Consider the following 72,089-nt stretch of genomic DNA (forward strand, 5'->3'; position numbering starts at 1 on the left):
TTTACAATTAAAAATAATATTTTTGTCATAAAAATAATATTTGTGATGAGTGATCTAATCAGAATATTTATTTCATAAAATTGAGTCGTGACATCGTCCTAAAAAAACCAATGGATTGAACCATTTTATTGAATTTGTTTATTATTTATATATCAGAAGATTTCAATTGATTTTATTATACAGATCATTAAAAATGTAATCGGTTTTTTATTTTTATTACTTCTACCTTCGTTTGAATTTTTATTATTTTGTTATGCTTTAATTTCTAACATATATAAATTGTGTTGGTCGCGTATCGCATTATTTATATAATTCGAATCGAAATCAGTTGGTCCAAACACAAACATCTAATGGAAACCGCTCCTTATCCGATTCTAAACACGCCGAGCTTTTGCGGCGGCGGAGGCAGCAGGGGTACAATCAAGTTGAGCTATCAAATGTTTGGCAACAAAATTTGCAGTAATTCTACTCGCTTTTCTTCAAAATTTTGTCATTGTTACAGTGTTGGCCGAAAAATCAACACGTTGGATTTTGACCGGTTAATTATAAATGGCTCCCTAAGAAACGGTGCTGAAAATAACACATCCCGGAAACTCGCCATTCTTCTTGAAGTTGAAGGGTCAGTCGGGTTCTTTTTTCTTTTTTAATTTTGCGGCTATCTTTAGCTTTCCTCTTTTATGTGTTTGTTGTTGTTGTTATTGTTATTCTTGTATTACCATCTATGATTCTTGTTTAGTGACGATATTTTATGTTTTGGGATTTTCTTTCTCTTTCATTATCCTATCTGTGTCCTTTTTCTTTCCAGGTGGGGACAATTAAAAAAGCAGGAGTGAGAAAGAAGTTATTTAAAAAACGAGGACTCTGATTTTTTTTTTTTAAAGAAACAAGGAGTTGACTCCTGATTATTATATTAGACGTAATTAAACTTTTAACTTAATCAATTAATTGTCTTTTTCTCTTTCTTCTCGGTCGACACACATATTTCCCGATTAAAATTTACTAGCCATCTATCCTTCCACCCAGAAAAATTGGTCGACCAAAATTAAATTGGTCGACCAAGAAGACTTTTCTTAGTCGACCAAGAAGAAAGGTAGACCAAAAGACCAACACCTTGGTCGACCAAGAAGAAATTGGTGTTGGTCGACCAAGAAGAAAATTTCTTCTTGGTAGACCAAAAGACCAACACATTGGTCGACCAAGAAGAAATTGGTGTTGGTCGACCAAGAAGAAAATTTCTTCTTGGTAGACCAAAAGACCAACACCTTGGTCGACCAAGGAAGAAATTGGTGTTGGTCGACCAAGAAGAAAATTTCTTCTTGGTAGACCAAATGGTGGTCTTCTTCTTGGTAGACCAAAGTACCACCATTTGGTCTGCCAAGAAGAAATTTCTTCTTAGTCGACCAACAAAATTTTTGGTCGACCAATAAAATTTTGGGTCGACCCAAAAGATTGGAATTTTGGGTATACTCAGAAGGCTGGAACTTTGGGTCGACCCAAGTTGGTACATAAGTGCTACTTTGGCGACCCAAGTTAAATATGTGTTTCATATGTTAAATCATGTAATATTATGTAATGAAATTGTGATTCATATGTTAAAATATGCAATATAGTTGTGAAATTATGATCCATATGTTAAAACATGTAATTGTGATTTTTATGTTAAAACATGTAATTCAATTGAAATTGTGATAACATATAATTGTGATTTTTATGTTAAAACATGTAATTCAATTGAAATTGTGATTCGTATGTTAAAATAGTAACATAGTTGTGAAATTGAGATTTATATGTCAAAACATGTAACATAATAAGTTAAAACATATTACATTATAGAACATACTATACTTGTGATTATGTAATTGTGATTTATATATTCAAACATGTAACATACTTGTGAAATTGTGATTCATATGTTAAAATATGCAACAAAGTTATGAAATTGTGATTCATATGTTAAAACATATAACATAATTGTGAAATTTGTGAATTTGTAATTCATATGTTAAAACATGGAACATAGTTGTGAAATTGTGATTCATATGTTAAAACATGGAACATAGTTGTGAAATTGTGATTCATATTTTAAAACATGGAACATAGTTGTGAAATTGTGATTCATATGTTAAAACATATAACATAATTGTGAAATTTGTGAAAGTATGATTCATATGTTATAACATGCAACATAGTTGTGAAATTCTGATTCATATGTTAAAACACTGATTCATATGTTAAAACATGCAACATAGTCGTGAAATTGTGATTCATATGGTAAAACATATAACATAATTGTGAAATTGTGGCTCATATGTCAAAACATATGTAACATACTTGTGAAATTATGACTCATATGTCATAATATGTAACATTATAGAACATGATTGTGAAATTATGTGATTCATATGTTAAAAACATGCAACATTGGTCAAAATTGTGTAATTATCCGTCAAAATTAAGTAATTATCGGTCATATTTTTTTTAATTATGTATTCATGTGTTAGAAAAAAGGTCAACCCAAAAGCAACCTTGATCAACCCAAAATCAACATGGGTCGACCATGTTAAAAACATGCAACATTGGTCAAAATTGTGTAATTATCCGTCAAAATTAAGTAATTATCGGTCATATTTTTTTAATTATGTATTCATGTGTTAGAAAAAAGGTCAACCCAAAAGCAACCTTGATCAACCCAAAATCAACATGGGTCGACCCAATATCAACATGGATCAACAAGGTCGACCCAGAAATCACCAGGGTCGACCCAAAAACTGACCAACAACAAAATTCCACCATAAATACTTAAATCGAAATAAAAAAGATCAATACAATGTCCAATAATTAAAAGATCAATACAATGTTGAATGATTATCAAACATAATACAATGTCCAATAATTATAAAAATCAATACAATGTCCAACAATCAACAACGATCGACCAAATTGATCGACCAACTTTGGTCTTTGACCAAGCTTTTGATCGACCAATTCTTCAAAGAATTGGTCGACCAAAGCATTGGTCTTTGACCAAGCTTTGGTCAAAGACCAAAGCTTTTGGTCGACCAATTCTTTTGAATTGGTCGACCAAAGCAATGGTCGACCATTGCTTTGGTCGATCAAAAGCTTTGGTCAAAGTCGACCAATTCTTTGAATTGGTCGACCAAAGCAATGGTCGACCATTGTTTGGTCGACCAAAGTTTTGGTGGACTATTGTTTGGTCGACCGCATGGTAGACTACTGTTTTTTGGTCGTTTCGATCAAGAAGAAATTGGTGTTGGTCGACCAAGAAGAAAATTTCTTCTTCGACCAACAAAATTTTGGGTCGATCAATAAAATTTTGGGTCGACCCAAAAGATTGGAATTTTGGGTATACTCAAAAAGCTGGAACTTTGAATTGGTCGACCAAAGCAATGGTCGACCATTGTTTGGTCGACCAAAGTTTTGGTGGACCATTGTTTGGTCGACCGCATGGTAGACTACTGTTTTTTGGTCGTTTCGACCAAAACGTGGTCGAAATTTTCTTCCTCAACCAGTCGATCGACGAACGAAAATAAACAATAAATCGAAATAAACGTTAATATTATCAGATTATATGTAATCAAATTTAATGATGTATTTACACTTAAAACACAGAGACATTTAAGTAAATTGACTTGTGGATCCTTTTTTTTAAATATTTCGTATCCCACTCCCTTTTACCTAAATTTCCCTTCCAGGTGGGAGGCAGACATATATAATTGCTTCACACATATACATTAAAAAGCTACGGGTCGCTACTCTTTTCATAAATAAGAAAACAAAATAGATTATGTTTTATTGTGCTTATAGATGGGTAGTTGTATCATGTGTGCTGTAATGTATGCTGTAAACCGACGCTAATGCTGCACTACCCTGTTATTTGTATTATGCGCTAATAAGTTATTTCTTTAGGGTTTTAATCGATGTGAACCGATCAGGCAATCGCCAAGCTTTTAATGCAGGTACTACTATGCATTAAGCATATATTTCTGCTAACCTTGATTTTTGTTTTTCTTCTTCACCTTGATTGACTCTATTATATGATGATTCTCTTGTGGCATCGAATGATATTTTCAGCATTTAAAAAGCTTGGATTAGACTGTGCAAATTGGACCAAACCAGTTTATTCCGACCTTGCAAGGTGTGATGCATTGATATGTTTTTTTACGTCTGCTATGTGAATCAAATGAGGGAAAATTAATTAACTACGAGCCACTTATTTGATACATCATCATGCTTGTGTGAATCAAAATTTTCTTCTTCTTTTGTTGGTTTGAGGCTTTGGTGTGTTTCAAATTGATATAATGTATGATAAATTTCTTCATGATTAGTGAGAACAGTGTTAATTCTGTTTAAAAAATCAGAGCTTGCTTTCACCTGAATACCTTGAATCACCTAACTCAATAAAACTTTGGGTGCTGAGAGTTTCCTAATATTTTGATCGGGCAGACAAAATACTGTTGTGGAATTCCACTAGCCTTGTAGCAGAGAAAACGAGGTGATTGGTTAAATCATTTTTTTTGGTCTGTGTTAACTTGTGTTTCATGTTTGTTTGTTAGTTTGTCCATTCTATGTTCTTTGGGAAGATCACAAATTGATGAGACAACTGACAAACTGGAAAGGAAATGTTGATAATAATATTTCCATATGAATCCATCTTTTTTCAGCTAACATTTTCTGCACGTGAAAGGTAGAAGAATCCTTAGAAAAATGAGAAGTTTGCCATTTTCCTTAAATCTGTAATTTTCTTTTTTTCAGCAACACAAAGTAATTATGCGTTATTGAAAGATGATAGCATCTAGATGCTCGAATACAAGCACGCTTGTCCATTTCATAAAATATTTGATTTTTTAACATACTTCATAACTTCTTGAATATTTTCTGCACTATTGATCTAATCAGACTTATTCGTAGATGCTCAGGAAAAGTGCTGGTGATGAGGAAAGGATGTTAGTATTGTATTTTAACAGGGTGAGCTCCTGCAAGTTTCCCGTTAGCAAGCTTACATGTGATTGATGTTCCTCTATGTCTGTGAAAAGCTCTAATCAAGTAATTGTGATTTTGCTGTTTGTGCAGATTGGTTGGCCAACCTCAGTTGCTACCAATGAGAAGGAAACTTTTATGAAAAATGTTATTCGAGAAAAGGTATCGATGAGAAATATTATTGCCATTGTTTGAGTACTGTATACCTCACTTTTGGGGCTTTTGATGCAATGAGTATCTTTATCCGTTTTGCTTACATATTACCTCTATGAAACCATTTATTAATTAAATGTCAATTTTGTATGTGAAGTTACTACTTCCCTGTTTGTTAGGTTAAGTTTGTTTTGTGAAATATTTGATTAAATGTATAATAAACTTTATTTCATGTATTTTTCTTGTGATATAAATCTTGGGTTAGATAGTTTTTGTTGAGCTGTTAATTTGAGTCCGATGGAGATAGGAATATTAAGCTGTTTGATACATCCATTTGGAAATTATACTTGTTTTTGTTTGCAGATGAAGACAGTTCATTGTCATTAATCATTATTCCATTTCACTTTTGATTATCGATCTTTTACTGGAGTGTTATCTTTTTATTTGCATTTTTAGATCTCAATAATGTCACGTTACTTAATTTTTCTCAGCCACCTTGAGTTAATGAAAGGTTAATTCTTCAGTAGCTGAATCGTTGATTAACTGTCTGCAGAAGAATGCATTGGATGGTCTAATCACGTCAAAAGCTTTTTCTTTGAGACCTGGTGCCAAAGAGTAAGAAATCGGATTCTGCTTAATGTGATTTAACCTGACACGGATTTTAATTCCTGTCAGGTCCATTGCTTGAGCAGAGATTGTAGCATCATTTTTATATAGTATTGTGTCTTCTCCTGATCATGCCTGATATTACCTCGGATGCACAATGCAGTTCTACCTTGTTTAGAGCTTCCATTTGAAGCTAACAACACATCTTCTCCCATATATCCATGATCCTTTTAGTTATAAGCATAATTTATAACTTGTTTTGCTGTACTGCTAGGTTTTTTTCCTCTTTCCTTGGTGTTTATTCTTTTTTGGTTGTCTTTATGACAGATTCGTTGATGATGCATTCAACGAAGGTGTGCATGTGGCAGTCATGACATCATATAGTATACACGGGGAAAATGTTGCAAGGTTAGCTCTACTTATCATGTCTGCAATGGAGCATTCAAAACTTGTCCATTTTTAAATGATATGGCTTGAGGTCGGGGGTAACGATGTCATCATCTAATGTTTGTATCAACACTTGATGTGACATCGCGTTTTTTCGTGGATATCTATGGTCTATTGATAGGATATATCATTGATTACAGATCAGTTGTTGAAAAACTTGGAGCTGATCGAATATTAAAGATACAGACCATTGGAGTTGAAGAGGTCAAACAAAGTTTCTACGGACAACTTGTGTTTGGCAAAGGAGTATCCTCCAGTTTGGATGAACAATTAGCTAAGGAAGTGTACAAAGCAGGTGACATAAATCCTGGTAACATAACTCATCATATTCTTAAGGGTAAAAATTGAGATGGTTTATCGTTTTTGGAATAGCTTCTTCCGAAAGACAAAGAATTGCGGAAGAGTTTGCTTCTATGCTGAAGCTGAAAGTTGAACTTAATACTAGTTCAAGTGAAAGGTTTTACTCGTTCTCTCAAACTCTCTTAATAATTTGGCTTGCAGATTTCTTAGTATGCTTCATATGTACGAGTTATTGCATCAGTATTCAGATAGACCATCTGACCAAGCATGTACTTTGAAACATGTACTCAGAGTTGTCATTTTGTGAGCTTTTCCTTTTTTTTTTGAACGGGTACAATCATCGTCGCTACAATCAATCAACAACAGACTATGACAATCATTACCAGTAAAACCACCCTCAAGCATTCAAATACAACTGGCCGTAAACTATTTATGCCCACCATCAAGTAATCAAATACTACAAATAACAATCAACAACAAATGAGTAAACACAACTCACACAAGTGGGACTCGAATACAGGACCTCTGGGTCTCGGGGCCTCACCCTGGCCACTGCAGCAAGGGATCCTTGGCATTATGTGAGCTTTTGTATCACTTCATAACTAATAAATTAGCCAGCCAAACTGGCTTTGTTTGTCTGATGCTTTATGGTGAACATTATTTATTTTGGGTTAGTTTCTCATATGTGAACATGGCATAAATTAGAACTATATATCTGTTAAAATTGAAGATATTGTGACTTTGTTGGAAGATTGTATAAATAATATCTTGTAGATGTTTAATTTATATTATGTATCATAGATTGATATAAGTATATATTTGGTTTCCTTAAGTCAGGGGGTTGCTAGGATTAAGATCTAAGATTTTCGTTCTAAATAGTTTATATGTTGTATAAATACCATTTGGCTATTGGAAAATAATACAATAAAATTATTCTCTGATCTTTGACATGGTATCAGAGACTTTTTTCCCCTCTAAATTCACGTTTTTTTCTTCCTACCAAATAACGCTTATCGTTCTCTTCAGCCTTTAGTCATGTCCGATTCTGAAGCTTCAAAAAAGCTTGTAGTTGTGAAGCAATCTGCAAAATCGGAGGATTTAAATCTCAATCCAACAACTGGCGACTTGCAAAACATTCGGACGAACTATTGTTTGGATGGAAATTACTACTTGAAATGGTCCAAATTTGTGCGGACTTATTTGAAGGGAAAAAGGAGAATTAATCACCTTCTTGGGACTGGACCGAAACTAGGGGAAGAAGGCTTCGACGCGTGGGATGAGGCTAATTCTATGGTCATGTCATGGCTGTGGGAGTCGATGGATCCAAGGATTAATGACACTGTCATGTTTTTGACGTCTACAAAGACCATTTTGGAGTCAATCAAATGAACCTATTCGAAGGCTCGTGTACTACCCATGTCTACGAAATCAAAATAGAGGTGGGATCAAGGAAATAAACCGATTATTACGCCAACGAACTTCAAAATCTTTGGCAAGAACATGATCACTATCGGGTCATTGTGATGATAGGTCCAGAAGATGCCTCGACTCTGAAACAATTCATTGATAAGGACAGAGTTTATGATTTCTTAGTTGGATGAAACCCAAAATTCGATCAAGGGTCCAAATTCTAGGAAAAGATGAGATACAATCTTTGGAAGAAACAATCTTGTTGATTCAGGCTGAAGAAAATCAGAGAAGGGTGATGCTTGAGCCTGAAAATTTAGAGGGGCCGGTGATGGTCGCGAAGATTCCAGAACAACATCAAGTTAAGGAGTATGGAAGGGCACCAATATCAAAAGTTGAAGGCCAAGAAAGTAAGATTTATGGTGCACTTATTGTTGAAAGACTGGACACACTAAGGACAAGTGCTGGAAATTACATGGCAGAAATAAGTACTGGAATCAATGATGGGGACAGACCAGAAGCATAAACCAAGACCACTTTACTGTTAAGCAGGCAAGCCAAGAAGGTGGCCCAGAGACTGAATGAACTTAGTAAGGAAGAGGTTGAGAGACTTCAAAAACTCCTTGGGAATGAAGAGAAGAACAGTGGTACTAGTTTTTTAGCCCATTCAGTTAAGTCTCTTATCGTTGTGCCTCAGATATTGTTGTTAAAAATTTGTGGATTGTCGATTCAGGATCCACAGACCATGTGACCCATAGATGAACTTGATTTGGATGATTGAAGAATTTTAATCATGTTATTAATTACTATGAACTTATTAATTTTTTTTTTTGTTTTGTGTGACACTGTGACTTAATTATTTCATATTTTAATATATTTATTCTAAGCTAAATTTATTTTTTAAAATTTAAAAATGTGCGCCTTGCTTCAGTAAGGCGCACGCCTCGCCTTGCGCCTCAGGCTCCATGTCCTCGATGCGCCTTGAGCCCCGTGAAACTATGCTCTGACCTGAAATGTAATGTGCTTTTTATCCATCTCATTGTGTATTCAGAACCAGGGGAGTGTTAAAACTGAAGATATTGTAATTATGTTGGAAGATTATATAATAATTATCTTGTAGATCTTTAATTTGATATTATGTATCTTAGATTGATATAGGTATATATTTTGTTTTCTTAAATCAGGGATTGCTAGGTTATGATCTAGGGTTTCCATTCTTAATAGTTTAGTATGATGTATAAATATCATGTAGCTATTGGAAAATTATACAATGAAATTTTTCTCCGATCTTTGACAATATTGTCTATTGGTTGGTCTAGAAGGTGATTTGATGCTTCTGGTTGACCGTTATGAACTTCATGGTGTTTATACAGCTTGCAAAATGTTGTTGCTGCACTAAGGGCGGGGGCTGAATATGCAGAAGTTCCAGTTGAAAAATGCCTTTTGGTTGCGGGAAGCCTATTTGGAGTTTCTGCAGCTGCGCAAATTGGCATGCCTTGTGTAGTTCTCCGTAGCAGGTATTATGAAACGAGTAAAAAATATTATGGTGTTTTTTATTTAAGTTGTTTGATTCTAAATTTGTATGGTGTTTTATGTAACTCTTTTTTTTATTTGTGTTTTATGTTACTCTGTCCTCTTGTTATGGTGGTTCCTGAAGTTCAACTGCAAGAGCTGAATTTCCTACAGCAATGGCTGTGATAGATGGATTTGGTGGTGCAGACTTAACCATATCAAGACTTTGCAAAAAATTGTCGTCTTAAGTTCAAAACATGATAACTTTAAATATTCTTTCTGCTGGTCTCTTGTATTATGAGTTTTAGCTCAAGTGTTGTACGCTGTTTTTGTGTATGTTAAACAGGTTCTACCGTCGATGAGGTGTGTAAAATGACCTGCATTTTTTTTCTTCGATCAAGATGATGGCTGGGGTTTCTGAACTTCCACCATAATTGTTTAGTTTGTGATTTCTTGTACCTTTTTTTTATCATATTGATCAGGGAAATCCTTGTTGCGGGCATATCGTACAATCTCACCGAAAGCGTCAGAAAATGGGATTTGTCTATGCTACGTCGTGCATTCTATATAAAATGTTCACACGAACATCTCAATTCAAAACAAAAAAATATTAGTTGACCCCACATGTTCTGTTTGAATTTGGATGTGCGAATATATTATATAAAAATACAAGAGTAATACCAACAATGTAGCATAGCATAATCCAGAAAATGGGCCATAACAAGAAACAAAATACCCATGCAGCTTACCCTTTGCTCATAACAAACTAAAAACTGTGATAATAGTACACATTGAACATGAGGCGAAAGAAGCCAATACTTACTACTAAATACACACTCATTTAAGGCAAAAAAAAAAAACTTCTACAAAGGAAAATTGGACGGTACCCAAGGATAGGAGAATTATAAGCGAGTAACAGTTGCAATTCTTAGCTCCACCAAATACCATGTTAGCAGTTGGATCATATCTCTTGTCTTTGCAAACCATAAAATATTTGCGGAAAAAATTTCCTCTATCTGCTGCTTATTGAGAACTTCAGCTGGAGCCAACTGTTATATGGGAAAAACAAATCATGTTTACGTACAATATGGGCCTCCACATAAGTCGAATGAACAACTGGAACTATTACACAATTTGCAGGGCAACACCCAAATCTAGAATTTTCCCAGATAGTTTGAGATAGAATCCTTCAAATCTGGAAGCCTTTCCATTTCTTTAGCACCAGCTACCACACAAGGGGTGTCATGATCTGTATCAGATGGTCAATCTTCAGCTTTCGTTGAATCGTTCGGGTCAGTTTGCACTTAGAAATGAAAATGGAATCAGAACAATTCAAACTGCAAAGCTTTAAGCCGCCCGCCGCTTAAGTACGGGACTGCATCCACTCTGGATAACAAGAAGAAGCTTTGCAGCAAGACCTGCATCCACAGATACCAAGGAACATTAACAAGATCGAAAGTGCATGTCACAGATACAACTGATGTGCATGAAGCGCGCTAAAGGGAATAAACAAATAATGTTTTTTTTTTCTCGGAGTATCTGGCTTTCATTGGCATGAGCAAGCAACAATGTTCACTTTCCGAGGGAAACCTTTATTTTTCCTCCCCTCACCCTTTTCTCTCTTTCTTTTCGCTTTATCGGGTTTTTCTTTTTGTGGCCAAAAGGCTCATCACTATCACCACACAACACATCATAAAACATTCATCATCAACACAGTTTCCCAAAAATCAATTATTTGTACCTCATCTTCTCCTTCAAGAACAAATATAAATCTGGACTTAACAGAGATCTTCTGGAAGAAAAAGGAAAGAGAAAAACCTGAGCAAAATGCAATACAATGAAGTCCCCGATAAAGAAAAAAAAACCTGTGGAAATGGGGATTCAAAGGCGATTCAGCAGAAAAAAGAAAGATATCAGGGAGGGGAGAGGCCAGACACAATTGTTGATCAGAGTGCCTGGACTCGATACAATATGAAATAAAACTAATTGTTTACAAGTGTGCCAGGCTGCCTAGTTTGACCGCCGTGGTTTGACTGTGCCGAATTTTTCATATCAAACAATATTATATATATCCATATTAATTGGGTATATATATATACATATTAATTGAATATAATATATACCCCTTTAAAAAAATGAGTTTTTATAATTTTTTTGGATATTGCATCATCAAAATTATTTTATGATTTTTCAATAAAATTATTATGGGCCGTGTGTTTTTTTTTTAAAAAAAAATTGATGTATTTTCATGTTACAAACGAGTGATTATATTCTCACTGTAGCATGCTTCACTCTTGGTTGATGACAAAACACAGTCACCGCACAAGAGGTAAGCCAAGGGAGGCCACGTGTGCATTCAAGAGAAAAACAAGAACACATACAAGTGTTTTCTTCTTTGGTTAGGAGATTAAGGAGTAGGTGAACCGATATCCTAATAATTTTTTGTTTATTACTTTATACGTTATATTGTAACTTGTCGGTTCGAGAATAAAAGATCTATTTTTATTGAGGATTTTTAGTCCAAGAAATGCTCGATCAAGTTTTCGGCGCCGTTGTTGGGAATTGAAATTGAGAAATTTTTATTTTAGTTACTTTCTTTAGTTAATTTTTTCTTTATTTATTGTACTTCATTCATGCGTGATTTACCGTTTTCTATTATATTTTTCAAGAATTTTTCTTGTTTAATATTTGAGACGTTCCATCAATAAGTATTTTCAAGTTTTGCCCAACAACAGGAAAAGCCATTCTACTTAGCATATGATATATTTAAAAATGTTGCAAACAACTCTAAGTGTCATGATTATCAAGACAGAGATGAAGATAGTTTGGAATTAATCATGGATCGACTCGAGGTTGTCGAGGACGAATATGTGGCATTGACCGATAAAGCTATAAAAAAATCAGGCTCAGTCGGAAAAAAGTCTTAAAAAAATATCATATGAAAATGAGCTACCAATGAAGTTTGGGGATGACAAAATTCTCGTGACTATCAATATGAGCTCATCGTTAGTATTGTGATACAGACATCCACGTGATCCTTCTCTTCCTCCAACACCGACTTCTAAACATTTTGTTCCTCGAGAGCCAACACCAATATTCTCTTCCTCTATTTATCATTATTTGTGGAGTGTCGTTGAGGTGACGAACTTAGAGTATGTGAGAACCGAATTTTTCAACCATATAATTAATATTTGTAAGGAAATTTTTTTAGCATAAGATTTTTATTATTTTATTAAATAGGATATGCTTATGGGAAAATATTTGTTGGAAACCTTTATAGAAAGTTAATAATATCTACAGTAAGGTAAGCATATTTCGAAATTTGGTGAGGATTTTGACAAGATTAGAAGATATCTCATACAAGATCTAAAGGATTAAGGCATGTACTTTGTAAGCAAATTTCGAAAATATACAATATATTTTGCCTAAATATGGGGGTGCCTAAATATTTGATATCATGCAAGCTTGAGCCAAAGAATGGAAGCAAATCCTTCCCTCCCTTTCACCATATTTCGAATCAATCTAAGGGGTGGGAATCAAGGATTAAATCCCACGAATTAGGAAGCTAAATCATCGGCCACGACAAGGATATTTGGAGTCAAAGGTTGTGAGATTTGAGGCAATTTTGGGCATGATTGGACTATCATACTTAGCTCCATGCTCCTCCCCTATAAATAGTACATCAATCCCTAGCATTCTCTACACCAAATTTTCGAATTCTCTTGCTGAAAATCTCGAAATGCCAGCAGCTATCCTAGCCAAAACTCTGCCCAAAAATCGTCCCAAAGTAAGGCCAAAATTCGAGCCGAAGTGCCGCCCAAGTGAAGAGCAAGAAGCAATCCAAGTCTAGTATCGTGCACCTACGTCTTAGCATCAAGATATACTGTAAGTGGGTTTGATTTAAATTTGAAAATTTCGAATTTATGCATATGTTGTTTTCGAAAATGCGTCGAGTACAATTCTTCTCCCACTCCTTTCTTGTGTTGTTTGTCATACGGTTTTAAGCACTGTGAGGAGTCGACTGTATATGGGTGAGAATCTCAACCATGATATAACCCTTACATGGTGGGGATATAACCGCTATATGACCTCGCCCCTTAGACTGATATCAGTAAACCATAGAAAGTAGATGAATCTCAGTGCCTGATAAATGTTATGCATGTGTTATGAATTATATATGAAAGTCATGTGTTTCGAAATTTATGCATGTTGTGACATTGTGCTCGATACGCCCCCACTTGCTGAGTATTTTTCAAAATACTCACCCCCCTTACAATCCTTTCCTAGATAAGCATGAGGAAGAACTTGAGGAGGAAGAGTCTGCACAATTCTGAGGATGGTGAATGTTCAAGAATTTAGATTAAGTTTAAAGTTTATTCTGATTATTCATTTTTACGTTCCCGCATTAAACTCTGTCTTTTTGGATTTCGGTATTGTAAATACAATTGTTATTTCATTTAAAATATGATATATCAACTGGTTTCAGTTTATACTGTGCTACAAGGCTTGTTGTTTTCGATTGTGTGATTGTTAAACAACGCCGGTGTCAACCCTGAGTTTCGGAGCGCGACAGTTTGTACATCAAGCCAGACTTGAGGACACATGGAATCAAGACCCATATGTGTGTCATATGACATCTACTTTGGGTGTCAACCACTAGTCTTTGATGGATGTTTTGAGTGTTAAGTCGAAGACTAAAAATTAGGGCCTACTTGGGAGGTAATCCAATCGTTTTATTTCAGTTTTATTTATTTAAATTAATTTTAGTTTTTGCATTGAGTTTTTGTTTTTGTTTTTTTTTTTTTTTTTTGAGTTGATTTGCTTAATCCGTTAAGTTTTCGTTCAAGATGTGCAAATTGGAGAAAGTTGAAGAGTGGTGGCTTTAGAATTCGCTGCAGGAGAAGAAAATTAATGTTCATCCTCAATCCTCACGCCCACTGCCTTGCAATCAACCAAGTGAGTTTTTTTCTACATTTATTATTCTTGCATTTAGTTTGTGTTTAATTGATTTTGTGTCTCGTGTGTCATTCAGTGAATTGGGGACAATGAACGAATTTAGTATGGGGAGGGGGTAATTCTTTTTTTTTTTTTACTTATTTTTTGTTATTTGAATAAAAAAAACTTATCATGCATTGTTTTGTGTCGAGCCATATTTCGCTTAGGTGGTGATGAGATTGGTAATTATTGTCAATGATGAATATGGATTGATGACATACATGTTCACTGATTTTGGTCACTCATTAATTTAAGATGTTTTTTTTTTGTTGTAGCATGAAATTTTTATTTAAATGTTGAATAACTTTGAACAAGAATGTTGGAAGTGGTTATTATGTGAATAATAGCGAAGTTCAAAATTTTTGTAAGGAATTTAAGAAACAAGGAATGTTTGTTGGACTTGAGTGCATATCCTTTGAAATGAAGTACTCACTAGTAGCATGAAAATGACTTGGACGATTTTCGTGATTATGGAATTGAATCGAGGCTGTCTTGAAACATACATCTATAAACTCATCCTTACATCAAGCCTCAATATTGTAACCTTAGAAATGAACTCAAAAGCCATACATCCATATCCTATAGGAGTATTTTCACTTGTGAAAGAAAAATGTTTCTTGCCAAAAAGAACTTTTCAAAAGAGAATATCTAAGGTGATGGGGAGCGAAATAAAAGGATAAAATCTTATTTCTAGGCTAAAAAGAAGGGAATGTATAGGGAAAAAAAAATGTCATATGAAAAATCTTACAGTGCATAAAATGAGCTATGTAATCCCACCCTTTTGTTCATTCCCTATTATCCTTGGTAGCATTCATCTGAAACATATTTTGCACCTATGAAGTCTTAATGATTTGTATTTGTTGGCGAGTAACTAATGGATAGGGGATGTATGAGAGAAATAATTCCGCTGACTTATTGACCGAGTGACTTGCAATTCTTGAGAATGAACATTGAACTAGTTTTTATTGTTGCTTTTATTTTGTCTTATAAACTATTTTGCTCGAAGGTGAGAAAAAGATTAGTACGAGGAGGTTGATAGATGTTATATTAATGTGTTTTATTGGTTTGTTTTTAGTTTATTTTGCATGAGTTTGTGTGTGTTGAGTCCATGTTTAATTCTTTTGACTGTCAGGTTATGACTATGGTCAGTATGAAGAGGTTGATAGGGGTTATATTTATGCATTTTATTGATTTTTTCTAAGTTTTTTTTTCACGAGTTTATGTGTGTTGAATCCGTGTTTCATTCATTTGAATGCCAGATTATGACTATGGTCACTCCTCATGGTTGTACGTGGTGAAGTTTTAGGAAAAAAACCAAAATAATGAAGTGAAAGGTGAAAGATTGAAGATCCGGATAGAAGGAATTGCACTAGGGTGGTTATTTTCGACTGCTCCAGCGTGAATATATGAAAGATCGAGGAGCAAAACAGAAGATGTTGCGCTAGGGCAGTTGGTTTTGATCGCCCCAACGCGCTTGAAGGAAAAATATAGTGCTAAGACAAAAGACCTCGTGCTAGGGAGGAAATTTATTACCGCCCAGCACGCCCGGGTGACAAAACAAGTACGTGGACATAACTTCTCACGCTAGGGCGGTTAGCGATAATTTCTTACCGCCCCAGCATGTCTCGACGAGGAAAATTTTTGTATGTACATATTTCTTAGGATTTAGGGGATCCAACCCCCATATAATTATGTTTTGAATTATTTTTGAAGATTAAATTTTATTATTTAGTATACTTGATTATGTTATTGGTTTTTATTGCATCTTTGGAGCGTAATCAACTTCGAAGTTATTTTATATGTTATAATTGAGACCGAGAGAAAATTTTATAACATGATAGAGTAACATAATCCATGGATCTATAACTTGCATAGACATTTGAGATTGTGAGGATGTTGATAATCATTGTCCAATAGATAGAAAGCTAGAGGATTCCACGGTTCGTTAAAGTGATTGCAATTGTTAAATAACACAAGGACACTTGGTTATTTTGGTTATTGTATTTTTTAATTAGATTAATATAGCTCGATAAAATGTATTGATAAATTAGAGAATCTCATTAAAAGTATATCTTATGAATTGGAATTCAATCGTTAAAGGAGATTAAAGGGTAGGTGAACCGAGATCCAAAAATTGTTTATTTATTCATTTGATTTAAATTAATTTTATTATGTTTGTGGTATTATTTTATTTTACTTTCAACTTAGTTTAATAAATTTCATCTTCTCGTTGTAATTAACAAAAAAATTGTATTTGAAGTAAATTTTTCTAATCAATTTTTGTGAGAACGATACACGTACTTTGTACATTGTACTATAACTTGACGCGTGCACTTTGCGATTTAATCGAGCATAAAAAATTTGTTTTTATTTGAAGATTTTCAGTATAAGAAAAGTTTGATCACGAGGCAGGTCTTGGGGTTGAGCAAACCCGCCCCATCCCTAGTTTGATATATGACCGACGATTTCGGTTGAGAATAATTTTAGCAAGCGGACTAGGTCAAGTAATAGTATTTGGAGATGAGTCCAGGTATCGTACCCACAGAGATCGATGTTTAATTACTAGAATATGAATTATTTTTCCTAATTTAGGCTAAATAAAGTTCAAATGATGGGAGAGATAGATTAATCAAAACTAAATTAAACAATTTAAATAAATTAACTAAAGCAAAAAAAATCCAAATTATTAAACTAGACGAAAATTCAAATTATTTAAAGATGACTAAGGCGCACAACGGTACCGAGACAACTTATAATCTACGTGTCAAATTCATATTCAATAAATTAATTATTTGATTCACGACGGAATTCCCAAAATTATTTATTAAACGATTCCTCGAATTAATAAACCTAATTAAATCTAACAGTCCAATTATTTCTAACTGAATTTAATTAGATTCAACCTCATTAGATTGCTGTGAAATTCCAGTTTTTCAACCTAAAGTCGCACACTGAAATCGAATACTATTTCTAGTCAATTTAACCATGTGTTGATTGATGTGTGAAGCAAATATTAATCTATCGCCTTCCGGTTTTAGATTAACCAACAAATATTCTATTTAATTGGCCAGATTAAAAGAACACGTGATAAACGACATCAATCAATGAATAAAATAAATAATCTAATTAAATTAAACTCAAAACATCAAAAAATAATATGTCTCGGCCCTATCATGGCCTTAGTCTATAAAAATCTACTCCATAAACTTAAAACAAAAGTGTAAGTCTCTGCTTAAAGTCAATGGAGAAAACATGATTAAGAAGGAATGGAAAGAGATTCTCTGTTATTTGTAGCGTGTGCGAGGAATTCCTCGCTGGTTTTGCCTTCCTTCTTCCTCCCCCTTTTTTCTTCTTCCGCGCTGTTCTCCTATTCCGTCTCCTTCAGTACTTCTGTTCTGGCTGCCTTTCTTCTCTTGTACGCTTCTGCCCTTTTATTATCCAAAATGAGCCTCTCCTTTTTTTCCTTTTTAAGCCCATGTCCAGTAAAGAAAGTGTAAATAAGATATTTATAAAAATTTACATAGATTTCTCCAAAAATTCAATATCATCAAGGAATAAGAATATTTTATTTCCTTTGAATCTAGCAAATTTATTTTATCTCCTAATTTAAACACTTTTCACTTTTTATTCAAATCTACAATTATTAATTAAATTAAGCACATAATTAGGATAAAAAGTCTAGACTAAGGGCAAATATTATCAAATCAAATCCCTAAAATCTTTGTAAGATTTGGCCTTATCAATCCCCCCACACCTTTGTTCGTCCTCGAGCAAATTAGAGAATAAAAATATAACCGAGGGATATTCAATGATTCACCACAACAAATGACACAATCAACACTTTTCAACCTACCAAATTCCGTCAAACTCAATCAAAAGATCACACTTTGAAAATCGTAAAATTCACTTTCGTTGCAACTTTAAAACTCAAGCATTCACTAGAAAAGATCAAGATAATGAGACGTGTGTAGTGTGGAAGTCAAAACTCATATTCCTCAAAGATGTTTTAGTTCAAGGAGTGCTCATATTTTCTGATTTTTTTTTTCATATAAAGAAACTCTCCATAAGCTTATCTTTCATATCTTTCTCCACTAAATGTTGGAGGAATATGACCCGGTCAATAGGTCTTTTAAGCTTATAATGTAAGGCCACGGCTACAATAAAGGTAGGGATATTCAAAATGAGAGAAAATAAACAATTATTCTTCAGCGCATTCCTTCATCTCTTATCTTCCTCCTCATTGAATTTCATCATTCCTCCAGCTAACTTTTTCATCTTCAACAAAATTCTCTTTTAGGTTTTTCAATCATCACATCAATATTCCTCCTTCCTTTCTTTCTCATTATGTATCTTTTCATCAATCTCTTTCTCATTCTTCATGATTTTTTTTCAAACTCCTCCAATTTTTCTTATCAATTATCAACACATGAGAGTTATTGAAAATTTTAAAGCGCCAAAGGGGTTTATTTCTCTCAAAATTAAGGTAGAGGAATATTGTATATGCTAAAATTGGGTAGTTGATGTGGGATTTTGAAGGAATACGAATGGTGGCTAATTGTATGTCTTTGACACACTCCATTCGATTTTTTATAGGCTCAAAATGGGGTACTAGGGATATAAATGATGCATTGGGTAGGCTCGAAAGGCTCAAACGGTCCAAAGATCGCCTAAATCATCCCTAAGTCATTCTCCTCCGTATTTTCGCCTCGAAAGATAATCAGACAAGTTCTAGATTGTTTCTTTTCTTTCTCTTTTTTTTTTTCAATTTTTTTTATGAGCTCACCTTTTACTAATTCACGATTAATTCATATAAGTATGACCTAAAGTGCATAGATTATGTCTCAAAATATGATACAAAACTAGTTTGTGCTCAAATCCTTCGGCTACAACTACAGCTCATCTCAATCAATTCTAGGTGTGATTCAATCTCTCGAGTGATAAAAAATCTAGGAAGTCAATTAGTGTGTCATGTAATCACAAGTGCAGTTTCTCAAAGAATAACCAAAAAAAAAATTTCATGCTCGAGGATTAAACATTGAAGCACATGCTAAGTGTGGTGACGTGAAACAAACACAAATCAAATCTCCCCCCCACACTTTAGATTTACACTGCCCTCAGTGTCATGCCATCAAAAAGAATATAAAATTTGGGTGCAGAATAGCAAGAGAACACTTCCCTGGCAGTGTTGCTTTAAATTCCATGGACTGTTACATGGGGATGGTAGAATTCCTCGGTGCTGGAAATTTTTTATTTCAACAGTTTAGCTTTTCCAGAATCTAAATCATATTCCTTCATTCCAATATTCCCTACACACACCAAAATCACAGAGAATTAACCTAATAAAGTAAAAAATGAAAAAATAAAATGAAACGAAATAAAATAAATCACTGGGTTGCCTCTCAGCAAGCGCTAAATTTCTTGTCTATAGCTAGACAACTCCTTTTATGGATTAGGTTGGATCGTGCAAAGGAGTACTCGGCTCCTCTTGCTCCACAATTTCTTCATGAAAAATTTTCAGTCGATGTCCATTCACCTTAAAGGGATTTCCAGAATCTCCACGGATTTCTACAACACCAAAGGGAAAAACTTCAGTAACAGTAAAAGGCCCGGACCATTTGGAACGAAGTTTACCTGGCATGAGTTTTAAACGAGAGTTATAAAGAAGAACTTTTTGTCCAGACTCAAATTCCCTGTGCACAATCCTTGCATCATGCCACTTCTTTGTCTTTTTCTTGTAGATTTTTGCATTCTCATATGCATCAAGACGAAATTCCTCCAGCTCATTGAGTTGTAGAAGACGCTGATAACCTGTAGCTTGCACATCAAAGTTCAAAAATTTAGTAGCCCATAATGCCCTATGCTCTAATTAAACAGGAAGGTGACAAGCTTTTCTATAGACCAAACGAAAAGGGGAAGTTCCTATAGGGGTTTTGAATGCTGTTCTATATGCCCACAACGCATCATCCAATTTACTAGCCCATTCCTTCCTCGAAGATCCAACGGTCTTCTCAAGAATTTTCTTAATCTCCCTATTTGACACTTCTACTTGACCACTAGTTTGAGGATGATAAGGTGTTGCCACCTTGTGTGTGACCCCATATTTAGCCAAAAGAGATTCAAAATTGCGATTACAAAAATGTGTTCCCCCATCGCTAATAATGGCTCTAGGTGTGCCAAATCTTGCAAAAATATTTTTCTTTAAAAATTGGATCACAACCTTAGAGTCATTGGTTCTACAAGCACTTGCTTCCACCCACTTGGATACGTAATCCACAGCCACCAAAATATATTTATTTCTTAAGGAATCTGGAAATGGCCCCATGAAATCAATTCCCCACACATCAAACAATTCACAGACTAAAATATTATTCAATGGCATTTCGTGTCTCCTTGAAATATTATCAACACGTTGGCATTCATTGCAATTCAAAACATAAGTGTGTGCATCCTTGAACAGTGTAGGCCAGTAGAATCCAGCTTGAAGGATTTTTGTGGCCGTTTTACTTGCCCCAAAATGTCCTCCAGTTGGACCACTATGAAAAATGAGAAAGTATAGAACTTACCTCTTCCGCTGGAATACACCTACGAATAATGCCATCTGCACAAATTCTAAACAAAAGAGGATCTTCCCAAATATAATATTTTAAATCTGAAAAGAACTTCTTTTTCTGCTGATATGTAAGATGAGAAGGAATAAATTTGCATGACAAATAATTGACAAAATCAGCATACCATGGTAAATTAGAGATGCCATAAAGTTTCTCGTCAGGGAATTCATCTCTAATTACATACTTACCTTCCTCGGGCTTCTCCAATCTCGATAGATGATCAGCAACTTGGTTTTCAGTCCCCTTGCGATCCACGATCTCTATGTCAAATTCTTGCAGTAGAAGGATCCATCTTATCAATCTTGGCTTGGCATCCTTCTTGTTTAAGAGATACTTCAAAGCTGAATGATCCGTGTGGACTATCACTTTACTCCCTACAAGGTATGGCCGAAACTTGTCCAAAGAAAAAACAACAGCCAGCAACTCTTTTTCTGTGATGGAGTAGTTCAATTGAGCTCCTGAAAGTGTCATGCTTGCATAGTAGATTATATGCAAGAATTTGTCTCTCTTTTGCCCCAAAACAGCCCCTAAAGCAATATCACTTGCGTCACACATGAGTTCAAAAGGTAGATTCCAATCTGGTGCGACAATGATTGGCGTGGTGGTCAACTTTTGCTTTAATACCTGAAAAGCTTGTAAACAATCCTCAGAAAAAACAAAAGGAACATCTTTCATTAGCAAATTAGTTAAAGGCTTAGTAATACTCGAGAAATCCTTGATAAATCGCCTATAAAAACCTGCATGCCCAATAAAGCTACGAATTCCTTTGACATTAGTGGGAGGAGGAAGCTTTTCTATGATCTCTACCTTAGCTCTATCCACTTCAATACCTTTTTCAGAAATTTTGTGACCAAGGACAATTCTTTCCTTTACCATGAAATGACATTTCTCCCAGTTAGTTAAGTACAAGATTCGTTTCTTCACATCTCTTTAGCACTTTTGACAAATTAATCAAACAAGAGTCGAATGAAGAACCAAAAACAGAAAAGTCATCCATGAAGACCTCAATATGCTTTTCAACCATATCATGAAAAATCGACATCATACAACGTTGAAAAGTAGCGGGAGCATTACACAAACCAAATGGCATTCTTTTATAAGCAAATGTACCATAGGGACAAGTAAAAGTGGTCTTATCTTGATCTTCGGGGTCTATGGGGATTTGCATATATCCAGAATAACCATCTAAAAAACAATAGAAAGCATGACCTGCCAAACGCTCTAACATTTGATCAACAAAAGGTAAGGGGAAGATCTTTTCTTGTGGCATCATTCAATTTGCGATAATCAATACAAACACGCCACCCAGTCACAGTTCTAGTGGGGATTAATTCGTTATTTTCATTTTCAACAACAGTGATTCCCCCTTTCTTAGGAACAACATGCACAGGACTTACCCACTTGCTATCGGATATAGGAAAGATAATACCTGCATCAAGGAGTTTGATTACCTCCTTTTTGATGACCTCTTGCATAGCTGGATTCAATCTCCTTTGAGGTTGAGTGGTGGGAGAGTGCTCCTTCTCCATTAAAATTTTGTGCATGCACATGGATGGATTTATTCCCTTGATGTCAGCTATGCTCCATCCAATGGCATATATGTGATCCTTCAGCACTCTCAAGAGCTTATCTTCCTCATCACCTGTCAAGGAAGAAGAAACAATTACTGGCAGTTTATGTTCTTCCTTCAAAAATAAATATTTTAAATGAGGAGGAAGTGGTTTGAGTTCGAGGAATGGGGGTTCTTCTATGGAAGGTTTAAGTGATTTTGGAATATGTCCAAGCTCCCCAATCTTCGAATTCACCGATCTTGGCAAAGGCTTTGATCCCTCCAAGTAGTTCATACATTCCTCCACTTCTTCTCTGCTGGATTCCGTGGACTTTGGGCTAACCAAAAGCTTTTCCAGTGGGTCTTCAATCAAAGTATCCTGCACACTACACTCAACAATATCATCAATAGCATCTATTCTATAACAATCAGAAGATCCAGGATATTTCATACTACGAAAGACATTAAAAGTTACCTTCTCATCATTCAACCTCAAAACTAACTCACCTTTTTGCACATCTATGAGAGCTCTTCCAGTAGCTAAGAAAGGACGACCTAAAATTAGGGGGATCTCACGATCCTCCTCCATGTCTAGCACAACAAAGTCAACTGGAAATATAAATTTATCAACCTTAACCAAAACATCCTCTATAACCCCTCTAGGATATTTAATAGACCTATCAGCAAGTTGAAGGGAAATAGTGGTTGGTTTAACTTCTCCAATCCCCAATTTCTCAAAACAAGAATACGGCATAAGATTTATGCTAGCACCAAGATCACACAATGCCTTGTTAAAATTAGAATTTCCTATAGTGCAAGGAATGGAGAAACTACCTGGATCCTTAAGCTTTGGAGGTAATTTATTTTGCAAAATAGCTGAACATTCCTCAGAAAGCTTAACAGTTTCAAAATCAACAAGTTTCCTCTTCTTAGTCAAAATATCTTTCAAAAATTTAGCATAAGAAGGTATTTGAGCCAAAGCCTCTACAAAAGGAATATTTATGTGCAATTTCTTAAAAACTTCAAGAAATTTTGAAAATTGTTGATCCAATTGTAGTTGCCTTGCTCTTTGAGGGAAAGGAAGTGTATTAATATCAATATTATCATTAGAATCAAACTCCTTACCTTTCTTACCTGTCTTCCGTGTAGTCTGAGTGTTCTGTTCCTTAGCATCTTCCATTTTTGGTTTCATTCCTCCATCATTCTTTGCCTCCATATCTGTAGAATTCTGCCTCTTTGTTTCCTCTTCCTCGGCCTTGATCACTGTACTCACTGCATTCACTCCTTTCGGATTTTTCTCAGTATCACTTGGTAGTGTTCCAAGGGGTCGATTTGCTAATTGATTGGCTATTTGACCCATTTGAGCATCCAACCTTCGTAAGATAGCATCATGATTCTGCAGTCTCGTCTCCATTCCCACAACATGTTTCATCATAAAATCCTCATAAATAGGTCTTTGATCTTCTTGCTTGAATCCTGGAGGTGCTGCAGGTACCAATAATCCTTGTTGTCTCACTTGTTGAGGAATGGGCAGTGGAGGAATATGTGTTGGATTAAGGGAATTCTCCGTATTCTTCCAAGACAAATTAGGGTGATGCTTCCATCCTGGATTGTATGTGGAACTGTATGGATTTGATTGTTGTCTCCATTGATTCCCCACAAAATTCACTGCTTCTTCATCAAAAATGGGTTGTTCCTCGATGACTATTCCTTGGACCTGATTTGCTTGATTTGATTTCAGCTGAGAGAATTGATGGGCCAACCCATCAATCTTAGCAGTAAGTGCATTCAACACATCCATTTCAAGAACTCCAGCCTTCTTTTCTCGTTTAATATATGTCCAACACGCACTATTTTCAGCCATATTTGAAATTATTTCAAGTGCAACTCGTGGAGTCTTCCTGTATAAGCTACCATTGGCTGCCGCATCTAGCATGGAACGCACAGAAGGATCTACTCCGTTATAGAAAATCTGAACTTGTTCAGATGAAGAGAAACCATGTTGAGGACACCTCCTCAACATCTTTCTAAATCTTCCCCAAGCTGTATGTAATGTCTCCCCATCCTTCTGGCGAAAAGATGATATATCCATACGCAGTTGTGCTAGCTTGGTGGGTGGAAAATATTGATTCATGAACATTTCCACCAAACCATTCCATGTAGTAATAGAACCAGCTGGTAGATCTCTAAGCCATTCTGCTGCTTCACCATGTAAAGAGAAAGGGAATAGTCTCAATCTTATGGCATCCGTGCTCACTCCATTGAACTTGATTGTGTCACAGATAGATAGAAATCCCTCCAGATGTGCATTAGGATCCTCGGTCTGCGATCCTCCAAATCTCACTTGATATTGTATCATTTGAATGATGGATGGCTTCAACTCAAAATTATTTGCTTCCACAGTAGGGCGAGTGATGCTAGAACCATAACCTCCAGTGGTTTGTCTAGTGAGATCATAGACAGTGCGATCATCTTCCTCGTTGTCCATTACTTCCATCCTTGCTGTTTCAACCTCGTCCTCTGGTTTTAACTGTTCTTCCACGTCAAAATCTGAGGATTTCTCCCTTTGTGCTCTACGTCTCCGTCGAAAAGTATTCTCAATCTCTGGATCAAATGGTTCCAATTCTGTCCTTCCTTTAGCACGGCTCATGCACAGTAAGATAATCCCTGAAAATAAATAACAAACTTCAAACGTACTAATATGCGTAGAATCGACAAAATAAAATAAAAACCTAATCTCAAGAAAATAATAAATCCTAATATTAAACAATTCAATCCCCGGCAACGGCGCCAAAAACTTGACCGACGATTTCGGTTGGGAATAATTCTAGCAAGCGGACTAGGTCAAGTAATAGTATTTGGAGATGAGTCCAGGTATCGTACCCACAGAGATCGATGTTTAATTACTAGAATATGAATTATTTTTCCTAATTTAGGCTAAATAAAGTTCAAATGATGGGAGAGATAGATTAATCAAAACTAAATTAAACAATTTAAATAAATTAACTAAAGCAAAAAAAATCCAAATTATTAAACTAGACGAAAATTCAAATTATTTAAAGATGACTAAGGCGCACAACGGTACCGAGACAACTTATAATCTACGTGTCAAATTCATATTCAATAAATTAATTATTTGATTCACGACGTAATTCCCAAAATTATTTATTAAACGATTCCTCGAATTAATAAACCTAATTAAATCTAACAGTCCAATTATTTCTAACTGAATTTAATTAGATTCAACCTCATTAGATTGCTGTGAAATTCCAGTTTTTCAACCTAAAGTCGCACACTGAAATCGAATACTATTTCTAGTCAATTTAACCATGTGTTGATTGATGTGTGAAGCAAATATTAATCTATCGCCTTCCGGTTTTAGATTAACCAACAAATATTCTATTTAATTGGCCAGATTAAAAGAACACGTGATAAACGACATCAATCAATGAATAAAATAAATAATCTAATTAAATTAAACTCAAAACATCAAAAAATAATATGTCTCGGCCCTATCATGGCCTTAGTCTATAAAAATCTACTCCATAAACTTAAAACAAAAGTGTAAGTCTCTGCTTAAAGTCAATGGAGAAAACATGATTAAGAAGGAATGGAAAGAGATTCTCTGTTATTTGTAGCGTGTGCGAGGAATTCCTCGCTGGTTTTGCCTTCCTTCTTCCTCCCCTTTTTTCTTCTTCCACGCTGTTCTCCTATTCCGTCTCCTTCAGTACTTCTGTTCTCGGCTGTCTTTCTTCTCTTGTACGCTTCTGCCCTTTTATTATCCAAAATGGGCCTCTCCTTTTTTTCCTTTTTAAGCCCATGTCCAGTAAAGAAAGTGTAAATAAGATATTTATAACGATTTACATAGATTTCTCCAAAAATTCATATCATGAAGGAATAAGAATATTTTATTTCCTTTGAAATCTAGCAAATTTATTTTATCTCCTAATTTAAACACTTTTCACTTTTTATTCAAATCTACAATTATTAATTAACTTAAGCACATAATTAGGATAAAAATTCTAGATAATGGCAAATATTATCAAATCAAATCTCTAAAATCTTTGTAAGATTTGGCCTTATCAATATTCATGCTCATTTTTCGTGTCCTGCAATATTTCTTCTTTAATTGCATAAATGTACACTACTGTTTTAAGAATATATCTCGAGATAAAAATTTACACTGAATCTCCTTGATTTTGTCTAGAATGAGTGTACACATATTTTTGATTGGTAGGATGAGTGGCACATGACTTGATCAATTGCAGGTGTTTATTACTGGAATTAATTGATTTGTATGTTTGGTTTTCAACCGCCGGTTATAATGTATACCTGAGAATTAATATTAATACATAAATATTATATATTGTATGTGTAATATATATGTCTTTCTTTTTATGATTTAGTCATGATATACTCAAAATCAATAATACATACTCAAAATCAATAATACATAAGATCAAGATGTCTAGACACATTAATCAAAAGTAAAAAAAAAAGTAAACAATATCGCAATGCCAATGAATTCTTGCGGAAATACAAATTTATTTGTTGATGTAGGAGTGATGAAAATAAATTAATTTCAAAAAAATTATTTTGCAACAATAAAAATCTAGGCATAATAAATATAATATTAGACGAGCTTATTCAAGCTTTTATCGAACCTAAACGAGCTCAATAAATATGAATTGCACATTTAAATATTCATTAAATTCATTAAAAAATAAATTATACATTTAGAAAAAATATAATATTCTTATTAAAATTTGTCAATTTATTATAATAAATAAATTTAATAGATTTTTCTATATACTTCATAATTAATGTGTTAAATCAATAAATTAAATATCAAAATTATTATTTTTAATCTAAGATATTACTTATGAATTTACTAACGAACATGTTCACGAGCTAATGAGCCGAATATTGTAGAGCTTGAACTTGGTTCGTTTATCTTAACGAGCCTCATTAAACGAGCTCAAACGAGCTTTTTTCGAATCGAGCTTCCAATAACTCACAAACGGTTTGGTTCATTTACATCCCTAATCATACTTGAGTTATGACATTCTTGTGATAGAAGGATTGATGCAAGAAATGAGGCAAACAAGGGTAAGCCCCATATATGAAACAAGTGTTGTTTTGAATAACATGAGTTGTGAACTCATGACTATCTGTATCCCTGAATTATTAAGGGTCACACAAGTATTAGATTTTGTGTTCCTGTTGAGATAGTCAAATTCAAATAATTGATCTTGACGACTTTAAATTTATGGAGATCAAACGCATTGCTTATAAAGAAGTTTATAAGTATATCCATTATTAGAAGTTGTATAAATTAACTTAACTGTTAATTAAGTTGGGAGAGTGCAACTACAAATCTAGTGAAGGAATTCACAAAATAGGCAGCTACCAAAAATAAATCAGAGAAAAATTTTGTTTTTCGAAATTTTTATTTTCATTATATAACTGAGATTTATACTCTTATATAAACGTTAACTGATTGTCGATTGTGGTTACAATGAGTTCACAATAATTTAATTAGTGAATTTAGAATATGCTAATTAAATAATAATTGAGTAATAGTGACTACCGTGTAAGATTATCATGGAATATTCAAAAGGAATTTAGAATTAATTATTTAATTAATAGTTATTTAATTATAGCATATAATGTATTATCAAGAGTTGATAATTATTTAATTATGTCTGTTTTTTTTTTAAGAATGAAAAAAAACATGAGAATTTTAAATAATGAAAATTATAGAATCCCAATTCAAGTCGAATCCTAGATTGAGAGACTCTGTTTATTAAATTCATATTGTCAAATTTTGATAACATAGAAGACACAATAAGACATATTAAAAGTTTGAAATCTCTCTTTTCATACACAAATCTATACGACCAGCCTTTGGAGGAGCTCACGACCAACCATCTGTTGTTAAAGGCACTGTTGTAGCTACAATTAGCGACGGTTTTGGAAAACCGTCGCAACTGATATTTGCGACGGAATGCATATACAAACAGTCGCTATTTAGCGACGGTTTGATACACCGTCGCTAAGCTTAGCGACAGTATATTATTAAACGTCGCTAAATGTAGAGCGACGGTTTATATGAATTCCGTCGCTAATATTTTACGTAAAATAAAAAAATTTAATAATTTAATAAATCTGTGTTGTGAATTGGTACAATCGTGTAAGATATAAAAATATTTAAGTTTCATGAAGTGATAAAATCGTGTAAAAGATAAAAATTTTAATTGTTTTGAAGTGGTAAAATCGTGTAAGAGATAAAAATTTTAAGTGTTGTGAAGTTGTAAAATCATGTAAGTGATAAAAATTTTAAGTCTGGTATTTATAGAGAGTGGTGGAAGAAAATGGAGGGAATTTTAGGCGGGATCGAATTTTTGAAATTAGCGACGGTTTTATTACAACTGTCGCTAATTTTAGCGACGGTTATAGTTAAAGCGTCGCTAATTTGGTGGAAGAAAATTGAGGGAATTTTAGGTGGTATCGAATTTTTGAAATTAGCGACGGTGTTCTTTGAACCGTCCCTAAAATTAGCGACAGTTATATTAAATAGTCGCTAATTTCAAATTAGCGACGGGTTTACTTGATTCTATTGCTAACATTAGCGACGGTTTAATCTAAACCGTCGCTAATTTGAAATTATCGACGATTTATCTATAACGGTCGCTAACATTAGCGACGGTTGTAAGAAAATCGTCGCTAATACCGTTGTGTTTTATTTTAACATCACGTTAATCGACAACGATTTTCTAAAACTGTTGTTGAATGTCCAAAAAAACAAGCTAATAGACAACGGTTCATGAAACCGTTGTCTTAAACGTTCAAAGACAACAGTTTTACATAACCGTTGTCATTGACCCTAAAAACCGTTGTCTTTGACCCTCAAAAGACAACGGTTTTATAAAACCGTTGTCTTTTGCTTAAAAAATGATCTATGACAACGTTAAAAGTTTTTTAACAACGGTTTTAGTTAAAACCGTTGTCGTATGTGTGTTGTTGATTCTGAAATTTCTTGTAGTGTACGATCTTGACGGGGGACACAATTTCTGATCATGGATCTAATTAGAATAATAAAAAAATGTGTTTATTATAGTTAATCATTCGTAGGGATATACAAGAACAAGTGTTACCACTTAAACACTAGGATAATTGGATTTAACATTTACAACACAAATGTAAATTAAACTAAATACCCAATGAATGAATTTGAACCATACTATGTCTAAGAAATTTTTAAATGTCAAAACTTAAATTTTAAATTTTCGTTGCTCATTGGGTGCGAGAAATTGGTACTCCAATATCATGTGCAGCTTGGAAATAGAAGAGGCGCCTAAGCACCTTTTTGTGCGCAGATAAGGCGCTGAAGCACCCATTTAGCACTGAGGCACCAGGATCGGCCTGGGGTACTACCCAGGCTAGAAGGCGCTCAGGCGCCCGATAAGTGTCTCATAGTCCCTACAGTACTGTCTAACATATATATGTTATTTTTCATGAACAAATGCATTAAAATGGTGTCCTTTGAAGTCTTTCAACTGAATTTTGAATAAATAGACACCTCAGTTGGTGAAACAACAAGTCCTTGTTGATTGATAACTTTAATAGAGCATCAAAGATAATTTGAATCCATCTTTGATCAGATTTCTTAGCACTCTTTTGCATTCATCTTGTCTGTATTCAGAAACAAATAAATATTATAACATTTCTTGGTTATTGTTCTTGTAATTTACTATGTTATTATCACAAGCAAATTTATTGTATTTTGGGAGAATCTTGCCAACCACTGAAACACTAGAGCGGTACAAATTCTTCTTAAGAACATAGTGTTCAGTACTAACCTCAACTTACTGTTGCTTTATTTCATCTTCGAGATTTACCACCAACAATATTAAGAAGAATTTTATTCTGGAATTTTGAAGATGACTTTCTCATCAACAACGACGAACACTCAATTGACACAGAGAGACCAAAAAATTTTAATGGTGTAGACTTCAAACATGGTAATAGAAAATTTTGTTTTACCTTACGACACTGAATTTGAAAAAGTTTCCGAAAGAGGATCTTACCTCCATTCCCAAAGATGATGTTGATCCTCGCAGGAGGGCTGCAATGAATGCATGGAATTAAAGCAATTTTCTATGCAAGGATATATTCCGAATGGATTTTACAATGCATTATGTAACGTGTATTGTCAAGTAAAACCATAAAAGCATTGTGATATATGCTCGAAAATATGTATAAGGCAGAAGTTGTCGGTTTTAAAAAGTTCATTAGTGGACACTTCTTGGATTTCAACATAGTAGACTCCAAAACTGTGGTGAGTCAAGTGCAAGAAATACAAGTATTATTGCACGAGATTCGTGCAGATGAGGTGATTCTGAGTGAGTCTTTTCAATTTTCAGCGTTGATTGAGAAACTCCATCATTTGTGGAAGAATTTTTTTTAAAAAAACTTGAAGCACAACCGAAAATAAACGTGACTCGAGGATTTGATTGTTCGAATGATTATTGGATAATACAATCATGATACAGAGGTCTATAAGATATCTTCAAAAGTAAACAAGATGGAATCTAGTAACAAAGGGAAGAAAAACAAGCTCATGGATGAACAACACCAACAATAAAAGAATAAGAAAAAGTTCAAAGAAAATTGTAAATGTGAGAATCCGAACAACATGGAAAAATATTGCATGAGTCCGGAGAAAGGAAAAGAGCAAGAAAACATGGTTCAAGAAAGGTCAATACCTTTTGATTTAACTGAGTGGTTTTTGAGACAAACCTGATGGACAACCCAAATGAATGTTGGGTTCATACTGGTGCTACCCGTGACATATGCTCCGATAAAGAGATGTTCTCCACATACACTCTAACTTCTAAGATAAAGCTCTTCAGGAGAAATTTTGTTATAACAGAGATAGTCGGGCTTGGAGAGGTGTTTTGAGATGACTACGGGGATGGAAGAGACCATTGTTGATATACTTCATGTTCCAGACATAAGGAAGAATCTCGTGTGGGGTTCATCGTTGGTCAAACATGGATTTATGTTTGTTTTCTAGTCTAATAAATTTGTACTAACCAAGAATGATCATTTTGTAGGAAATATGAATTTTGATGAGACTCTTCAAGATAAATGTAACCACAAGTTTGATGAAAATAAAGTTAAAATTTTTATTTACTTGTTTGGGTGTTCTGATTTATGACATGCTCGTTTAGAACATCTGGTTTTTAATATTCTACGACGTTTAATGAATTTAGATTTGGTACCTAATATAACATTGATCAACACATAAATACATGACTTGTGTTGAAACAAAAATGACCAAAACATCTTTCCATTACACTGAAGGATGTATAACTACTCTAAAAATAATTCATATAAACAATAATGACTTAAAATTTCCGACATTTTCAAGACTCACCACCAACGACAGTTGAATGCTTTTTCCCATCTTTTATTTTACGTTGTCTATGACTCATAGGAAGCATAAAATTATGATGTAAATACATTAGCATCCAGCATTTTCAGTCATTTATTTTACTGACTATTAAACGGCTGTGGCTGTCTTTTATTCAATTCCACACGATTAACCCTGACATGGTTTTGTGAACTAATTTTCTTTTTGTCATTTTCCAAATTATTCTTCTCACTTGCACCTCACCCTTCATCTCTTTTGTACTTTTCATCTTTACTTGTTCTTATAATTCTTTTTCAATTTTGGAGTATTCTGATTATTCATTTTTATATTTTGACAAAAAAATTTATTAATTACTCTTATCAAAACTTTCTCGCCCAATCTTATGTTTACAAAACAATTTTCGTGAAACATATGAGCTTGAATGTGTGAGAAAGCTCTCTATAATTTTAAATAAGTATTAAAAAAACATATTAGATATCGTTTTTTGTCAACTTTTTAAATCAGTTTTCAATTCAACCATATTTTTTTACTTAAAATTTTTCTTTAGATGAAATAATATTTTCATTTAATTATCATAATTATTATTTATTTGAATATTTTCAAAAATATATAATGATAAACTAGCAAAGTATGAATAAATAAAAATTTTAACCAAATAAAAATATCTAATTTATTTTTTATATCTATCGATTTAAAATTATTATTTATTCCTAATAAAAATATCTAATTTATTTTTTATATCTATCGATTTAAAATTATTTACATATTAATTAATATTATCTAAATATACATATTTTAAATAAACCACCCTAAATATAAGTGATAAGGGGTAAAATAGGTATCTTAATTCAATATAAAATTGTCTCTGATTCTATGCATATCAGTGAACTCATTAACAAAAAATCATATAGAGTGCACGTATCAATAAATTTTACTCGATTTAAATTTATAATATGTATTTATTTACACATTGATTCTATGTACAATAGCTTGTGGCTCCGGACAGACTAAAAAGTACGTTAAAAAAGAGTAGTGGTATGTGGCAGAGCAGCTTCAATCCTTAAATCAATGTCGCCGTTTGTCATGATTGAGATGCCTGTTTTTTCGTTTCCGGGAGTTGGGACTCTTTTGGACTCTTTTCCATAATTGACCATCCGGGTTTCTCCAGTTTTGAGATTGCTTTATTGATTAAAACAAAAACAAAACAAAATTGGATTCACGGGATCTGTTTCAGAAAAAAAGGTCAGATTTTTCCTTCAATTTTGGATAATTATAACAGCCGTGGGTACATCCACGCACCTCTCTTTTTTTTGGCAAATATGGCATGCATCAATCTTCTGGTTCTTATTGGGGTTCTTTGCGAACTAGTGGATTTGAAGATTTCATTTTTTCACTGAAAGAGAGAGGCTGGGTCTTATTGGGGTTGCATAAAGTATCAGTTTCTTTTATCCCTTTGGCTTCAAGGCTGGGTCTCATTCATGTCCGTGCTTTCTGGTTTTAAGAGATATAGGATCTAGATCTGAGCTAAATGTCGATTTTATCACGGTAAAGAATTATCGGGTTCTTTTCTCTACCGTTCTTATCCTGTTCTTTATTTATTTTTTAAAAAGTTTTCTTTGGTATCATCGATATCGATCCGTATGTGAAGTATTGCTGGTTGAATTGTTTGTAATTGGCCACTACTTCTGCCTGTCGGTATATGGAATAGTTGATTGATTTGATTTCTTAAACTTGAAGACTGAAACTCAAATGGACTTATCCCACCGCACACACTTGAGATCATTTGGACTGCATTGGAATTCCCTGGCCTGCAAATGCGTGTTCTTGGTTGTCATTGTTTTGGTTTTTAGAGCAGTTTTTCTTCATAGTTTCTCAGGCTTTGGCAGCAGTGAGGACAATTTCTTTGCTGTCAAAAGTAGGCCATTGACGTCGAATTCAGATTCTCTCACGGGAAAATCCAAGTATTTAGAGGTTCCTCAAATCATATGGGGCTTGAATAACCAAAAAATTGCATTAGCAAGAGCTTGTTTGACCGCAAGAATGCTGAATCGAACACTTCTAATGCCTAGCTTGAGTGCCTCACTTTTTTATAAAGAGGTGGATCTGCTGAAACCCGTTTCATTTGGTAAGATCTTCCAGTTTGAGAAGTTCAATTCTCTCTGCAAGGGGTTTGTTCAATTGAGTCGGTACTCACAAGTTATTAACAGAACTGACCTTCTTGAGCTCCGGAAGGGAAGTGGAAGGAGATGGACCGTCGACGACGATCTACATCAGCTGAGACGTTTCAGTCAGCATCCATTTGATGAATACGAAATAATTCGAATAGTAGGTAAGAACCCTTTTCTGTGGCATGATCATTGGCCAGTCAAAGACTATGCAAAGGTATTTGAGTGCTTAGTTCTGGGGGAAGATATATCAAGAGAAGCTGACAAGGTTGTTTCCAAGATTAGGGAGATCGGATTAAAATTAAACAAAGACGTTGGTTCACCACGAACTAATGAACTCGATTCAATGTTGCAGCCAGTTCCATATGCAGCAGTTCACATGAGAATTGAAAAGGACTGGATGATTCACTGCAAAAAGCTGGAGCAGAGATTAAATATCAGTGAAATTTGTAGCAGTAAGGATCAGATTATCCAAAGAGTTGGAAACATCGAGGGTCTGAAAACTCCAATAATTATTTACCTTGCAGTAGCGGATGATCTTCTTGAAGATGACTCGATAATGGCTGGTTGGAAGGCAGGATTACTTCCCTTCGAGAAGAAAAAGTTGGGTGTTCTCGATTTATACAAGAAGCACCCATATCTGATTCAATCAGCAATTGACTATGAAGTCTGCTTGAGATCTGATGTGTTCGTTGGAAACAGCTTTTCAACTTTCTCTAGCCTTGTAGTTCTTGATAGAACTCAAAAAATGATCAATATGGGTGTAAAACGACCATGTGGAATGATTGTCAGATGGCCATCTTATGCCTACAATTTAGAAGGTGAATCGAAAAGCCCTCGTCCATGGGCAACGAATATGTCCAAGTCAAGCCTTCAAGCAATTAGTTATGGTTCAAATCATATTTCTTGCTCATGATTTTTGAACATGGTCATACTCTCGAGGATTTCACACAGTTGACTGCGGCTAGCCCTTTTGGAGGACACATTGATATGGCTTCATTATCTTGTTTAGAAAACTTGAGGTATACATAATGAAACAACATGCAAGGCATACTTTTCTTTGAAAATCTTGGACTTTAGGAGTTGAGAGATGAACACAACTTTCCGTGAGACAAATATTTTCTTCTGTTCCCTTCCGTGGTTTACTCGCAAGTATCTAAGATCTTGTGTATATGTTATGTGGAAACAAATCGAACCTCTTGGTGCACAGTTGTGCTTGAAATGGCCCAATTATGCAAATTTCTGTTTGAATAGTTGGATGCATATTTCCACTTGAAAATACTGCTCAGTTATTTTTGTTGGTTCCTTGTTAAATTAAAACACCTCTAATTAATTATCCTGGATGGCGAACTTGTCCTTTGCGTATGCAGATAGTGTAAAGTAAACGATTGCGTTGTCCACTGGATGATTGAACAAAAGGCAAAACATATATAATATGTATCAGCTGGATGCATTGGCTTGGGATCAAATCAATATACATGCTAGCTAGTAATACACACATCACATGAATACACCATACTGTTGCCACAAATGTCATCGATATTTACCTTATAATGTCTAAAACAATTACTCATTTGATCATCAAGTCCAAATATATTTATATATTAAAAGTAGCTCATGTATCCCCTTATAGCATACCTTTACAATCTTTAATATTCACTCGCAAGTTTATTTTTGTGTAATTTCTAATAAATAACTAGCAATTGATATTTGTGATGCCAGTAGTCAGTTGTTGTACAGGAGTATTACAAGGAATGAATAGTTATATTTTCATGGAATTGATTTAAAAATGTTGTATATTTGAACATCTTGAATGAAAAATTAAATAAAGAAAACTCGAAACGACTTCACGTTAGGGAATCCACGTTACAAGAGCTAGTCAATGAAAAATTAATTAAAAAAATTCACCGGAGGGAGAACCCACACTACAAGAGTTGTCTAGAGGCAGCAAAGGCAACACATGTGGTTTTTTTTTCAGAGTGCGTCTGTGGCACTACTTGGGTTTTTCCAGGCAACACTAGGGCGATCGGAAATGGCTCCCCAACGCTCGACGCACGGATTCATGAATTAGCATGTTCATTTTTCGAGTTTTCAAACAGCTTTTTCATCCTAATGGTGTCGTCTGATGGTTCTTTCATGTCCTTTTATACAAGAGACACTTCACATGGTTAGTGACATGTCCCTACAAATTAATATCATTAAATAGAGCATCAAGGCTCATTTGAAACAACTTTTGCATAAGATATTTTCTGAAACATATTTGTATAATCATATGTTCTTCTCCTTCTTTCTTTCTTCTATACAAAAGAAAGTATATAACATTTATGAGTTATTGATATTGAAAATTAGTATTTTTGAAGAGGATTGCTATAAATTGAAGCACCAAAGTTTGATGAGAAAGTGTTCAACAATTGTATGAGACAATTGTTGTAGATTCATTGACATCTTCGAATTTCAAAGTATCACCTACAACAATATGAAGAAGAACTTTGTGTATTATAAAATCTCAAAGATAGCTTCAACATCAACGACAACAACTGTTCCAATCACACAAAGAGAAAAACTAGAGAAATTCAGTGGTGCAAATTTTAAAGATGGCAACAAACGCAGCAGAAGTTTTAAAAATTTTTATTTTATTTTGACAATCAAAATATATTTGTTTGAGCACTCGTATGGTTTTATGGTTAAACAATCATAGGGAGTTTAATAATATACCTTTAGTGAATTGATTCACATGGCTTCAACAGATCCGGTATGACGGATCTAGCTCTTGTTGAATCCCTACGAACTTTCTTCAAGAGACTCCTTTCTTTTTCTTCTAATCAGGTCCACGACTAGATGATCTCTTCCTCTTTCAATTTGCACTAGAAAATTGGGAGAAGTTTTTGTGTTGGAGATCAAGGTTTAAGAGACGGCTTAACATTTTCCTTCAAGAAGGGTGGCCGAAATATTTAGGTCTTTGAGAACGGAGAATTTCGAAAATTGTGGTGGTGGAGGCTAGGGTTATGCCATGCTAACTCCTATTTATAATCAAGCAATCACCTAATAATCATAACTAACATTAATGGGCTTGATTAATTAATTGGGCTAGTCCAACTAGTTTAATTAATTAATCAAAGTCCATTAAGAACTTTAATTATGTAGTATGTTGGACTTGTACTCCTACAAGCTCATTAAACATACTTCCCACCAATTTTAATTTAATATTTAATAAACTCAACTTTTGAGCTTAATAAATTAAATCGATTATAAATTCAACATTTGAATTTATTGTTTAAATTATAAATTCAACTCCTTGAATTTTATTATCTCCAAATTTTAATATTTAATAAACTCAACTTTTGAACTTAATAAATTAAATCCTCAAATTTTATAAATTCAACTCCTTAAATTTATTCTCTCCAAATTTCATAAATTCAACTTCTTGAATTTACTATCTTATAAATTCAACTCCTTGAATTTATTTTCTCAAAATTTAATTATCATAAATTCAACTCCTTGAATTTACTATATCATAATATAAATTCAACTGCCTTGAATTTATTCTCTCAACAGGAACAAACGATCCAGTGCTTGTGTGACCCTCAATAGTTCAGGGATATAGCTAGCCGTGGGTTCACAACTCTTTATGATTCAGAATAATATTTATTCTTATTCGGGCTTACCCTAGTTAGCCCCATTCTTTTCATCAACACCTTGATTAAGAATGTCAGAACTCATTTCTGATTGCACCCATCGGATCATGGTAAGAGCGTCTAGTAGCATCGTCCCATGATCCCCTAGGTATCACTGATAGTGCCTGCAAGAACCAGTCGATTATGATTAACGTACAGTACGGTCCCTTCATCTCATATATCTCGATCGAATCTGCAACCATTGGTTCATCGAGGGTTGCATAATAATTCGATAACTATGTGATAACTATAAATAGTGGCATCGCATGTACGGTTGGAGAACTCCTTCTCTAACGTACATCTCATACTCTGGCCAGAGATTCCACGCACTATAATTTCATCAGATCACATAGGATATCCACACCCGCAGGTGAGCGGTGAATCCCCGACTACAATGCACTGGCTCCTATATGTGTCGCAACTGTACCCAACCTCGCCACCTGATGACTCTCCTGGAGTCGGTAAACGAGTCAAAACACAACCCTAGCATATAGAGCCTCAGTGTTGTCCTTGGTCGTAAGGACTAATGGTGTACAATCATAACCACAGACTTATCCTCTCGATGAATGATAACCACTTGGAAAGTCCGAGGGAGGGTTGTTCGGTATAATCATCATATGACTACCCATCTGCATGTTTGGACATCTCTATGCCCTTACCAAGAAACGCAGTACACAACATCACAGATGCTAGTCCTCGAGCTCAAGCGGCCTTTATCCTTATTTTAGGCGGCTGAATCGACTAGGAACGAATTTAGAATATGCAGTGTTTACAAATGAGTTTCAACATCGAATTACGATTCATTTGTATTAAAGCATAATCAAGGACTTTATCTATGCTGATTGCATGGGTATACAGATAAAGTAAAACGAAACCATTAAAAAATAAATTATATTAAAATAAAGATTGTTTTTATCATATTTGAGTCAATAAATTCCCTAGCCAACAGTTGGCTTACGGGGCATCTACTCTAACAATCTCCCACTTGCCCTAGAGCCAACTACACATAAACTTTAATCTCATTGCTTAGCGATGCTTTTCAAACAATGGTCCTAGCAAAGGCTTTGTAAGTGGATCAGCAACATTATCTGTAGAGGAACTCTTTTGACCGATATGTCTCATCTTCCCACAATCTCCCGTATGATGTTGAACTTCCTCAGTACATGTTTGGATCGCTGATGAGACCTTGGTTCCTTTGCTTGCGCAACGGCACCAGTGTTGTCGCAGTACACCGGGACTGGGTCAACTCCATTAGGAATAACGCCCAACTCTTGGACAAAATTCCTCATCCAAACTACCTCTTTTGCTGCAGTAGATGCAACAATGTATTCAACTTCAGTGGTGGAATCCGCAACGGTGTCTTGCTTGGAACCTTTCCAAGAGACAGCCGCACCATTAAGCATGAATACAAATCCAGAGGTCGATTTCGAATCATCTACGTTACATTGGAAGCTAGAATCAGTGTAGCCTTCCAATTTCAATTCTCCACCCCCATAGACCATGAACAAGTTCTTAGTCCTTCTCAAGTACTTAAGAATATCTTTCACGGCCTTCCAATGTAGTGGACCAGGGTTCGCATAATATCTGCTTGTAACACTCAGAGCATAAACAACATCGGGACGTGTCGATATCATACCATACATGATACTACCAATGGCTGACGCATATGGAATACGTGTCATCATATCTATTTCTTCATCAGTTTTGGGACACATTGCCTTAGATAGAGTAACACCATGACACATTGGTAAGTATTCTCTCTTGGACTCTTCCATAATGGTATCGATATAGGTGGCTTGGGTGAGCCCCAACATCTTTTTTGATCTATCTCTATAGATTTGTATTCCTAATACAGAGGATGCTTCACCCATGTCTTTCATGGAGAATTTACTTGCTAAACATACTTTAGTTGATTGCAGTAATCCCACATCATTCCCAATGAACATGATATCATCAACATAAAGTATCAGGAATGTCACTACACTCCCACTAACTTTCTTGTACACGCATGGTTCCTCAGGATTCTTAGCAAAACCAAACTCTTTGATAGTGCTATCAAATCTGAGTTTCCAATTCCTTGACTCCTGCTTGAGACCATATATTGATCTCTGAAGTTTGCATACCTTATGCTCACTTCCTACTGATGTGTATCCCTTAGGTTGAGACATATAAATTTCTTCTTTGATGTCTCCATTGAGGAATGCAGTCTTTACATCCATGTGTCATATCTCATAGTCATACCATGATGCTATGGCTAGTAGTATTCTAATGGACTTAAACATAGCAATTGGTGAAAAAATTTTCTTATAGGCAACTCCTTGCTTTTGAGTATAACCTTTTTCAACCAGTCTTGCTTTGAAGGTCACTACCTTCCCATTCGTCCCCAAGCTTTATTTTGTAGATCAATTTGCATCCTATGGGAACGATTCCCTCAGGTGGATCCACCAATGTCCAGAATTTGTTTGAATACATAGAGTCCATTTCAGACTGCATGACTTCAAGCCATTTGGTTGAATTAGTATCATATATTGCTTCTTTGAAATTCATTGGATCACATCCAACACAATGCTCATCACGGCTTTGTTCATGAAGAAGCGTATATCTTGCAGGTGGTCTGATAACCCTATCAGACCTTCTAGGAGCTTGTACTTCGACTACTGGTTCTTGGGAAATGGGTTCAACTTCTATAGTTGAGGGAGTATCTTGGATTTCTTCAAATTCTATCATCTTGCCTTTTCTATCTAATAGAAATTTCTTTTCCAAAAAGGTGGCATTTCTTGAAACAAACACTTTTGCTTCATTGGGATGATAGAAATAATATCCAACAGAATTATTTGGATATCCTACAAAGTAACACAAAGTAGATCTACTATCCAATTTGTCTCCCACTGTCTACTTCACGTAAGCAGGACATCCCCATATTCTCTCGTAAGAATATTTGGGAGTTTTTCTCATCCATATCTCATATGGTGTTTTATCAACTGCTTTAGTATGGACATTATTCAACAACATTGCTGCAGTTTCAAGCGCAAAGCCCCAAAACGATGTAGGCAATTCAGTGAATCCCATCATGGATCGAACCATGTACATCAAGGTTCGATTTCGACGTTCAGAAACACCATTCAATTGTGGTGTTGCTGATGGAGTCCACTGTGAGAGAATTTCATTCTCTTTTAGATAACCCAAAAATTCAGCACTTAAGTATTCTCCACCTCGATCAGATCGAAGTGCGTTAATACTTCTTTCCAGCTGATTTTCTACTTCAGATCTGAACTCTTTGAACTTTTCAAATACTTCAGATTTGTGTTTCAACAAATAAACGTACCCATACCTCGAATGGTCATCAGTAAAGGTAATGAAGTAGGATTGCCCATATTCTGTGCTAACACTTAGCGGGCCACAAATGTCTGTGTGGATCAAATCCAATAGACCATGCGCACGTTCCACGTTTCCATTGAATGGAGTCTTTGTCATTTTTCCTTTTAGACAGAATTTACAAGTAGGTAGAGAATTTATGTCTGACAAGTTAAACATGCCTTCTCCCACTAGTTTGTGCATCTTTCTTTGGGAAATGTAACATAGTCTAGCGTGCCATATTTGTGTGGGATTTGGATCATCTAACTTTCTTTTATTTGTTGTTGAAATCATGTTTTCTTGGACATTCACTTATCATTTCCAAAACATTTCTAGCGCATATAATTTCTTATGTCCGGACTTCTTGCAGTGAAATAAATATGTTCTGACTTATCGGGCTTTGTAGGCCTTTTAAGTATCCTTCAGAGTTTGCCTCTTATTGGGTTTGTTTTACTTGTGAGGGGCAGAACATTTCTTTCCCTTACCTTGTGGGCCATTTTTCGTCTGAAGAGAGGCCCATTAAAAAAACAACAATTCCATGTTTTATGGTGATCTCATAAGTTATAAGCGTATTGACTAGCTCTTCAAAACTATCATCTATCTTATTCAAATTGAAGTTCACCATAACCCCGTCAAATGAGGAAAAGAAAGACAACAAATTGATGTCATCAATTAACTCGTTAGGAATCACATATTCCAGGCCCACCACATTCTCAATAAGCCCAATCATATGTACACCATGCTCATGGGCTAGAGCCCCATCTTGCATGTGTGTAGTCATGAGCTCCTTGAAAATAGTGTGCATCATCGTATGAGTTTCATGCACCATGCAACTCTTGCACGTGCATTCAAATGTCAGCAGCATTCAAAATTTCCTCAAACTGTCCCTACAGGTCATTTGACATAAAAGCGAGCATGTTACACTCTAGCTTGTATACTCTGGTCCTACCATCTTGCATGCTTTGTCAGTTCAACAGGACTGATATTAGTGTGTATGTCTTTTTCTCCGAATTTAGAACAATTTCTCAACCAGTCTTGAAAATTAGATTCGGTTAGCTTGTTAATAACAAAAATGGATTACGTGACGAAATCGAAAATATACTGATATGGAAACAGAATAATGGTTGCTGATTATTTTAAAATAATTTTAAGATATAAAATATGGATTTTATTTTATAAATCTCCCTCCCACTATTTTGACATTTTCACTACCCTCTGATGAAAAAGGGAAATCCTATTTCCTTAGTGGGCACGTAGAATCCAATTAGCCAATTATAATCCCGAATAATATCAGCCAATTATAATTTATAAAAGGTAGAATCCAATTGCATCCCTATGCAACCTCCGCGTGTTTTGTCTCACGTTTAATAAGGATCCAATAATATGACGTCGTTTATTTTCACTTGTCAAACCAACCCATCAATATTGAATTGTAGTGGACGGTCGCCATGAGTTCCCCCAATAATATGAGTCGAAGTCATGGGAGTTCCACTCAATTCACATCATATGTCCGGTGGAAGTCACAGCTTTCCGGCGTACATGCCTCCCCAATAATATGAGCCAGACACTGTCCGCGGGTAGCGATCAACATGCAACCACGGTTGATGGAAGGCAAGGAAAAATTAAACTATTTTAATTTTTACTTTTTCGGTTTGATATAAATTTTGAATCATATTCAAAATGAGGGATTTTAATTTTAAAATTGTCTCATCATTTTATTTTCAAAATGAGGGATTTTAATTTTAAAATTGTCTCATCATATTATTTTAAAAATCGTGTGCCACGAGTTTGTATGTTTTTCGGATCCATGCAACTATATTATCTAATAATATACATACATGCATACTACTATATATCGCATATATCATAATATGACATTCAACAATAAATAAGGATGATCGATCGCCAACACTATTAGATCCATGTGAGCCATACATGGATCCAGGTCCAAAACCTAGGTGAATGCAGGGATGCAAATGCAACTATTACAAGTGCTTCCAATATTTTACATATCTTCATCTCGTTCATCGGGCCCACCATCTTCCAGTCTTGATCTCCCACTATTTCTAATAATTACATTTAAATAGCCATGGTACATAAGGGATACATCTCATGGGGTGAGAACAGGCCATAAACCAGACCCACTTTAATAATATCAAATATTAAAAAAACGAATAAAACAGTAAAATATCCTAACATACACCTAACACATTGGTCAAGACTCTCGATCATCCTTAATGCATTTAATATCAAATATTAACATCAATTTAATTAATTGATAAATCACATATCTAATAATTTTATCACTAACCACCACAATTATTAAAGAATTTAATAAATTAAATAAACACCTTTATTTAATTTCCAATTAAATCAATAATAATTGATTTCTTGTAAAACTCATTTTACCATAAATAATTAAAATCATATTTTAATTATTTATTTTACAAGAAAATTCTTAATTCTCTAAAAATTAATTTTCCAAAAAAAAAAAAATTTGAACCAATTTTGCCCACCATTCAGCACGGTTCCCGAGACACTCCCAGGCAGCCGCCCACGTTGCCCGCCCTGCTGCCCGAACGTTTCAGGGCAGCAGTAGGGGTCCTGTGCGCGCAGCGCGGCGGCACGCCGTGCGAGAAGCGTGCGGACGTTCCGCACGCCGCGCGCGCGGCACTTTGCGCGCAGACGCGCACAGTGCGCTGCCCGGAACAGTTCCGGGCAGCCCCATTTTTTTTAATTTCTGGAAAAAATAATTTTTATGGTGCTACAATTTTCTGAAAAATTTTCTTGTGTGGTTAGAAATAAATTATTCAATATCAAAACCATACAATTTAGAAAAACCTTGGCTCTGATACCACTGTTGGATCTCGGTTTTCTACGCACCCAAACGTAGCGGAAGTTTTAAAAATTTTTATTTTATTTTGACAATCAAAATATATTTGTTTTAGAACTCGTATGGTTTTATGGTTAAACAATCATATGGAGTTTAATAATATACCTTTAGTGAATTGATTCACATGGCTCCAACTGATTCAGTATGACGGATCTAGCTCTTGATGAATCTCCACGAACTTTCTTCAAGATACTCCTTTCTTTTTCTTCTAATCAGGTCCACGAATAGATGATTTCTTCCTCTTCCAATTTGCACTAGAAAATTGGGAGAAGTTTTTGCGTTGGAGATCAAGGTTTAAGAGACGGCTCAACATTTTCCTTCAAGAAGGGTGGCCGAAATATTTAGGTCTTTGAGAAGGAGAATTTCGAAAATTGTGGTGGTGGAGGCTAGGGTTATGCCATGCTAACTCCTATTTATAATTAAGCAATCACCTAATAATCATAACTAACATTAATGGGCTTGATTAATTAATTGATCTAGTCCAACTAGTTTAATTAATTAATCAAAGTCCATTAAGAACTTTAATTATGTAGTATATTGGACTTGTACTCCTACAAGCCCATTAAACATACTTCCCACCAATTTTAATTTAATATTTAATAAACTCAACTTTTGGGCTTAATAAATTAAATCGATTATAAATTCAACATTTGAATTTATTGTTTAAATTATAAATTCAACTCCTTGAGTTTTATTATCTCCAAATTTTAATATTTAATAAACTCAACTTTTGAGCTTAATAAATTAAATCCTCAAATTTTATAAATTCAACTCCTTGAATTTATTCTCTCCAAATTTCATAAATTCAACTTCTTGAATTTACTATCTTATAAATTAAACTCCTTGAATTATTTTCTCAAAATTTAATTATCATAAATTCAACTCCTTGAATTTACTATATCATAATATAAATTCAACTCCTTGAATTTATTCTCTCAACAGGAACAAACGATCCAGTGCTTGTGTGACCCTCAATGATTCAGGGATACGGCTAGCCGTGGGTTGACAATTCTTTGTGATTCAGAATAATATTTATTATTATTCGTGCTTACCCTAGTTAGCCCCATTCTTTCATCAACACCTTGATTAAGAATGTCAGAACTCATTTCTGATTGCACCCATCGGATCATGGTAAGAGCGTCTAGTAGCATCGCCCCATGATCCCCTAGGTATCACTGATAGTGCCTGCAAGAACCAGTCGATTATGATTAACGTACAGTACGGTCCCTTCATCTCATATATCTCGATCGAATCTGCAACCATTGGTTCATCGAGGGTTGCATAATAATTCGATAACTATGTGATAACTATAAATAGTGGCATCGCATGTACGGTTGGAGAACTCATTCTCTAACGTACATCTCATACTCTGGCCAGAGATTCCACGCACTATAATTTCATCAGATCACATAGGATATCCATACCCGCAGGTGAGCGGTGAATCCCCGACTACAATGCACTGGCTCCTATATGTGTCGCAACTGTACCCAACCTCGCCACCTGATGACTCTCCTGGAGCCGGTAAACGAGTCAAAGCACAGCCCTAGCATATAGAGCCTCAGTGTTGTCCCGGGTCGTAAGGACTAATGGTGTACAATCATAACCACAGACTTATCCTCTCGATGAATGATAATCACTTGGAAAGTCCGAGGGAGGGTTGTTCGGTATAATCATCATATGACTACCCATCTGCATGTTTGGACATCTCTATGCCCTTACCAAGAAACGCAGTACACAACATCACAGATGCTAGTCTCGAGCTCAAGCGGCCTTTATCTTATTTTAGGCGGCTGAATCGACTAGGAACGAATTAGAATATGCAGTGTTTACAAATGAGTTTCAACTTCGAATTACGATTCATTTGTATTAAAGCATAATCAAGGACTTTATCTATGCTGATTGCATGGGTATACAGATAAAGTAAAACGAAACCATTAAAAAATAAATTATATTAAAATAAAGATTGTTTATCATAACTGAGTTAATAAATTCCCTAGCCAACAGTTGACTTATAGGGCATCTACTCTAACAGTTCAACCTAATCACACTGAGTTTGGCAAGATTTTTAAAAGAGGATCATCCCACCATCACAAAGAAAGAGGTCGACCCTAATAAGAGGGTTGCACTTGATACATGAAATCAAAGTGACTTTCTTTGCAAAAGCTATATTCTGAATGAACTTGACAATGCACTTTACAATGTGTACTGTTAAGTCCAAAACCACAAAGGAACTATGAGAAATGCTTGAACAGAAGTATAAGTCAGAAGATGCTGACCTTAAAAAAATCCATTGTTGGACGCATCTTGGACTTCAAGTTGGTAGACTCCAAATCTGTGGTGAGTGAAGTGCAAGAAATACAAATACTTTTGCACGAGATTCATGTAGAGAAAATGAGTCTAAGTGAACTTTTCCAAGTTGCTGTTTTGTTTGAGAAACTCCCTCCTATGTCGAAGGATTTCAAGAATTACTTGAAGCATAAGAAGAAGGAAATGAGACTGAGGATCTGATTGTACGACTAAGGATTGAGTAAGAAAACCGTATAACGGAGGACAAGACAAGCAAAAAACTGCAGTAAACCAAAGAAAGGGAAGAAACAAGCGAACATAGGTCAAGAAATGTCGATACTATTTGACTATTCTAAGCTGGATTTATCTACGATTGTTTTTTAATCAAACTTGGTGGACAACCCAAACAAACGATGGGTTGATACGGGTGCTATCCAAGAAATATGCTCCGATAAAGAGATGTTCTTTACATACACTCTAATTCCACTTAAATGTCCAACATTTCTTTCATGAGTTTGCCTAAGGGCGGGCTTCACGGTGACATTAATGGTAATTATTTGAGCCAAATTAAAGCATACCTCTACAATCTTTAATAATTATTATATATATTTTGTGTAATTTCTAATAAATAATTAGCAATTGATATTTGTGATGCAGTCTTTAGTTATTGAAACGGATTATTAGAAGGAATGAGTCGTGATATTTTCATGGAATTGATTTAAAATAACAGCGATTGAAAAAGTTACAATTATAAATATATATTTCATTGTTAATTATAATATAATATATCATAAAGAGACATTTTACGGATGCTCAATTTCTCATCTGTGGTTTAGTTATTTTATTCACACGATTCATTTTACTCTTGTCAGTATGGACAAGTTATTTATGGGAATCAACATTACTATAATTAAATGATCTAATATGTAACTTAAATTACTTGAAGTTGTGTGTTAAAAATAAAAAATAAAAAAAAATATTACTTGAAGTTGCCAACGTATAGTAGTTTTTGTGTTTGCAAGGAATGGAAATGTGATTGTGGTCCGTGGCCCAACATAAATTTCCCCAAAACAAAATTTCTTCGGAAAATACTATGTGATGGTTAAAAATTAGAGTGCAAAATATATTTGAAATGATAAAATTATCGTTGTATTTTATTCGAAAAACTATTTCAAAATTATATTTAGGATATTTATGTCATTTCGAATGCACGTTATAATAATCCAATATATAACTCTCATTATATATATATATATATATATATCATGATCCACTTTCTTCTGTGTGTTATTTTAAAAAAACTAAACAATAACTTTAAGATCTAAAATTTATTTATTATTTATCACTTTAAACTTATATTATTATAATTTGTCAATTTTTTAAATTTCCTAAACAATATAGAATATGCATAATACGAGAATGAAATTATAAGTTCTATAAATTTAACATCTAGAACTTATAATTTATTATTTATCACAATTTAAACTTATTTTACTATAATTTGACAAACCATTAAAGTCCTAAACAATATTTAATAACAATGAATGATTTACTTTTAATTTTTTCAATCAACTAACAACTAGTTTTGTTAAATTAATATGTTCGACCAACCCAGCCTTAATTTATGGTTCCACTTAAAAACTAATATCAAAATACAACTCAAGGGTAAAATGACAAGTGACAATGAAAAACTTTGCTTATGGACAAATAAATATTATTAATTTAATGCCAGGTTGTGAGAAAAGTGGGCTATAAATGTTGAGTTACTCCTCATATTCTTTCCCTTACGAACGAAAATAAACAAATCGACAGCTTATGATCGTTACAAGAACTATTTCATCAAATCAAACCATTCTTGTTTTAAATTCTTAAGCCTAAATGACGGTCAAAATAAACAATAGTTGTTAAATTTTATTGGGATTTGGTAAGTTAAATTAAATATACATGATCTTTTGACATTCACACAAGAGGCAACTAAAATTAAACCTTTGTTCATACCACAAAAAATCATGTTAGACGGTATCACATGTTAATTTTGTAAGATAAATATTTTATTTGAGTTACACATATAAAAATATTATTTTTTATGTCAAAAGAATTATTTTTTATAATAAATATGAGTGATGTTGAGCCGTCTAACGAATGAAAATTCACGAGACCGTCTCACAACATATGGTATAAGGTATAAAGTAATGGGCACGGCTAGCTGATTATATTCTTGAGAATATTATTATTTTACAGCGGTTGTATGGATACACATGATAAAATTGATCGAGACGGAGTTCATTTATTCTTATAATATATATTATAAGATAAGACACCCGGCTCCTAGCTAGCTAACTAAGCATGAATTTGGCAAACAATCATTGAACAAGCAAAGCAGGAAACAAATCACACTCAGTGAACATTATTGTGGTAATAATTATTGTTTGATTTCACGCCCATTTAGCCATGAGGGACATCCCGCCGGCACCCAACAAGACGGCGGCGTAAGACTTGATCTGCAGTTTGATGCTGCCTTGCAGCTTGGCTCCCATAAAATCTGCTGCCAACAGATCAACGAGAGCCATATAAATCAAGAGGCCAGAAGACGAAGCATTGAGCAAGCCCACAGTTATCAAGGAACGAGGGCTGTTTTCTTTGTAAGTGCTGGATAATCCCATCCCCAGTGCTATCCCGAATGGAGTGGTCACCGCGAAGAAAAATGCCATCACAGTCTTCTTTACGAAGCTGTATTCCGCCTGGAGAATGCAACCGCCGAGACCCATTCCTTCGAACATTTGATGGAAGCAGAGTGCAGCTACCAGCCCTTTGATTGTGCATGCGTTGTTCGACGCGCCAAGAGACAGTCCTATCACTATGGAATGAACGATGATTCCCAGCTCTAAAACCTGTACGTACCATTAATTGTCCACGCTTATTAATTAATCTGGTGTCAATCTTTGATACGTATATATATACAAACTTCTATGAAAGGGCGAGACTAACCATGGCAATTACTCTATATCGTAGAAGTTGTGAGCCCTCAGCATTGACCAATTTGCCTCCGTGGTGATGGCCGTGAAAATGGCCGTGATCAGGTTCCGCCACAGCCATCTCCTGATCTCTTGACTCGGCCGGCAGCACCACTCCAGATTTATTCTTCTGACTATATACACTGGTGGCCAAGGAGTCGATCATAAGCGTGAGGATGGCGGAGAGCATGGCCACAAATCCAGTGAAAGGAAACTTATGCCATGGATTTTCCTTCAAACAGGTGGATGACAACATGTCGAATGAATCAGGAAGAACGTGCATGAACCCAGTGGCCAGAATGATTCCAGCGGCAAAAGCCTTGACGATCACGAAAAGGCTGCGATCAGGCTGGAGCGCGGGGATGGAGCGCGTGAAGAGTGGCAAGCACACGCCGATCATGCTTGTTACTAGAATGGACACGATGGCGATGATTTTGAGAGGCAATGCTTTTTTCTTGTCGATGCATCCAGCATCATCTTCTGCTCCGCATTCCTGCACAACCGAGAGAACCTGCACGGAAAAGTTGGAAACCAGGAGGAACAAGACCAAAAGAATTGATGCTTTAGAAGTCATTTTGCTTTGTGTATGGACACATCTGTGTCGTTTGAGTTTAGAACTTATAGTAGCTAGCTAGCTGATGGAATGTTTGGAATATTAAGTAATTAATTTTGGTGACATAATGGACGAGGAGCTGCATGTAAAAGGCATGAAATGGCACCGGAACACTGACCAAGTCCAGTACTCCTACAATATCGTATTACGCCGATCGATTAATGGCAACATGTGGATATCGTGTGTTCCTTGCAATTACATGTACGGAAGGAGCGTGTGTTAAATCAGATGTGGCACAATTAATTACGTACTTCCAAAATTAAGTGCTAGCTATATATATAAACAAATAATATAATATATTCTTCATCATACCAACCAAGCTATTCAAGGGACATGCATGGGAAATCGAGTGAATTTGGATTTCGCTCAGTGTAAAGTCATCAAGGAATAATATATTTGGTTTCAAATTTGAATTTTTTTTTTATCCAAACAAATCAAATAATTAGAAATCATGTCTCCAAGTCAGGAAAAGTTTTTTTTTTTTTTTTTTGTTCTCAACTTATAATGATTTGGAAATATAAATGAAAGCAATTTGAGCAGTCGAAGTTGACAATAACATACATATACCGCCAATGTAATGGTCATAATGGCATATAATTAATATTATATGTTATGGGGCCGGTCGGGTATTATTTATATATATGGATCATACTATATAATATATAAGCTATTTAACTCAATGAAATCATTGACTCACACTCACAATTAACTATTAATGATTGGCATTGAAAATCATATCTATCTTAGATTTAATGAGAAAGCCATTATTCGTGCCTTGCTACGTATAAACTAAGTCTACGGGGCTGGTGCGTCGTTATCATTTATCTACAATTGACTTTTGAGCTTTGAATGTTCACATTGATGGAGACATCGTAGAAATTCCCCCATATATTTTAAAAATTCATTTATTCATTCATTTTAATTTAATAAAATAAACAATTATTGGTTTGTGTTAAAATGTTGACTTTTGGATAATCAAAATGGAAACCTAAAATATGAGTAACCACATTATCTAATGATATTGAGTATGATATTTATTAAATCTCAACACAATAGTGAGGAAATCTACGCCATGTATTTTTTCTTTGGATAACGAACCTATTATTATTACTAACTTCAATGTACACGCATTGCGTGCATGTCCATTCTTTTTTTTTTTAATAAGTAATCTTGTTTAAAAAAATGATATTTTTTTATTTTTAAAAACATATATATTTACATAAATATAATTTCTCGTAAAAAAAAAAAGAAATATGAGGCTAAAACAAAGAAAGAGATGTATTTTGATAATTCTAAAAATTATGCAAAGACACCATTTTGTTTTTATTATGGCTCCAAGATGGGTGTTATTATTATTGTTGTTGCTGTTGTTATTTGATAGATGGTAGCTCACAAGTTGGCATGCAACCAGAATATATCAAGAGATTGACCACCGATGGTTAGTGGCCATAACTAGGGATGACAACTTTTCCCCACGGGTTTGAGACCCCGCGGAAAAAGCACGAAACGGGGATGAGGATCCCCGATTTTTCGGGTTTGAGTTCGGGTTCGAGATTTAAAAAAATCCCTGATGTAATTCGGGGCGGGTATGGGATTACTATCCCCATCCCCGAAATCCCCGAACCCAGTCCCAAAAATAATATCAATAATAAAATAATAGTTTTATTAATATTAATAATATAATAATAATAATATTATTTTTTAAAATATTAATAATCTTATTATTATTAATATTGATATTAATATTAATATTATCTCTAATAATAATATATAATAATAAGTTTTAATTTGAGAAAATCTCCGAATTCGTCATCGTCTTGTCATATTAATATTTTTGAAACGAGGATGGGAGCGGGGATGAGAAGTTGATCCCCGAAGTTTCGGGTTTGGGGATTCCCCGAACCTGAAAAAGCGGGGATTGGGGCGGGTATGGGGGTGGGGATGGAATTCGGGGATGAGGATGGGGAAGGCAAACCCGCCCCCGCCCCTCCCATTGCCATCCCTAGCCATAACCAAGAGGGAGTTTGTTGGAATCTTGGGTTATATATTCTGTTGGATAGCATGGATCAGCGTGTGGTAACCGGACGACTGGAAATTCAAGTGTCAATACTTAAAAGCGGACTCAGGGGCTTCAAAGATCATCAGAAACATTTTTTTCATCACAATCACTTGATAGTCTCAATTGTAATTCATCCTTTGTATGATCGATATGTACTTGTAATTCTATGTTGGATTAATCTATTAAGAGGTTGTTGCTTTCTTCTCGTGGATGTAGGTCGGAACTCTTGTATAATATAATACACATATCTCCACAATGATATGATATTGTCCACTTTAGGTATAAAACCTCGGGAATTTATTTTTGGACTTTACCCAAAAGTCCTCATATTCATGAATATATCATTCCATCTTATTAACTTACGATCTTCCTCATAAATTTTCGATGTGACTTTGGTTAAATTCTCAACAATCTTCCTCTCAAACGAAAGACCACCATTATTCCCATGGTCAGCCCCTTCCCTCAATCTCATTCGTTCATCACCGAGGTAACTTATCTCCACTGCGTTAGGAGCACATGACTCACGCCACGAATTTAATGGGAGCCCTACCCTTCATTCGTTTAAGTCTCCGATGATTCAACCCATATGACCTGATCTCGAAAATGGCTCTGATATAATTTATTGTAAAATAGAACACACATATCATCACAATTGTATGATACTCTTAACTTTGGGCATAAAACCTCATAGATTTGTTTTTGGATTTTACCAAAAAGACCTCATATCAATAGATATATCATTCCATTTTATTAATCAATGATTTTTCTCATGTATTTCTAATTTGAGATTTTGGTTGAATACTCAACAAGAACTTTGGTCGAACCACGTAATTCCATTGCATTCTTAATCATGCACATATTGCTTACTGATTCTTGTGTTAGTCTAAATTTGGCATCGTCCATGGGAATCGGGGTCACGACTACTTGAGATCAAGAAAATGGGCTATATGAAATTTGACATTGAGAAGTTCTTAGGAAACATCGATATTTTCCTTTGGAGAATCAAGATGAAAGTCATATTGATCCAACAAGAGCCGGTAGAACCAATAAATGAGGAAGATATGATACCAGCGATTAGAAGGAGAAGGTACAAATTCTCGCCAAAGCAAAAAATGCCATTTTATTATGCCCAAGTGATAAACCACTCAGATAAGTCTCAAAATAAACTTTTGTAGCAGCCATGCAGAACAAACTTGAAAATCTGTATACGGCTAAATCTCTTGCAAATCGCCAGTACATGAAGCAACATCTATATTCATTCAAGATCGGAGATGATAAAAATATATCTGTTCAGATAAATGAATTCTTAAAATCTTGGACGATGTAGAGAACATAGATGTGAAGATGGAAGATGAGGATAAAGCTCATATTTTGTTGAGTTCCCTTCCAAGCTCATATGAGAACCTTCGAGATGCCATGTTGTATGGTAGAAAACAAACAATATCTTCAGAAGAAGTTCAATAACCAGTGCAAGCAGAGGACTAACGGAAATTGATCCAATAAAATGGACATTTAAAAGGTGAAAGCCTTGTAATTTGTGAAAGAACTGAGATAAAATCTTCAAGAAATGACAGAAATCGATCAAGATTCAAAAGAGAAACTAGATATAAATGTTTTCAATGACATTACAAGAAAGACTGACCTGATAGGAGAAAGAAAACACAAATCAAAAGAGAATGTAGAGGTTGTTGTGGCTTGTGATGGCTATTAGTTTGTAGAAGTTCTAGCTATCACATACCAATGTCCTTGCTACGACTGGATTTTTGATTCGAGGTGTTCATTCCACATGTGCCTTTCTAGATCCTGGTTTGAAACTTTTACAGATGTTGAAGAAGGATTGGTATTGCTAAGAAATAACATATCAAGTAAAGTTAGGGGTATCGGTACTATAAAACTCAAGATGCATGATGGAATGGAGAAATTGCTAAGTAAAGTTAGACATGTTCTTGATCTTAAAAGAAACTTAATGTCATTATGGACACTTGATTCAATTGGCTACAAATTTAAGGCTGAATATAGTATATTCAATATTCAAAAGGGCTCATTGTGATCATGAAAGGCTTCAAGAAGAATTCATTGTACATACTACAATGACAACAATAATAGGTAAATCTACCATAGCACAAATCTTTAGTGATGCATCAAATTTGTGGCACCTCGGATTAAGGCATGTAAGCGAACAAGGATTAGCTCACCTATTGAAGCAAAACTTGTTGTGTGGAGATCAAGTTCACGGCCTAGATCAGTGTGATTATTGCATTCTTGGGAAAACTAAAAGATAATTTCATAAAATCGATTCATGCCACCTCCAGACAATTTGAATATGCCCACTCAAAATTATGGGGTCCCTCAAGGAATCCAACACATGTTGGATAAAGTACTTCATATCTATTGTGGATGACTTCTCATGAAGACTGTGTATCTTTGTACTTAAAACCAAAGATCAGGCATTAATCAAGTTTAAAGAGTAACTCATTATGACAAAAAAAACAAATAAGACAAGAAGCTGAAGTACCTAAGGACATATATTTGATTGGAGTATATGCCACAATAGTTCAAGGAGTTATGCAACTCAAAGAGAATTACAAGACATAAGACAGTAAGTGGCACCCCTTCAACCAAAAAGTTTGGCAGTGAGAATAAACCGTACACTACTCGAAAGGATAAGATGCATGATGTTAAATGATGGTCTTCCAAAAACCTTCTGGGGTGAAGCTTTAATGCCTGAAGTAAATATCACAATTTGTTGATTTAGTAATTTGAGATTACTAAATAATTAACAATTTTTAAAGAATGAAATATGACAGATTTTGGTCATATGAAGTCCAAATGATTTGAAATTTGGATATAACGTAGAATACTCGAAGATATAGAAGTTTCATGTTCTGAGTTTTGAAAAATTTGATTATTTGACTGGTCTAAAAAGGATAAACCGGTGTTAAAAATATTAAATATTATATATATTATATTATTTATATAATATTTTTTTTTTTAAAAAAAGATAAATTTGAAAAGTGACATTCATGAATTCTAGAGAATTCATTGCCAGAGAGGAACGAGAGAGGTGAGAGAAAAAAAATAGGGTTTTCGATTATTTTTTTCGATCTTGCGACTTATCAGTTTATCCAATCGATGAACCGACTTCAGTTCTGGGATCGTCGACATGAGTTCTTCGATTTGGGGTATAAATTTTATATTTTTGGTGATGTTTGAAATTCGTCGATTTCTAGAATAAATCTGATAAATTGTTAACTCATACTGAAATTGTAAATTGTTGGAGAGTGTATGATTTTAACGAAGAAGGGAAGATTATATTGGTGTTATTTTAAATTATTCCCAAATTATTATATTAAAGATTTTAATCATTGAATTGAAATTAGAGAGTTGTTTCTCGGTTGTTATTAATTCTGATTATGTATTCGGAGTCTACGAAGTATAGGCTACATGTTTATATAAAGTTTTCATAATTTAACGGATGTTGTAAAATAACCTATTATTGAAGTTAATTTACTATGATGTATTTATATTAGTATTAATAACTAAATACACCGGAATATTAATTGTTGAACGATGAAGATGTATAATCAAGTTTTATGTTTTATTGAATTGATTGTTGTTGGAATATTTGATGTTATATATTGAGGCTCTTATGATTGTGTTGATACAGTGGCAATGATATGATAATTGTTGTTGAATTATTTAGATACATCACAAGCCTCAGGATCAAAGAAATAGCCAGATTGTATATATATACTCGATTATCAGGTACGTGTTGACGTACGAGCATACGCTGTTATTGTTTATTATTGACGAATACTATTGTGTTAAACGATGGTAAACCACCAAAAATGTGTGATTTGATATTATATTTATTGTTGCTTATTATTGTTGATGTTGTTGGTTGTCGTTTATTGAGAAACGTCTCGTTGATATTGTTCAATCGACGATATTGTTGTCGACAGAGTAGGGGTGCGACGTAACGTTGATGTTGTTCGATCGACGATATTGTTGTCGCCGGAGTTGGGGTGCGACGTATTATTGATATTGTTGTTGCAGTAGTATGTGAGTGATGTCGTTGATGGTTTGATTGTCCATAGACCGAAAAAAGGTATTTCTGTTATGATTTCAGTTATATTTTATGTTGTTATTAATATAATTGTGATGTATTACGATGAAAATTTTTGTATATGATCACCCTTTTGTGGGCTATTTCTGTTGGATATGTTATAAGATTATGCCGTGAGACATGATAGAGGTGAATGACTAGGTGTGCCTAGTCAAACAGTCATGTAGTTAATAGTAGATAGAGACAGTATAGCTCTGTCTTATTTGAGCTTTGTTTGTATTTATTATACTGTTTCTGCTACACTAATGTAGATAGTGTAATGATTGCACTATTTTGTTGTATATGCATTATATTATTACATCGTTGAAAAAATTTTTTTTATGCACATTATGTCATATATTGTATAATTACGTGGCGAGGTTTGGGCGCCACACTTGGTGGTATAAGGGGATATGTTAGATGTCTGGGATGGTTAAGAGTTGGGTTTGTTATGAGGGAGTTGGATGGCGATATTATCTGTGTGTGTCTGTGAATTTGACTTGTTTTTTATGATTTCTTGGTGTGATTGATTGTTCTTTAGTTGCGTGTACTTTCATGCGAAATGTGTGATGATGATTACTGAATTGTAATTTTTAAATGTTATGATTAACAATTTGATTTTCAGTGATGACAGCTATAGAACAGGTACATCTGCACGAGGAAACAGAAGAGGTTTACAGTGGGTTTGGGCAGATGAATCCATTGCCACCTCCTCATATGGGACAGGAACTTGCAGATCAGCCTTTATTGCCTGGTGAGTTGAGTTTGGCACAGTTTAATAGTTATCTTCCGCCGAGATTTGATAGCTCTGAAATTGGTGAGCGAGAAAAGGAGTGGATTGAGAGGATATAGCAGATATTTGTGACTGCTCCGTGTGCTAGGTTTGCTTGGTTACGATTGACAATATTCCAGCTTTCGAGGAATGTATTATTGTGGTGGCAGACGACTGAGATTGGATTGAGAGCCCAGGGCCGTACTATTGATTGGGATGTGTTTCGATCTCGTTTCCTTGATAAGTATTTTTTTATAGCAGCCAGACAAAAGGAAGAAAGATAATTTGAGGATTTGAGACAGGGCATATGTCTGTTGCTGAGTATGAGTATATTCTACATTGTTGAAATATGTGCCACATGTTGCTACGAATGCCCATGCTAAGATGATGCACTTCTTGAGAGGGTTGAAGCTAGAGTTATTTGATCGCGTGCAATCAAATAACCCGGTATCATTTGAGGATGCAATGACGAGAACTGAGATGGCTGAGTTGGTGATGCAGGAGTATGGGGCTCAGGGACGATTATCAGAGCCGACTAGGGAGTCATTGCGACCGCAGGGACAATCTTTTAAATATTAGAAGGGTTCATCTTCTTCTTCATCCTTATATGGGAGGCATCGATTTGATTCACAACGTGTTGAGAGTCGTGAGGTAGTTCTCAGTCTATTCAGGGATAGAGAGGGAAGTCTAGAGGAGTAAGATGTTTTCATTGTGGGGGACCACATCTGCTCAGACAGTTCCCAAAGACAGAGATCACTGTTTTGAGTGTGGCGATGTGGGCCATATAGCGAGACATTGTCCTAGTCGTGAGGGACAATGAGAGCCCATGAGTGATAGAGGTTGATCCTCAGAGAAAGGAGGACGACAGCCTCAGCAGTTTACACCACGACCATCTGGTGGACACCCATGTATGCAGGGAGCTGGTCCGCCTCAGGCACATGTGTATGCTTTGACACAAGAGTAGGCAGAGGAGGCACGAGAGGAGATGATAGCGAGTAAGTGTTATTTATGTTCTTATCCTACTTATATTCTTGTTGATACAAGTGTCTCGCATACTTTTATATCGAAGAGGTTTATGGTTGAGCATCATATGCGTCCGTTTCCATTGTCTATGCCTCTTTTTGTTTCGACACCCTCTGGAGTTGATATATCAGTCGTATCTATGATATCAGATGGTATTATATCTTATGAGGGCTACGAGCTGAGATCTGATATGATTATTCTGGAGATGACTGATTTTGATTGTATTGTGGGAATTAATGTGCTGAGAAGATATTGTGCGACTGTTGATTGTTATCAGCAGGTAGTATATTTTTACACGTATCAGAAAGAGCGTCAGACCTTTTATGGGAAGGGTTCTCGTCCCCGTGCTCCATTGGTATCTGCTATTCGGATGTTTCGATTATTGAAGCATGGACATAGAATGTGACATAGAAGAAGAATGAGGTGAGAATAGAGGAGATACCTGAGTTTGCCGATGTATTTTCTGATGAGATTCCAGGCTTCCCACCAGCCCGTGAGCTGGAGTTTGGGATTGATTTGATGTCAGCTACTTCCCTTATTTCTCGTGCTCCTTACAGAATGGCACCAGCAGAGTTGAGAGAGTTGAAAGCCCAGTTACAGGACTTGCTGGACAAAGGATACATTCGTCCTAGTGTATCGCCTTGGGGTGCACCAGTCCTATTTGTGAGAAAGAAAGATGGAATGATGCGGCTTTGTATTGACTATCGACGGCTAAATAAGGTAACGATTAAGAATAAATATCCTCTCTCTCATATTAATGATTTGTTTGATCAGTTACAGGGAATCTCAGTGTATTCGAAGATTGATTTGAGGTCAGAATATCATCAGATACAAGTTAGAGAGGAGGATATTCAGAAGACAACATTCAGAACCAGATATGAGCATTATGAGTTTTTAGTTATACCGTTTGGGTTGAAGAATGCTCCGGCTGTGTTTATGAGTTTGATGAATAAGGTATTTCAGCTTTATCTTGATCAGTTTGTTATTGTATTTATTGATGATATATTGATATATTCTAGGACTGAGGCTGAGCATGTAGGGCATTTGCGTTCGGTATTACAGGTATTGCGAGATAGACAGTTGTATGCCAAACTCAGTAAATGTCAGATTTGATTGGATCGAGTGGTCTTCTTGGGTCATGTTATATCGAGAGATGGGATTTCTGTTGATCCAACGAAGGTCGAAGCCGTGTTACAATGGTCTGCACCTACATCTGTACCAGAGATCCGTAGTTTCTTGGGTTTAGCAGGTTATCATCGTCGATTTATCGAGAGATTTTCAGAGATTGCTAGACCGTTGACTCAGAGAGGTGTGCGATTTCAGTGGTCTGAGGCATGTGAGAGGAGTTTTCAGGAGTTGAAGCATCGACTGACGACCGCACCGGTGTTATCAATCCTTACAGAAAACAAGAGGTTTGTTGTTTATACTAATGCATCACTACATGGTTTGGGATGTGTTTTGATATATGATCGACATGTTGTGGCATACGCCTCGAGATAGCTGAAGCCACACGAAACAAGGTACCTTGTGCATGATTTTGAGTTGGCAGCCATTATCTTTTCTTTGAAGATATGACGACATTATTTATATGGTACCTCGTTTAAGATTTATACGAATCCTAAGAGAGTGATATTTTTGTTTACACATACATAGTTGAATATGAGACAGAGACGGTGGTTATATTTGTTGAAGGATTATGACTCTGAGATTGAATATCATCCTGAGCTAATCTTACAGCTGATGCATTGAGTCGTAAAGTGAGATGTACTGCAGAGGATGTGAGTCGTTTATCAGCTATGATGATGTCTTGTTGTTCCTTGGTATATGATTTTGATATCTCGACAACTCCTATCTAGGTATCTACCTTATTGGCTGAACATGATATATATGGTTGTATTCGTGAGGCATAGATAGTCGGTTTCTCGGAAAAAAGATACTCGTTTTAGAGTGGCTGATGATGGTAGTTTGAGGATGATAGATGGGTAGTTCTTGATGCATCTGAGTTGCGCCAAGGCTTGTTGCGGCGTGCACATTGCATTCGATATTCTATCCATCCTGGTGGCAAGAAGATGTATAAGGATTTACGCTCTCAGTTTTGGTGGAAGGGAATGTAACGTGATGTGATTGATTTTGTACGTCGATGTCTCAATTATCAACAGATCAAAGCTGAGAGGAGAAGGCCAGGAGGTGAATTGAGGAGTTTAGAAGTACCGACTTGAAAATTGGAGCACATATCGATGGATTTTGTGACTCATTTGCTAAGAAGCACTGGAACTATTGGTGCTATTTGGGTGATTGTTGATCGATTGACGAAAGTTGCACATTTTATACCCTATATCATGAACAGTACGTATTTGATGATGGTACATTTGTATATATGAGAGATTGTACGGTTCCAGTGTCTATTATTTTTTATAAAGATCCTTGATTTACTTTTCATTTTTGGAAAGGACTGCAGACTGCGATGGGGACAGTGTTGAAATTGAGTACGACTTATCATCCCCAGACAGATGGTTAGACTGAGCGTACTATTCAGACGCTGGAGGATATGTTTCGTGTGTATGTTATGGATTTTAAATATGTTTGGCAGTCTATTCCATTGGGCGAATTTGCGTATAACAATAATTATCAGAGTAGTATTCAGATTGCTCAATTTGAGGCATTGTATGGGAGACGTTGTAGATCCCCGTTATACTGGGATGATGTTGTTCGAGCTGGAGTTACCGGTCCTGAGATGATTCATGATATGGAAAAGAAAGTAAAGTTGTTACAGCAGCGATTGAAAGCAGCTCTAGATAGACAGGACGCCAATCTAAATAAAAGACGAAAACCATTAGAGTTTCAGCAGGACGATCAAGTATTTTTGAAAGTTTCTCCTTTTCATGGCACAATGATATTTGGTATGAAAAGAAAGTTAGCATCGAGGTATGTCGGCCCGTATGAGATATTGCAGCGGATAGGCACTTTGGCTTATCGATTGGCTCTAACTCCATCTTTATCTCGTATTCATGATGTGTTTCATGTGTCGATGTTGCGGAAGTATGATCCGCATCCTTAACATGTGTTGGATATTTCTGAGGTTCAGTTAGATACTGATGTGTCTTATGTTTAGAGACCGGTTTGTATTTTGGATCGATCTGAACGGAAGCTTCGTAGTAAGCATATACTGATGGTGAAGGTTTAGTGGGAGCATAGAGGTGTCGAAGAGACCACTTGGGAGATAGAGCAGCATATGAGGGAGCTCTACCCCTACTTATTCTGATTGTATGACGTATTTTTATTTATGCATGTTATTACTATTGTTGATTAATTTCGGGGTCGAAATTCATTTAAGGAGGGTCGAAATGTAATGCCTGAAGTAAATATCACAATTTGTTGATTTAGTAATGTGTGATTACTAAATAATTAACGGTTTTTAAATAATAAAATATGACATATTTTGGTCACATAAAGTTCAAATGTTTTGAAATTTGGATATAACGTAGAAAATTAAAAGATATAGAAGTTTCATGTTTTGAATTTTGGAAAATTTAATCGTTTGACTGGTCCAGATAGATATATCGATGTTAAAAATATTAAATATTATATATATAAATATTATATTATATTATAAAATAATATTTTTTTAAAAAAAAAACAAGATAAATTTTAAAAGTGACATTCATGAATTCTATAGAATTCATCGAGAGAGAGGAATAAGAGAGGTGAGAGAATAAAAAAATAGGGTTTTCGATATTTTTTTTCGATCTTGCAAGTTATCGGTTTATCCAATCGATGAACCGACTTCAGTTCTGGGATCGTTGACACAAAATCTTCGATTTGAGGTATAAATTTTATATTTTTGGTGATGTTTGAAATTCGTCGATTTCTGGACTAAATCCGATAAATTATTAAATCATAATGAAATTGAAGATTGTTGGAGAGTGTATGATTTTTATGAAGAAGAAAAGATTATAGTGTTGTTATTTTGAATTATTCCCAAATTATTATAATTTTATATTTTAATCGTTGGATTGAAATTAGCGAGTTGTTTGTCGGTTGTTATTAATTCTGATTATATATTCGGAGTCTACGGAGTATAGACTACAAATTGATATAAAGTTTTTGTAATTTAACGAATATTGTAAAATAGCCTATATTGAAGTTAATTTATTATGGTGTATTTGATGTTAGTATTAATAAATAAATACACTTGAATATTAATTGTTGAACGATGAAGATGTATAATCAAGTTTTATATTTTATTGAATTGATTGTTGTCGGGCTATTTGATGTTATATATTGAGGTTGTTATGATTGTGTTGATACGGTAACAATGATCTGATAATTATTGTTGAATTATTTAGATACATCATAAACCTCAGGATCAAAAAAATAGCCAGATTGTATATATATATACACACACACACACACACACACACACGCATTCAATTATCATGTACATGTTGACGTACGAGCATATGCTGTTATTGTTTAATATTGATGAATACTATTGTGTTAGATGATGGTAAATAATCGGAAATGGGTGATTTGATATTATATTTATTGTTGCTTATTATTGTTGATGCTGTTGGCTGTCGTTTATTGGGAGATGTTCATTGATGTTGTTCGATCGACGATAGTGCTTTTGCCGGAGTAGGGGTGCGACGTATCGTTGATGTTGTTTGGTAGACGATATTGCTGTCGCCGGAGTTGGGGTGCGACATGTCGTTGATGGTTTGATTTTTCAGAAACAGAAAAAGGGGTATTTATGTTATGATTTCAGTTATATTTTATGTTGTTATTAATATAACTGTTATGTATTACGATGATGATTGTTGTATATGATCATCCTTTGGGAGTTGTTTCTGTTGGACAAGTTATAAGACTATGTTGTGAGACATGATAGATGTGAAGGACTAGGTGTGTCTAGTTAAACAGTCATGTAGTTGATAGTAGATAGAGACGGTATAACTCATTGTCTTATTTGAGTTTTGTGTGTGTATTTATTATACTGTTTCTGCTACACTGATATAGACAGTGTGATATTTGCACTATTTTGTCGTATATACATTATATTATTACGTCGTTGAAAAGAAATTTTTTATTCATATGACGTCATATATTGAATGATTACGTGGTGTGGTTTGGGGCGCCACAGAAGCTATAACCACTGGACTTTGGTTGTCTTGCTTGTGCACATGTTAAGCAAGAAAAATTCGAACCAAGGGCTAGAATGTGCGTATTCATTGGCTACCCTGATGGAGTAAAATTATACAAAGTTTGGAGTATATAAAACAATAGCCCAAAGTGTTTCAATACCAGATATATCACTTTTGATTAATCCAAAATGAGCTATAAACAGAAAGCTAGTGTTCTTGAAGAAAATAATTAGATTGCTGATGATATGCAAGTTGAGGTGGAGTCATCAAAAAATACCTCAACTACATACATTCAAACAGGTCATTATTTTAATATGGACCAAGAAGAATAAACTCGTCAGAAAAAACATTGCGAGAGATAGGTAAAGGATGGAAATCAAACCTCTATACAAGTTTGGACATGCTGATGATTTATTATGTTTTGGAGGTAGCAGAACAATTGGAGCATGATAAATCGAGCTCTTACAAGGAAGTCATATCTGGAAAGAACGAACAAAGATGGATCCAAGCCATGGATGGGGAAATGGCTTCTTTGTACAAAAACAAGACCTGTAAGTTAGTTGAACAGCCTAAAAACCAAAAGGTGGTTGGATGCAAATGGATATAAGGTTAAAGAAAGAAAGCTCGATGACGAAAATAAAAGATATAAGGCACAACTAGTTGCTAAATTCTTTACTCAACAACAAGAAGTAGATTGTAATGAAATATTTTACCCAATGATCAGACATTCCTCCATCAGGTTGATCTTAGCTTTAATAGTCCAGTTAGACCTTGAATTAGAGCATCTTGATGTGATAACTGCTTTCTTACATGGAGAACTCAAAGAAACTATTTACATGAGCCAACCTAAAGGCTATGTCACTCCAGAAACCAATGGAAATGTGTGTCTACTTATAAAATCTCTTTATGGACTTAAGCAAAGTCCAATACAATGGTATAAAATATTTGATCAGTTCATGTTGAGTTTCAACTTCACAAGGTGTAGCTATGACAATTATGTGTACATCTGCAAATAAGAAAATGAGATTAAAATTTACCTTCTCTTGTATGTAGATGATATGCTAGTTGCTTGCGCAAGTAAAACTATTATTGAACCTGTTGAACAACTATTGAGTTCAGAGTTTGATATGAAGCAACTAGGAGAAGCCAAACAGATTCTAGGTATAGAAATCATAAGGAACAGAAAGTATAACAAACTTTTCTTTTGTCAAAACAAATATATTTGCAAAGTACCCCAAAGGTTCGACATGTATGAGTCCAAACCTGTTATAATATCTATGCCTCAACACCTAAAACTATTTGGAGAACAATCTCTAGCAACTGAAAATGAAAAAGAAAGCATGCTTCACATTCCATATGTTAGTGGAGTTGGAAGTGTTATGTATGGAATGGTTTTAGTAGGCCTGATTTATCTTATAGCATGAGTGTGGCGTCAAGGTATATGAAAAATCCAGGTGAAGCACATTGGCTTGCCCTAAAGGGGGTGTTCAAGTACTTGAATAGATCTGCAAATGTTGGATTGCTGTTTGAGAAACAGAATAACTTGGAGAATTCTATAGTTGGGCATGTGGATTCTAACATGTCAACCACATAATCAGAATTCATCTCTCTTTTTGAAAGGGTAAAAGAAGCACTTTGGCTGAAGGGAATGTTCTCTTAATTAGCATACTTCAAAAGAAGGTTGTGGTGTATTGTGACAATCAAAGTGCAATACATCTATCTAAACACCATGTGTATCATGAAATATCCAAACATATAGATGTAAGGATGCACTTTGTAAATGATGTTATATCCAAATGGGAAGTGCAGGTGGAGAAGATTGATACTAAGGAAAATTCAACTGATATGATGACCAAATCACTGCCGCAAAACAAGTTCGTGCATTGCATCAACTTGGTAAAGGCAGTAAGGTGGAACTGAGCTGGTAAGTGGAAGAACAAACAACCTTGGACTAAAAGTGGATATTATTGGATAGATGGTGGCTCACAAGTTGGCATGAAACCAGAATATATCAAGAATTGACTACAGGTGGTTAGTAGCCATAACCATGAGGGAGTTAGTTGAAATATTGGGTTATATATTCCGTTGGATAGCAAGGATCAGCGTGTGGTAACCGGAAGATTGGAAGATCAAGTGTCAATACTTAAAGGTGGACTTAGAGGCTTCAAAGATTATCAGAAACATGTTCTTCATCACAATCACTTGACAGAGAGCCAAAAAGTGCACAGAATAGAGAGAGAAAGTTGGAGATATTGAGGGATAGTCTCAATTGTAATTCATCCTTTGTGTGATCGGTTTGTACTTGTAATTCTTTGTTGGATTGATCAATAAAGTGGTCGTTTTTTCGCCCGTTGATGTAGGCCGGAACTTTGGCCGAACCACATAATTTCGCCCGTAGATGTAGGCTGGAACTTTGGCCGAACCACATAATTCCATTGCGTACTTAATTCTGCATAGATTGCCCGAACCACATAATTCCATTGCCTTCTTAATTCTGCACAGATTGCTTACTGATTTTTATGTCAGTTTAACAATTATTATTATTATTATTATTATTATTATTATTATTATTATTATTATTATTTTGCTTTCATCCCTCCTTATTCAAATTGAAACTTCCATCTTTTAGTGTTCAATCAAATTCAATAATATACACAATTACATTAATCTCACTAGCTACTAGCTAGTGTCATAGCAGCTGCACCAAAAGAATGAATGATGATAGTAAGACTTCAATTCCAGAAATAAAGGAAAATGAGTAATTGAATTATATAGACAAACAAGCTTTTACAAAGTGATTGATGCTTTCTTTTCCTCGTTTCTGCTTTGCTCAAATGCAGAGAAACACAAATATCTCCTTCAGACTTGTTTCATAACATTCCAAATACAGTTTCTCCTTTACCATTTTGATTTATTGGAGATTTGCATGAAAAGCTTGGGACGAACTGATGTTCTTCTTTACTAGGAGCCACCTCAGAACCACCTTCAATGCGAAACTCCCCCTACCTCATTGCTGGCATTAATAGCCTGCCAGAGTCAAATCGCTTCGTGCTTAGATCACACTAATCTTTAGATTCATAATTTGTGGTGGTGATCCATTCGAGCTGCAAACATACTCCAAATCCAGAATAATTATGCATATGCTCTTGTAATGCAGCTAAATCATCAGAAAAGGGTAACGCATAGGAGGAGATAAATTTTAGTTCAAGGTTAATCAATCACAAATCTCGTTCTCTTGCACATGTATAATCAGTTGTTCATAAAACAAACCTTGAAGTCCTTCCAGTGTCATGATGAGATCAAGTTCAAGGAGATCAAGAAGACGTCCTAAATCAACTCCGTTGGTCCAATTCTCTGGCGGTTTCCCTACTTTCAATTTTAACTGACCTCGATTAGTTGTCCCGCTCCAAATGATTCCGACAAGCCGGGGTTTATCATTATTTTGACTCGTTAGCAGGATGAAACTTCAGCTGTCACCTTCCAGATCAAAGGTCTGTTGATTTTCCTCGACAACAAAAAAATCAGTAAAGAAACAAATCCCCTTTTCATCATTGTACTCAAGAGCATACGCCATAATGGTCCCAGTGGTCAAGCCAGATCTCCTTCCTGCTTTCATTACTTGCCTACCGATGAGACTACCAATAGGAGTCTGCAAGTCTATCACATGGGTATGGTCACATTTTCCATGTTAAAGTCATCGGCAAAAGTGATAAAGGCACCATTTGCTCGAACATAAGTCTCTGCACTGGATCGTGTTAAGAATGTAAAGGTCATATTACAATGAGAAATCAACCAGCAAAATTATTGTGTTAGACAATGTAAGGCCCGAGAAATTTATCCTGTTAATCCGAAATGATTTGGGATAGTTGATATGATTATAAACGAAAAGGATTAGACCGGAAAAGACGGAAGAAAACACGGAATATGCGCGAGCTGTGCACAAGGTGAAATTCGGGTTCCGAAGGCTGGGCGCACATGCGCGACCTAAAGACGCGCACATGCGCAAAATGTCCAGATAAGTTGGCGCATATGCGCCGGATAGAGGCGCACATATGCGCGACGATGGGGCGCGCATATGCGCGAGCTGCCGTGATGTTACGCGCCGAGACTTTGTGTCTCGCGCATATGCGCCGATGCTGGTTGCGCACATGCGCGAGACGTGCAGTACGCACAATGCTCCACTTGCCTTACATGCAACGTATATATGTATATATATATATATCAAGCAAGAATTGTTCCTCAGATTTCAGAGAAAGGGAGCGAAGCTTTGAGAAGAAATATCCCTACGCCTTTCTATTTCGATCCGTCCGTTAGATTTTGAATCCGACTTCAGTACCGAGTTCCTAGCGACGACAGCTATAACTGGACGTAAGTTTTGTTACGTTTATATATGATTTGAAATTATGATATGGTCATAATCGAATATGAATCTTATATGGTGTTTCTGATATAGTAGACATCGTATAATTGAAGTCAGATCGAAGAACAGACTGTGTATGTAATTGTTGTGATTTTCGGAGTTGATTTGATTGAGATTCGATATCAGGGTTGTATTGTTATTGATCATAAGTTGTACCGATAGTGATTATGAATTCTAGTATTATATCTGTGATGTTGAGATTGACGCGGTTATCGAGACTGTATTATTATATCGTCAAAACATCGGTGGATTGATATTGATCAGATTCAGTAGTGACTTCGATTATATTGTGATATCGTCGATATGGATTAGATTGTATCTTGATTCGATATTGATCAGATTGTATTTTGATTTGAGTATTGATCATAACCGATTTTAAATTGAGTTGCATATTGAGATTATGCCTATGCGATATTGTATTTCAGATTGATATGGACAGATTTGACTTCGAGACTTCGACTTCGTTAGACCGAGAAGACAAAGGTATAAATTTATGTTGATGTGGGATTGCACAACTCGAGTCCGATTGACTTGAGTTTCCCAAAATCACATACTTTACTTTATTGCATCGATATTTGCAATTGTATGAGGTTGATACCTTTGATTTATTGATTTATGTATTGAGTCATAAGCGGATACGCCTAGTCGTAAATGAGTAATCTTGTGACAGTAGTTTCGGATAGTGATGGAATCGTCACTGGCACATTGCACATTGTCACATGATAGGATATTGGTGAAAATGCCAAAGTCTGTGACGGTTAGGTCAAGACAACGGACGTTTGGCTATATCGGAGTGGATAGAATTGGCGTTTCTTCTATTACTGGTGTTCGATATGGAAAGAGCCAAAATCCGTGAATAAGAACATACCACCACCCCGATCGGGAGTGTAGGTGGGTGTATGTTCTTATTCCGATCGGGATCCCTAGATTAGGACTGAGTCGAGTCTGAGTCTGTGAATCACGGAGAGTGATTCATTGCTTGATATTGAATTATGTTCCTGATGATGGTATATGTTTAGAATAGAATTTATTCTTGATATTGATTCATGTTTAGGATTATAATACATGTGATGAATATTTGATTCATGCTTCTGATTTTGATACATGTTATGAATATCTGTTATATGCTTTTATATTGTTTATATGATTGCATGTATACATGATTTATACTGATAATGTAATTCTCACCGGAGTTATCCGGCTGTTGTCCTGTTTGTATGTGTGCATTACAACAGGTGGGACGGGATCAGGGTCAAGACAAGAATGGGGAGAGATCGTGATAGAGTGGAGACTACGGACTTTATTGTAAATAGGGTTTGAACACTTGATATTTAGTTGTTGAACCTTAGTTTTATTGAATGTAGATCGTACAGGGCTTGTACTTTATTTTATACGAATATGTATATTAGTTTCATTTCATTACGTTCCGCATTTAAAGAAATTTTTTTTATGACCCAAATTACTTGATTAGTAAATTGATCCTAATAATGATTAAGAATTGGATTAGCGTCCGGGTCCCCACAACAGGTGGTATCAGAGCATTAGGTTCCAGAACAGTAGGTTCTAGAACTGTAGGTTCTTGAGACTGAGATAGAAGCTAGTGAGCGGGGTAGATTGAATTTTTTTTCCTTGCATGTGATTGCTAGCATGTGATTTATTATAATGTTGAATTACATTGTGTATGCTAACATGATATTATGTTTTATTGCTTTTGAAACTACATGTTACCTGAATATCTGAGTTGATTTGGTAATATGTCTGATTTGAAAGTGAATCAGAACCAATTCTTGATCAGAAGGTAAGCTGATCAGAAAGGGACTGAGATTGATTTATCTCGTGATACTAACTCTTGTGGTAATCCAATATACCTCCTCGAAGAATTCCAGAGGGATGTAGTACTTCGACTGATCAGATAGATGTTTCAGAAACTCCGATGGAAATACAGTTGAAACAGTTTCAGTCATTTCAACCGTCGATTCTGAGAGATACTGAGACATCTAATGATTGTGAGAATTGGTTAGATGATATAGAAATATTGTTTGATTCACTTGAGTATCCAGACGAACGGAGAATTAAACTAGTGCCCAACCAGTTGCACGACGTCGCAAGGAGTTGGTGGATTACAACCAAAAGAGTATTAGAATAGCGTGGTACGGTAATTACGTGGGAAATCTTTAGAGCTGAATTCTATCGAAGATTTTTCTCAGTTTCGTACCGAGAGGACAAGAAAGCAGAGTTTGAGAATTTGAAACATGGCCAACTGAATATTGAAGAATATTTTGCTAAATTCTCTACTTTATTACGTTTTGCTCCTCACGTGGCTGGGAATGATGAAGCTGTGACTGATCAGTTTGTTAAGGGATTGAATCCTGAGATATTGACATTAGTAAATACAGGCCGACCCTATAGTTTTGTTGATGCTCTGAGTAGGGCCAAGAGAGCCGAAGCCAGTCTGACAAGACAGAAAGGAGCTTCGTTTGCGCCTCTAGCATCGAGACCACAGCAACCCCCTCTCGGACCTGAGACTGATAGTAGTAGTGGTGGAAAGAAAGAACAGTTGAAAGCTCGAAAGAAGTAGTTTAAGAAGTTAGGCACCAGTCTTTCTAGCTCCAGTAGTTCGAGTCAAAGTTATACCGGAGTGTATTGTAGTACTTGCGGAGGGAGACATCCCACTGAGCAATGCCAAGGAGTATTTGGTAGTTGCCGTATCTGCCGACAGTCAGGACATTTTGCGAGAGTATGTCCACAGCGAAGTTCCCGAAGATTCTACGGAGCAGAGGCATCTGGTGGTAGTGACTGAGGAACAGATCCAGGAGGCACTTGATGATATAGTGACAGGCAACTGTTCTTTTATGATTTTTTTACGTACGTATTAAGAGATATTAATACATCTTATACATGATGTTGTATGAATTGCATTGAGATATGATTTAGCTGTTGGGTCTGTATTTACTGTAGTATTGAAGATTGATATCAGTGAATTCTGTAAATATCGTATATTGCAGTGAAGTGAGAATGAGATTGAGTTATACTGTGTTGTACTTGTGTTGTCTGATTTTGACTGCATTATTGATATTGATGGGTTGACAAGTACAGAACTATTGTAGATTCTTGCCAGGATATGGTAAGATTCGGACCTGAAATGGCCGAAGAATGAATAATATACGGTAAGGATTTTCGATTTAAAATTCTTTGATATCCGTATTAATTATGATTCGATGATTATCGAAAGGAATGGAGTAATTCCTTATGTATTCAGTTGATTACTGAAACTAAGCGTATCATGGACTGATTTGCCAGTAGCAGGAGAATTGCTAAAGTCTTCCTAGATGAGATTCCGGGTTTGCCTTATATAAGGGAGAGTGATTTCAGCCTTGATTTGATATCAGGTACTGTTCCTATTGGTAGGATTCTATGCAGAATGATATTGATTGTATCGAAAGAATTGAAATATCAGTTAGAAGATTTACTGCCTGAGAGTTAGAGTTACATCTGAGTGTGTGTTTCTCTGTAAAATACTTCAGTTCTGTTTATCAGTTCAGTTATGGGTGGATGAATCCCGTGTTCAGAGGTATTCTGATGAATTTATGCTCGGTATATTTATGATATTTTGATTTCTTGTAGCGTATGACCGACTGAATCGAATATTTTGTATTGAATATTCTGAGAATTGAGATATTTTATACATAACTGTTGGGATGTGAATCTTGCCTGAGACAGATTTTATTCAGAGTATGTGACATCTGAAGACGATATATCTGTTGAGCCGAGTACAGTAAGGCTGTGATTAGTTGGCCGGGATTGATGTTAGTATCAAATAATTACAGTTCTATGAGTTTAGCAGTCTATTATCTATGATTGATGTTTTGAATTTGATTTGAAAGGTTGGTTGTTCTAAATGAATATCTGAAACAAGCAATGGACAGTTGAGAATGGATACTGTACAGATCGAACCAGAACTGATTTTGATAATTAAAGCAGTTCAGAAAGTTGACCAGAATATTCAGAGTTTGATATCGATAGTCAGAGCAGGGTATCAATCAGAATATCAGGTATGTGATACTGTATGGCATATGAATAACCGATTGTGGTGTCAGATGTATTGGATTTGGAAACGACAGGTATGATCAGAAGTGCGCCATCTTTGATTCAACATTTATTCTGATGATAGAAAAATGTATAATGACTTGAAATGACTGATGTTAGGGAAACAAATGAGATCAATTGTGGCAAAGTTTATACTGAGATGTCTAAATTGGCCACTAATAGGAGAAAAAGAAAGAAACCAGGAGATTGGTTATATAAATTACGGATTCCTGAATAGAAATGGGAGTACATTTCTATGGATTTTGTGATGAAAATACCGAGATCTTTCTAAGATTGTGATGCGATATGGTTGTGATTGACAGATTGATCAAATCTGTATATGTTACTCTGTACAAGATGACGTACAAATATGACCAGACGACTGAGATGTATGTCAGAAAAGGGAGCAGATTTTGCTGAATGTCAAAGTTGATTATATCATACCATGATTTTCGGTTGATTTTGTACTT

At 35.2% G+C, this 72,089-nt stretch overlaps 3 protein-coding genes and 1 pseudogene across 4 annotated transcripts; 2 read left to right on the forward strand and 2 right to left on the reverse strand.

The window, feature by feature from the left end:
* Positions 1 to 304: 304 nt before the first annotated feature.
* LOC142527969 (CBBY-like protein) lies at positions 305 to 9,851 on the forward strand. Of its 2 annotated transcripts, none has more exons than XM_075632979.1 (11): positions 305 to 619; positions 3,928 to 3,977; positions 4,093 to 4,156; positions 4,938 to 4,986; positions 5,092 to 5,160; positions 5,705 to 5,766; positions 6,085 to 6,165; positions 6,345 to 6,499; positions 6,577 to 6,661; positions 9,285 to 9,428; positions 9,770 to 9,851. In XM_075632979.1, the coding sequence occupies exons 1-11, from the start codon at positions 351 to 353 to the stop codon at positions 9,783 to 9,785; spliced, it is 1,044 nt and encodes a 347-aa protein (XP_075489094.1). In that variant the 5' UTR covers positions 305 to 350; the 3' UTR covers positions 9,786 to 9,851. The 2 variants fall into 2 exon arrangements, with proteins under 2 accessions (XP_075489094.1, XP_075489093.1); XM_075632978.1 differs by having other exon boundaries at positions 307 to 619; positions 9,569 to 9,851.
* Positions 9,852 to 32,995: 23,144 nt separating this feature from the next.
* LOC142527225 (O-fucosyltransferase 23) lies at positions 32,996 to 35,480 on the forward strand. The gene has a single exon (XM_075631963.1). The coding sequence runs from the start codon at positions 33,764 to 33,766 to the stop codon at positions 35,093 to 35,095; it is 1,332 nt and encodes a 443-aa protein (XP_075488078.1). The 5' UTR covers positions 32,996 to 33,763; the 3' UTR covers positions 35,096 to 35,480.
* Positions 35,481 to 48,571: 13,091 nt separating this feature from the next.
* On the reverse strand, positions 48,572 to 50,056 carry LOC142527002 (putative zinc transporter 10). The gene is made up of 2 exons (XM_075631708.1): positions 49,375 to 50,056; positions 48,572 to 49,277 (listed from the first exon to the last, which is right to left on the reverse strand). Exons 1-2 carry the CDS (start codon positions 49,972 to 49,974, stop codon positions 48,822 to 48,824), a joined length of 1,056 nt encoding a protein of 351 aa, XP_075487823.1. The 5' UTR covers positions 49,975 to 50,056; the 3' UTR covers positions 48,572 to 48,821.
* Positions 50,057 to 65,860: 15,804 nt separating this feature from the next.
* LOC142527758 (protein NARROW LEAF 1-like) overlaps positions 65,861 to 72,089 on the reverse strand; it is a 16,959-nt pseudogene continuing 10,730 nt past the window's right edge.

Source organism: Primulina tabacum, chromosome 15 (assembly GCF_025594145.1).
Source record: "Primulina tabacum isolate GXHZ01 chromosome 15, ASM2559414v2, whole genome shotgun sequence".
NCBI lineage: Eukaryota > Viridiplantae > Streptophyta > Magnoliopsida > Lamiales > Gesneriaceae > Primulina > Primulina tabacum.

Coding starts and splice junctions, on each gene's coding strand:
- LOC142527225 (XM_075631963.1), top strand. CDS start 33,764: ATGGACTTATCCCACCGCACACACTTGAGATCATTTGGACTGCATTGG.
- LOC142527969 (XM_075632978.1), top strand. CDS start 351: ATGGAAACCGCTCCTTATCCGATTCTAAACACGCCGAGCTTTTGCGGC. Junction 3,978..4,092: donor TCGCCAAGCTTTTAATGCAG/GTACTACTATGC, acceptor TGATATTTTCAG/CATTTAAAAAGCTTGGATTA. Junction 6,500..6,576: donor TAAGGAAGTGTACAAAGCAG/GTGACATAAATC, acceptor TTTTTGGAATAG/CTTCTTCCGAAAGACAAAGA.
- LOC142527002 (XM_075631708.1), bottom strand. CDS start 49,974: ATGACTTCTAAAGCATCAATTCTTTTGGTCTTGTTCCTCCTGGTTTCC. Junction 49,278..49,374: donor GATATAGAGTAATTGCCATG/GTTAGTCTCGCC, acceptor TGGTACGTACAG/GTTTTAGAGCTGGGAATCAT.